Source organism: Solanum verrucosum, unplaced genomic scaffold (assembly GCF_900185275.1).
Source record: "Solanum verrucosum unplaced genomic scaffold, falcon-dt-bn FXZP01000261.1, whole genome shotgun sequence".
NCBI lineage: Eukaryota > Viridiplantae > Streptophyta > Magnoliopsida > Solanales > Solanaceae > Solanum > Solanum verrucosum.
This window is the reverse complement of record NW_026019969.1, coordinates 15,750,089-15,811,036: the sequence shown is the minus strand read 5'-3', so window position 1 is coordinate 15,811,036 and position 60,948 is coordinate 15,750,089. Positions and strand designations below refer to the sequence as shown.

Here is a 60,948-nt window from a genome sequence, read left to right as displayed (position 1 = left end):
AAAGCCCTTGTTACTTTTAGACTAGGGGTAAACACTAAACAGAGGAAGATCTGTTTTGATTATAAGCTTGAGTCAAGTGCTATAGATTGTAAAGTCCATTCTTCCTCACAATCTTACATGATATTTATAACCTAAGGTGACATTTTGTCAATTAATTAAAGAAACACAAATGTCACTTCATCCCTCCAAATCGAGTTCAACAGTCGTACATGGGGGGTGCACTAGTAAGCCCCTGATGTTGCTCCCTAGCTGTGTTGGTCCTTGGAGCTTTTGATGATGACAGCAGAACGAAAGATGTAAACACACAATGAGTATACACAGCAAGATTGGAGCATCCATAGCCTGTATTATAGGTTTTCCTTCCTCAGCTCCATGTTAGGGCATACATATATCCAATCCAGGTCAAGGATTCACACTACTTGGTCTTCTCTAGTAAAGATGGCATAGACCGACCAATCAATCAGAAAAAACAAAAAAGTGAGTAAGCCAGCCTTCTCCACAAAGAGGGGCTTATGACAATCTCAGACTAAAACAAATACAAATACTAACTAGACTGCAATAAGGGTTCATTACTTTAAGGTGGTTAAATATATTTGGATACAATGGGTAGACATAGTACCTTTTTTTCAGTCAAGATAAACTTTGATGTCGATACCATTATCAATGAGGGACTGAACAACCGCTCTAATTTTCCCTTCGAATTTGTCCCTATCTCTAGGTGTATAAGAAGCAGTGTATACATCAGCTTCTCTTGCCCTGTCGGACAAAATCTGACCGACAGACAAGCATGCAGGAATATCACTTCGTGATTTGAGCACTGCCTTGATATCTTTGGAGTTTGTACCGGCTACTGCAACCTGTTTGCATGTAACTCTATGGGTGATTGAGGCTGAAACAAAGCGCTTTGATATGAAAACATCAAGTGTGAACGGTTCCATGTATGCTACAGTCCGTTGCTTGAAAGAAACATGCTTGTTTGGGTTCTTAGATTTTTTCCCCTTCTGGTAAGTGTATGGACGGCTATTGTCATCATCAACAAAATCTTCCACCCCGAAAAAGCTTCTAGGTGCTAAACCAGGCTGCCAAACAAAGCAACAAACTTGTTCAAGGGGCACTATTTCAAAAATATCTGGGTCCATGTCTATAATAAGCTGTAAATTCAAGTACAGATTAAGTTTGATGGTTCGTCACACATTTGTCAAGGTCAACGCCTATAAAACATAAATGCAGGTAATTATGTGTGGACAGTGTGGAACCATATAATTTCACAGATGAAGTGGAACTTGTATATCTTTTAACACTTGCTAAAGAATAACATTTTATCAGTACAGCAGTGCTGCAAGACAAAAGCAAAGCAATCACTTTACAATGTACATACACATCATGTGCTAGCACACCGAAGCATCACACTGTGATACTTGAATGCTGTTTTTTCTCCTTTTTCCATTCCTCCGATTCCTAAAAATGCATGGAATAAAGGGGAACAGTGCTTGCTATTACAACAAGCTCATACATTCAAAAAAAGGAGGAGGAAGGCCACAATTCTAATAAAAGCACAACCGCACAACTGTAGCAAGGAAACCACAAGTATACAAGCATGTAAGCAGGGCTGACATCAGTGCTACAGATATGGAATCAACAGCGTTTCTCTTCTCTCTCTTTCTCAAAAGTCATTCCTTATCATTCTTTTCCCCGATGAAAGTGTCATTCCTTATTTTATAAGTAAAGGATGGGAATCACTTCGAGCTCCTTTCTGAGCCAGAAGGGATTCAGAACTTTAATGTATTTGGTTTGTTTTATGGATTTGGTGAATATCCAATCTAAAAGCTTAAAGGATTTGTTCTCCTATTCTACAATCTCTTCCCTCAACACAATCCAAACTTATCTTTTTCCTGAAGCTGCAGCACATGTCTGCTTCAAATATTATACAAAAGCGAAGGTGAAAAGGTAACAACAGCACACTAAAGATACATAAGGTCAGCACTTTTTTATAAAGCTAGTTACTCTAAATCCCAAATTCATCCATTCATCTTGCCTGCACATCAATTCCCAACAACCTTGTATAATATCACACACAGTTAACACTAAAAATGTGTAATTTCTTCTTTATTGGCTTGTTTTTGTCAACTAAGCAATCACATATATACACAATACAAGTATCTTTCTACATAAGCATCCTCACAACAGAGGAAAAACCCCAACTGATTCCTCAACTAGGCAAAATCAACAATAAAGAGTTTATTTCAACAAAATGGTGGTTGCTTCAAAATGCTTTATGTCCATGGTATGATTATTTCACTAGATTATAATATGCATGTCAACATATTCTTTACAATTTAGAAACGGCCAACATTCTCAAAAACCTACTGTTTGCAGCTTCACCTTTTCACAGTTACATGATTCTATCATCACAGAGTACCTTCCCAGTCACTTGACACTATATAGAACAGCTTTTCATTTAGATATGTCTTAATGAAGATCTAAATACTGCTCGATCATATCGCTTTTGCCTTGAAGTGAGATCTTCACAACAATTATTCCACTTTTACATGGTCCAACAATTTCTCAAACACATCTGTCCATGACTCTAATATTAGAAGTCTAAAACTATTCAAATTTATTTAATCTCTAATTACATGCAACTGGCAAAACTAGATAATTAAACTTGGAATGGAAGGAGAAACAATGTCAGTGAACGTAGATTTGTTAAGAGTCTAGACTCTCTAGAGAACAATTAACTCTTGACTAACTCGATCATTTATCTCAATATGAAAATTGACACTCTGAAAAGATAGAGTTCATTCCAACAAGCTTTGTATGGAAACACGAAGATTATACTGATTCCCATGTAATTGTGGCATTCCTACCATAATATTCACCAGTCAGTCTTACCAGAATGTCATTTGTATGGAAGTTAATGAGCACTCTTCTGCATTTGTTTTAAGTAAAGACCGTCTTTGTTTGAACAATAGATAAACACACCACTGGATAAAACAAAACAAAAAACCTCAGAAGTAACAAGTGGATTAGCTTAGATTTAAATAGCCATGTCCTATTGGAAAACCATTCAAGTCAACAAGACAGAAGCAAGAACATTCGCTCTCTTTCCTGCCAAAGTTATGTATGCACATATGAAAATAGAAAGGCTGCATGAAGTAGTAGCATCAACACAAATCATTTTACCTTTGTAGTATGAAAGCCACTAATTTGCGCACATAGAAAAGGCCTCATCTTCTGACCTCCTCGAGCGCACAACATTTCAGAAACTAGTTTCAGCATACTCTGACCTTCAATCAATTAGACAGAGCATTAGTTCATTAGTTCTAGTACAATCCCACAAAATAGGTAAGTTGGGTTCCAGAATGCAACACACAAATAGAACATACTCCCTCCATCCCAAATACACTCTTGCATGCAATAAATTCCATGAAGAGTGTTTTTCCATCCAAAAATTTCAAAATAAAACCCAAATAGATTAACAATGCAAATTCAAGTTGGGTTGTGATTGATAAGTATTTGAACTTAAAATTTCAATTTCATAATTTTCTATCAAACAAACTCGGTTTTTTTTAATCAGTAATTAATGAAAATTTCAATGTTATTAGGGTCTTAGAGGCAATCCAATACTCATTGCCTGCCCACCTAAAGCCTACCAATAGTTCTCCATCCATATATACAACAGAACACATCTTAAGTGAGCTTCCAAGAATTAGAACACATTTCTATCAAGAAAACTCGTGGCCCATCATTTTATTAGTGGTCTTCATTACATCTAAATAGAAAATTCTACTTTTTGAATTTTTTTTATTTTTTATTTTTAAAAAAGGTTGGTATTCAGTGAGGCATTTCGGCAAACAACTAGCAGACGCTCATCAATCAAGTCTTTCATTAACTCTAAGAGTAACATATATACATCAAAATGATAAAGAATTGAAGATAACACCTGCGGAAGATTGCAGAGAAGAGAAGAACATTTATCACCTTTCACCGCAAAGTCGCCCGTACTCCTGTTTCTTCCTTGAACATCAAATTGTATTTTTTATTTTATATTTATTGAAGAATGGGCTGAAAGGACCTTAAATATATACACATATACATAAAAAATAAAAAAATAAAAAAGTATATTTTTAAAATTATCTTTTTTATTCTAAGTATTCTTAAATGACATAAAACATTAGCAATGTTATTATTTATAAAAAATAAAAACTAATCTAATTAATAAGAGGTTAGTCATTTATTTGCAATATTATTTCTAGGATGTTGTTGTAATTTTTTTATATATTAATAAAAATATTTGAGTTGTTTAATTCAAAGTTCTAAAATACTTATGATTAAAAGTTGACAGTTCTTCTTTTTTTTTAAAAAATAAAATAAAATTTGTGCTTTTAAAAAATAAAATGTTTTCGCTATTAAAATTTCTGCACTCATCTAGCTAAAAATATCAGCCATAAGTACGTACTAACTTCTGCTCATAAGACAAACATGCAAAACATTTTAGGATAGTAAACCTACTAAATTAACCGAAAGTCCTACTTTATAGGCAAAAGTCATAACTTAAGTATGTTGCTTTTGAGACATAAGTTTTAATTTTATTCATAAGGTATACTACATTCAAAACATTTTAAGACAATATACACGTTCAATTGACCACAAATAATACCTTACGACCAATAAATATTAGTGTCTGATGAACAAGCAACTTCTTGTAAAGTTGAGTTCATTTCTTAAAAAAATTATTAAGCAGATATAAAAATTCACCAAACACTTTAGGGAACACTCTGTGTCAGTGTTTTTAAAAACTTTTTGGGGACGAGTCTCGGGGCGGAACATACCAAAAATGTTTCGGGGCATAATTAAAGACGTAGATCTATAAGGCGTAAGTCCTAAAATTTGAGGCGTAATCCCCAAGCATAAAAACGTATGTCCGGGCGTTTTAAATTTATTTTTTTGAACATTTTTTGCTCTAAATAATGTTTTTATTATTGGTGCAATAATATTTCTCAAATACTAATTATAATACTTTTTTTCTTTATTATTGATTATTAATACTTATCTCAAATAAAAATCTTAAATCATTAAAAGGTTTACTTTTGCTTATTTTATTAGTAATAAAACTATAAAAATGAATATACATGAGACTACGCCCCGTAGATCCATAGGACTTACGCCCCCATGTCTCGAGGCTTACGCATCATCCTGTACTATATAAAATGCATCGCCTCACGCCCCCACCTTTTAAAACACTGTTGTGTGTAATGTTATCAACCATATGGTGGTGATAAGATTCATCAAATTTCAACATGTGTTGAATCTTTTTGTGTGGACATAATCCAGGAATCTGGAGCCAAGAATATTTAATGTCCCTCCCCCGATAACTGACACGTGTCCTTGCCCTTAATAACAACCGTCTATTCTCCTCGAGATTAACGATTCCCTCCGTGCTTCTGACAAGTATAAGAAATTTTCTCTTCTTCTTCACAAGTACACTTGACTTTGCTCTGCTGGTGTGTGCATCTTCAGAGGTAAAAATTTCATCCCTAGCTTTTTTGCTCAAATACTGAAATTCTATAAATATTTAGCTTTAAATTTCGTTATTATTTGTATATTAACTTGAGTTCCGTAGGAATTCATTCATAAAATTCTGAATCCGACTAGGTTAAACCATTTGATAAGCTTACAAGACACTAATTAATAGAAATTTATGTGTGTAAGGCCAATAATGAGTAATTTGAAAACTCATAATTTGATACGCTATATAGAAACAAAGAGCCAGTGATCAAATGGAGGCAGAAGATAATGTTGAATATTCGAGTTTACATAGAGGAGGAGCGAAATTCAGCAAGGTTTCATTTGTTCCTCTTACATTTCTTATATTCTATGGTGTTTCTGGTGGTCCTTTTGGAGTTGAAGATACTGTCCGTGCAGCCGGTCCATTTTTAGCACTTGTTGGCTATTTAATCTTTCCTATTGTATGGAGCATTCCAGAGTCTTTAATAACTGCAGAATTATCCACTATGTTCCCCGAAAACGGAGGATATGTTGTTTGGGTTTCAAAGTCTTTTGGTACTTATTGGGGATTTCAATTAGGATGGGTGAAATGGATGAGTGGTGTAGTTGATAATGCCTTGTACCCTGTTTTATTTTTAGACTACATTAAATCTTCTGTGCCAGCATTGGCGAATGGTCTACCAAGAACAATCGCCATTCTTGCTTTGGTTATTGCACTTACATATTTGAACTATAGAGGTTTAACTATTGTTGCTTGGGTTGCTACAGTTTTAGCGATATTTTCTCTCCTTCCTTTTGTAATTATGGGATTTATCGCGCTTCCTAAGTTGGAGCCTTCGAGATGGTTTGTTGTGGATTTAGAAAATGTACAATGGGGATTGTATCTAAATACACTATTTTGGAATTTGAACTATTGGGATTCAGTGAGTACTATGTCAGGGGAAGTGGAGGATCCTGGTAAAACAATTCCCAAGGCTTTATTCTATGCACTTCCTTTAGTTGTCTCTGGTTACTTTTTCCCTCTTTTATTTGGCACGGGAGCTGTTCCGTTGCATCGTGATCTTTGGAGTGATGGTTATTTCTCGGATATTGCTAAGATCATTGGAGGAGTATGGTTAAGATTGTGGGTTCAAGGGGCTTCGGCTGTGTCAAATATGGGAATGTTTTTAGCTGAGATGAGTGGTGACTCATATCAGCTTTTGGGAATGGCAGAACGGGGGATGCTTCCTGATTTTTTCGCAAAGAGATCGCGTTATGGAACCCCTCTTATCAGTATTTTGTTTTCTGCATCAGGTGTTGTGCTGCTGTCTTGCCTTAGTTTTCAAGAAATTGTAGCTGCTGAGAACTTTATGAACTGTTTTGGAATGATTTTGGAATTTCTATCTTTTGTCAAGTTAAGGATAAAATATCCAGCAGCATCAAGACCTTATAGGATTCCACTAGGAACAATTGGTTCAATTTTAATTTGTCTGCCACCAACATTATTTCTTCTTGTTGTTATAGCACTATGCTCATTTAAGGTCATGATTGTCAGTTTCTTGGCTATTCTTGTTGGCCTTATTATGCAGCCTTGTCTAGTTTATTGTGACAAGAAGAAATGGTTAAGTTTCTCTGTTATCTCTGATCTTGTAGAACTACAGACCAATTATCATCAGGTTGTTGAGGCTTAAAGTGATCAATGGGACTTGTATTTTCTTGATATTAGAAGCATTGAATTTGGGACAATTTAGAATGTTCAACTTGAACCCATGGCAGAGTGAACAATTCAGTCTACTTTGGTTTGTATTCAAGTGTGTGAATCACTATCATTGTACTATGCAAACAAGTTGTAAACATCTGACTTGCCAATTTTACATATCAGAAATGGGAGATGAGGTGGTTAGTCCTAAACTCCGAATTGCTCACTGCATTGGAGTTAATGGTGCCATTCTTGTTGATAGATTACATATTATATAGATTTTAAAAAATAATATCAAACTGTATGCATAGTTAGTTTGATGACTAAGTGATGAGACATCACTCATCAGTATCTATAAGAAGCCTATAGAGCAAAGAACAAAGTTCACCTTATCTTTACCTATCTGTCTTCACTCTAAAAAACCTCTTAATTATCGGACATTTCCAAGAGTCTTTCCTCTTAAACATCGTATTTCTTGTTCCTGTTTCACACTACCCAAGAAAAAATTAGTGCTAATCGTTGGTTTAAATAAACCATTAACCATTCACTTCAACCTTCTACATTTGCTTCCAAATACTCTTTTTGAGGTAAGGACTGGCATTGACTCATCGAGATCGACTATTCAGAAAGTCTTTTCCATCAGACGACTCATTAGTGGCAAAAGGAACAATGGGTGGGTTAAATGGAAACAGCCCAAGAGCCTCTCCGAAAGCCTCTCCAAGGAAAACATTTAGCCCAAAAAACTCTCCAAGAGCTTCTCCAAGAAAAACAAACACTACTCTAAAACAACTCCTTTTAGATTCAAGGAACATGACAAGTTCTCTTGATTCTGAGACAGAGGAATTGCTTTCTCTAATATCTTACTGTTCTTTCGCATACACTTTCACTGATCCACAAGAATCCCCTTCACAACAAGATTTAAAGAGGCTAAAACTCATCCAACTCCTTTCCATCATCAAGACTCTCATAAAACCACTTGATGATCAAGTACTTTCACCCCTTTTCATAATGGTGTCATCTAATCTTTTTAGGCCACTCCCACCACCAATTCACTCTGTTGTCTCAGTATTACCAGACGACGATGATCTTGTCAGCAATCCAACACCCTCCTGGCCACATTTGCAAATCGTTTACGACATTTTCCTCAGGATTGTCAGTAGAACAAGTGTTGAATCCCTCCATATCTACATAGACCACGCTTTCCTCCTTAGTCTCCTCGCGTTATTCCAATCTGAAGATCAAAGAGAACGCGACAACTTGAAGAATGTGTTCCACAGAATCTATTCAAAGTTAACATTCTACAGACCATTCATGAGAAAGACTATGCATGATGTATTCTTGCACTATGTTTTCGAGACTGATCAAAGGCACCCTGGAATTGGAGAGCTTCTTGAAATATGGGGCACAATTATAAATGGATTTAGTGTTCCTTTGAAAGAAGAACACAAGTTTTTCTTGAATAGAGTTCTTGTCCCTTTGCATAAACCAAAAGGGATGCAAGTTTATCATAGGCAGTTGGCTTATTGTGTATCTCAGTTTGTGCAAAAAGAGCCTGAACTTGGTGAGGTTGTTATAAGAGGCATATTGAAGTACTGGCCTATTACAAATTGCCAGAAGGAAGTTCTGTTTATTGGTGAATTGGAAGAACTTGTGGAGACTGTTGATCCACAATTGTACAAGGAACTTGCCCTGCCTTTGTGCACCAAAATTACCAAGTGTTTAAACAGTTGGAACTCGCAGGTAAATTACTTTTCTTTGGACTTGGCTTACTATTCAAGATTAACCATTCTAAATTGTTCATCTTCAAATTTCAAATGTTTATTAATAATATTTGCAAATGGATTTTAAGTACTACTAAGAATTGATATAACATCTATATGAGAGAAGCCATTTTACTCCCATTTGGTGAAAGACATTTTCTGTCATACCAAACCTACACTTATTGGATTTCAATTATGTAAGAGATGATGTTGGAGTAAACTAATGGTTCTGATTTTAGGTTGCTGAACGCGCATTGTATGTGTGGAACAATGAGCAATTCTGGAAGATGGCATCACAAGCAATGGAACAAGTCTTTCCAGTTCTAGTGGAAGGGATGGAGAAGAATTTGCAAGGACATTGGAGCAAAAGTGTTCGACAATTGACAGAGAATGTGAAGGGAATGCTGGAAGCTCTTGCACCATTTCTCTATTCCAAGTGCCTTCTACAGCTTGAAATCCAAGAAGCCGGTGAACGCATAGAAGAGATGAGAAGAAAAGAAATTTGGGAAAAAATTGAAAATGCAGCAATGTAATAAGAGAACATACTGTAAATGCATTTCATACAAAAGAGGCCTTGATAGTGACTGTTTCCCACAGCATCATGTCCTCTGACTTTGCCACAATTGAATATATCCTAGGAAATATCTTCAATCGATGTGATCACCAACTGTCTATGGCTAAAAACATTTTCCCATATGGAGACAACGATACACACGATGTAACACATTTCAATAAAGGGGTGATACTTCATATTTCAAAGAAGCAATTCTCAAACAAAATTCAATAAAAAAATTAACAAACAGAAATTTCAATACAGCATCTTTGAATTTCGCATTTCATTTCTAGTTATAACTATCAAATATTTTTTCATCTTCCTATAGACGGAAACTAAAAAATAGAGCAGGATAAAAATGACATAATATTTTCTCTAAAATGGTACATACATTTTAAACCCCTCTACCAATAACCACAAAGTACAGACAACAATTATTTCTCTCGCCCACCATCGAGATCATTCATACCTCATTCGACCTCCCAACAGACCATCTCTTTTGAACCTCCAGATGAGAAGGTGGATCAACAAATTCTGAGACATCTAGCTATGATATCGTAGTCTAAAATCAACCAATGGGACCTTATAATGGAAAGATAAAATCAGGAAAAGTTGCTCTTTAACCCAATATAAAATTCTCACACCCAATTATCTTAAGATTTAGGATCGCCCCTTCAGGACAGACACCGACAAAATCAAATATAATTGTTGCATCGCACACCTGTACACTAAATTTGTCAAACCTCAGCTTCTCCAATTGTCCAGCCAACTGTAGTGCCCAAAACCAGCAGCCCTGAAGCTTTGAAAGAATAAAAATAACTTCAATCTTCAATGAGAATGTTGCCTGGAGGAAATTGAACCCAAGACTATGTTTGCTCAACATGCATGGCAACAATAACAATCTGACAATGTTAAGAGTGACACCAACGCAAAGCCAATAGAGATCCATAGATGTGAAGTGTCATACAGCAGAGATGACAACATGCATTGAAACTTGGGAGATCCACTCTGTCAATAAATAATTAAACTTGATACATCGACAACTTGTCCTTCACTGAGGGCTCCAAAGCTGACATGAACTGTTCCCAAGCACCATCCTTGAGCATCTGACAAAATATCTCCAAGCTCAGAAATAATACATTTTTTTAATCTGGTAACGACCAAGCTCAGAATAATACATTGGACATCTTTATACCCTAAATATTATACCACTGAGAGTTAGTGAGAAAAAATGAGATTGGTCTTCCTTAGTTCCCATTTCTTCACCTGATTCATCTCCAGATGAAACTAACAAATTCTAAAGATGTCCAGAACTTTTGGGAGGAAGCAACTTAAAAAGTAAAAAGGAGGAAGAAAAAGAAACAAAAAAATGTGTAGAAGAATTACTCTCCATAATTGTTTTCCTTATTTCGATAAAAAGGAAGAAGAATTACTCTGTGCTACAAAGGAAGACCAATTCACAAATTCTCAAGTAAAAATGCAATAAGACATGAAAAGATACCCGTCTAGAGCAGATGAAAAAGAAATAATTACAGTATCGGGCAATGCTTACTTGCTTATATCCCTGCAAAACCAAGCAGATTTCATTGCGTAGATCTTCACTTCTTATCTCCTGAGAAGGATCACAACATGAGGATAATAAAGAAAAAAAATATCGGAGTTTCTCTTCCACGGTTGAAAATACAGAAACTGGAAACAGAAAGCTTACATGCCAACTTGCAATGGCTTTGCACATAAAGACGAGTGAATTTAATGCACCTGATGGATTTGCCTTTACCTGAATAAATTTGAAACCAAGACACACCTGCAGTTAGATAACAACTTTTAACAGTTTTAGAAAAGAACAATTACTTGTTTCCAATTTATGAGAACTTCTTGCATTTTCTAGAATGAAGTGTAGTACTTCCAAGTATAAAGTCTAGGTTAGTGTAAAGAAATGGATCTTTGGCCTCACTCAACCCCAAAAGTTGGCTCAAGAGGTGAGGATTGCCCAAGTCATATAAAGAGACCACCCATCCCATAATTGACTGATGTGGGAATTCTTCAACACCTCAGGTCACCCCATGGCTGGATATTTGAAGTGTGGGCAATTTTAATATGGGGGTCCAACATCGTGAATGAGAATTGGGATGGGTCCTACACTGATACCATGTAAAGAAATGGATCTCGAGACTAACTCAACCCCAAAAGCTAGCTCAAAATGTGAGATTGTCCAAGCCATATAAACAGACCATCCATCCCATAATTGACCATTGCGGGACTTCTTCAACAGTTGATATAAGATCATGTGTACTGTCCTACGTTAATTCAGCTTCCAGGATGCCATCATCCATAAGTGGTCCAACAAAAGGACAGCAATTTAAAGCTTTCAATATTAGGAAATTTATAATAATTTAGCAGTATTCAGTTCTTTGTGATCTGAACCGAAGAGGCAATATCAGAAGACGAAACTACCATTGCGCATAAACCACGAAAGGCGTCTTCCTTTTCAATATCATCACGTATCCTGCCACAAAGTGAGAACAAATTGGAGGTCATCAATGAGGCATTTTGTGCATTGTAATATGCTGATCAATATTGATGCAAGAGGAGAGTCAGGAATGGGTGGGTTTTGACACATTCAGTTCTATGAAAGGAGAAGAGAAGATCACAGCTTCACATTGTGAAAGGAAGTTTTTTTCTAATCAAACAAGCTTGACAAATTAATGTGTTAGTTATGCAGCAACGAAGAATGGGTGCCAAAGATACTATCGCCTTTTATCTATGTTTTTTTCCTCTCAAAACTTGATGAGCTTGAAAAGAAAAGTAACACTATTAAAGCTAATGACATTCAACTATCTGCACTAAGACCTCCAACATGCACATCCTTTTGCATTACAGAATAATAAAAACAAAAACACATACCACGGCTTCAAAGAAAACATTATTACTTCTTACCATGTGGTATTATCAATCATTAAAATAATATTCCCACTGGTTTTTTTTATAAGGTATAATACTCCTGGTTGTCAATTAAGGCTTTGACACACCCATTAAGAACGATAAGCATTAATCATATGTATTATGCTGTAATTTGACTTAATTATTCCCATCTTTTTCTTAATTGGGTAATTAATGATTATATGGCCCTTCTTGGAATAGTAAGGGTGGAGTTGGAAAGAATATTATTAATGCTTTCTTGATTTTCTAAAGTGACAAAAATTTTGGACAATAATTTTGGCAAAGATGACACATAAAAGGGACTGAAGGGAGTATTATTTTGGAGTTCGGCAAAGTTAACAAAAAATTTGCTAAAGCGTGCGTCTCAGGAATTAGCAACCCAACTTCAGATTGACAATGTTAAGATGGAGGTATTTCAAGTCTCGCCATCAAATATATGGAGAAGAGTAAGCCAAATTAACACTCTTCAGTCAAATTTGGTCAGCATGACCACATTACTCTCTGTTTCATGCAAAAAAAGCCTACAGTTCTAAAGTTTTCAATGCATGAGCATGTAGGACTTCTAGTCACCATGAATGGAACAGCTGCAGTTGGAGTTAACTTACATAGACAGAGCAAAACACCATGTTTGCAGAAAATGCTCCATATGTGGTGACACAAGCTCCGGACAAACCCATGCAAGTCTTCCAAGGGTGATTGCGCTATTCTCTATCAGTGACTTGTTCAGACCCTTCTTAGAACCAAGTATAAAATGAGAAGAACAAAACACAATACATTTAGGCACAACATACATGCATTTTATGCATATACAAACAAACGGGATCAACCAACCAATCACAAAATATTTCAATCTTAGATAGGAAACAGATAATTACCTCAGCATGTTGAAGGATTGGTACTAAGCATGAGACTACAGTCAGGACTACTGGAGATATCTCTTTTTGGACCTGAAATTATAAAGTTCAACATCACATTTGTAGTCCATAAAACAAGACAAATGAAAATGCATATTATCTATTGGGAATCAAGTTGGCACGAAACAAGGAGCACAAACACAGTTGAAAGAAGAGAACTTGCACCTTAAATATTAAGGCAAAAAGTTCAGTGCAATCACAAATATATATTTTGCAGCTCCACGTCATTATCAATGATAAGGATCATTTTCAGACAATAACCAGTAGGCAGGAGTGCCAAATTCAACAAGACCCTCTTTACGTGGATTTGCATTGCGCTAGTATGGGTATCAGTATCATTGTATTATGTTTCATGTCGATAAATTACTTGAGTACAGTGATTTTTCAATCTGTGTTGTGAAAGGGGTTAATTGATATATTTTTGGGGAAATTATTCTATGAAAAATTGCTTGTTTAGTAACCCCATTTACATGGGATAAAGATTCTGCGGAAAAGATGTGTCACCTATGTATGTTGTTGAGGATTTTGTTTGTGTTGGATGTCTCAAGTTGCATGCTACACCTCCACCAACGTTAATTTTTTTAAGGAATGCACCACCCTGTGTATTTGATAAACTGGCCTACGTGAACTTGATTTTGAGTTTTTAGTATAACCTAGCAGTTATCCAATGGCTTATGCATGATTTTTCACAATCGGTGTCAAAATTTCAATATAATATCAATGTCAGATCAGTATTGTATTAATTATCCCTCAGTCTGCCACAAAAATATCCTCTTGCCTGGCCCCCAAGGCCTAGCTCGAGTGGCAAAAGGTGGAGGATTTGTGACTTAGGTCGCAGGTTCAAGCCCCAGACCATGCAAAGCGAAGCCCGGTATTTAAGTGGAGAAGGGTAGAGGGGCGGGCCCATTATCCACCGAGTTTAGAAGGTTGTGATTGGTCCAAAGGGTGGGTCACAGACGGATTTCTCGGTTTTCAAAAAAAAAAAAAAAAACCCTCTGGCCTGTTGGTTTATATGTTCCTTACTATAAGGGAAAGTCTGTTTTCCAAATAATGATAAAAATGTGTATCTGGGAAGGACCCATCCCCTGAGTTCCACTCAATAAACTCAATGCCTTGAGACCATTGAAACAAGAAATGGAGTAGGTTAATTGTTGGACTCCTTGCTGGTGAAGTTGTTTTATATCTATATATGATTGTACTGTCTTTTGTTGGCAAGGAGAAGAGTTTTGGGATGAAGAAACACCATTAATGGAGGTTGTAGAGCTTCAGGCTTACGGCTCACTACGTGTTTGATGAAATGCCTAAACGGCCTAAACATGAGTGTTCTTACTAATGCTAGTCCTACTTGGCATATATAGTTGTAGATTAAAGTTGCAATGGTGATTGAACATTGTTGTTCACTCAAAGTACGGAATTGAGGTATATAAGAGGCAAACCGTTGAATTCGAAATCCCGTATTCCTAAAGTGTCATGTTCCTCTTATCTTGACATCCTTCCATGTCACGTCTTTTATGACTCTTTATCTATGGGAATTATGTTATTTAACCTCTCAATAATTCAAGTATGTTAAGTTGATCCCTTCCCTGTAGAACTGTGTGTTCTTGTTATACCTTATGGAGTTATCAATATGCCTATGTGATGGTATGGTTTTCCAAACCTTATATGTATAAATAACAAAGATGATTCATAATACCCTTACTGTTTGAATGTTATTATTCATATGCTTTGCTTCACATGATATAAAAGCTAGGAATGATTCAAGTTTTAAATGCCCAGAGATTTCTTCTAGATAATAACATTTTAGTATAGGCTCTCTGTTTTTTTTATATTTCTTGTATACTCGTTTATTCCTATTTTTAATAAAAGTTAATGTTACTTGATTAAAAAGACTATTTTTTCAATTGAATTATCTACCCACGTGATTTTAGTCACAAGACCACGAGAGAACAGATGCTTCTCTGACACTAGAACCACTTCTGCAAACAGGGAAAATGACAATAATCAGATGAAATTGGGATTACAGAACACAAAAAGGTTTTCCTTGTGTTTTGCTTCCTTAAGTTTCTCTTTATTTTGATAAATAGTAGATGTTTTCATGCAGAACTACATTCTACTTACATTCAATTACTTCAGCTAATCCTGATCAAATGATCTTGTAAAGCAACAAATCTGTCAAACTTACCTTGATTGCTAATTCTCCAATTGCCCAACATGCATTGTTGGCCACAGAGATGGTTTCCTTCAGCTTGGAAGTGTTTTGCTGTAAGAGCATCTCTCGAGTAAATGACAGGGAATCAAAGAACTGGAAACACGTCAAAAAAGAGAACAGTATACCATACCAGTTGCTTAGTAGCAGCATCAAGAAATTCAACCAACCGAGGTCGCAGATGAACGGGACAAACCTAAATGCAAACAAGCAAAAGTATGTTAGCAATGAAAAGAAACACTGCATTCCCAAGCCATTCCGTTTTCCCAACAGATATCACAACGCTGACCCTATTAGGACCAGTATTAATGAAACTCACACACAGCCTGACACCTATGAAGTGGGTTTAGCTCGAAGGTTACATATAAACTTACCCTCGCAAGATCACCAAGCAAAGCAAAAGCACTCTGCCGCACATCAGGTGCATCATCCAAGCAACATTGAAGCAACAAATCCCTTAAATTACTTTGCGAAACCTACAGAAAATAATTCCATATTGAAGCATAGGTTAAAATTTGCCATGCATCTTAATATCACCATACTGAAACTTAAAACTCAACTTGAAAAAGATATAAGCAACTTGAAACTCAACGCATGCATCATTTTTGGAGGAAAAGGAATTACCAAACTCTCAACACCACTGCCAAGACCTTCAGCAAGTCCAGACAGCAGGTCCAAGCAACAAACAATGAATTCTCGGTCATATTGGAATCCAGCTTTAACAGGATCAACCTGCAACCAGACTCAGTAAAAGTGGACAGAGAAGAGAGCATATTAGAAGATGGGGTTGAAAATATGAATGAACATACTGCCTATTAAGACTTAGAAGAGGAATCCCCAGTACTGTCGCCATAAAATGCAACTATGAACTATATTAAGAGTTGAAAGGCGACGCCCCAAATTCGAAAAAGTTACAACTATAACATACTATTTTAAAATAAATAGAAGATTTAAGATGATTTCCCCAAATTCAAAAATACAAACATAATAGATTTATTATAGAGATACAGAGGGAAAAGGCTACAGAAACACAAACTCAAGAAGGTTGCAAAACTACAGTCTTGACTTCCAAGGCTTGCTCTTACGCACGCGTCGAGGGGGGGGGTGAGGGGGGGCTGTGCAATCGTGTGAATGCAGGAAACCTGGAAGGATGCTTAGAACATATAATCAAAACAGTGCAAAGTTGTCTTTCCAATAAAGTATTGGCCTCTACATGTACACGCGCAAACACACATAAGGAGGAGAAAAATGAAAAGAAGAAGGTCAGATTAGTGACAGAAAGCAGTTTGGTATCCTATTATACCTTTGCCAATAGTTGTGACTGGATGATGGTAATGCACCTCTGAAATACCGGTTGAGCAAATTGTGCAAATCCAGTACCCAAAGCCTGAAATAAGAGAATGGTTAACAACAATATATAGTCCTAAGAGGCTTATTTCTGACAGTAATTGCATATGTAGTTTTTTTTCAGCAATAAATATCTATCCAGTACAAAGTCTAGCATGGTCACATACAGTGCTACACAAATGAAACAAAAGGTATTCTTCAAGAATTTGAAGGTAAGGATCAGATTCAGGACTACACAGGGTGGTTGGTTCTCCTCCAAATAATGAAAAGTTAAAAAAGTATCAAGCTTAGTTTGGAGAGAAGGTAACCAGATTGATAAATATCCACCTAGCCATATAAATAGCATGTAAACCTCCAAATTTTGTCGAACAGATTCTTCATGTACCTCACTCCCCTCCCTTTTATATCACTGAACTTAATAACATTCAACAGCATCATTGACAAAAATACTGCAGTCATATGAAGCATTCAAAATAAACAATAGAGAAAAGCTCTTTATAATATATTAAGCTAAAATTGCCATTGTAAATCAGAGATGCAAGAGGTCCACTACTCAAATAGTTTGCAGGTCTTCAACATAGGATGGACCAATTGTCTAGTAAATGACCATTATATTTTAAATTCAGAACTTCACCAACCAACCCACCATATTATACTTAAAATTCACAACTCCACCAACCAACTGATCCCCCAAAACAAAAACAGATAAAAAAGACAAATAACAAATTAATGCACCAATTATTGCCGTCCAGAAACTATAAGATGCAGAAACATCAGACCAGAGGCTCACAAATAACAATAAGTCAAGATATTCACGCAAAAGTTCATTCACACTAATAACCATAAATAACATATCTACTTGTTTCAATTTAAAAAAATCAACCTGAGCAATTGAGGTAAAGCACTCGAGCAGTGGGAAAAGATCCTTGTCTGAATTTGGGAGTTGCTCCCACTTTCCAATTAATGGGGGCATTAAAATCTCAAGATACTTGGGCTGTCATAACCAACAAAAAGAATTAAAAAGGAAAATATTAGATATTACAAACCTACAAAATTTCTTAAACATAACTTGAAATCATCAAGTAAGAGGAGTACTGACACGTTAAATAAAACAGAAAGAGTGAGCTACATGATTAAACCAACCTGATTAAGTTCCCCTCCAACTGCATCTGCCAACGTTCCAATGGCATCGTACACTATTCTAAGGTTCCGTCTCTACGAACACATAAAAGTTCATACACTGTTAACAAATGGAAATACAATATGGTGTCACCAATGTTCAGAAGACAAACAGACCTGGTATTTTCCGAAAGCACACATCAAGTGTTGCAAAATGATTTCCAAGCATGGGGCTAACTCTTCCGCAGCTTCCTACAAAAAGTAAACCATCAGTTAGGTACAGATAAAGCAGAAGCTGAATATCACAAACAGCTTATCACTACGACCTCTTCAAGAGTAGCAAAGGCTGAACAAGCAGCTTCTTGCACTCGTTTATTATCATCCAATACTCTCCGTAAAAGACCCATTAAAATTTTGTTGAATTGTTCACGCCCATCTTGATGATCAGTGCCCTAAAAGAAAGTCAAACAAACAGAAGGAAGACTTAGAAATTATCTAGTGACACTAGCATATCACAAAAAACGTATTTATTTCCAGTCAAACAGAGGAACCATAGATAAAAAAAAGGTAAAAAGAAAAACTCAAACAGCAAATAGAAATTCAACAGTCGGAGTGTCGGACAAGAGAAAGTAATGCAAGATAACGTTTTTCTTAAGAGGACCTAGTGCGGGACAACTTACCCAAGCTAACATATAGCATTAAGTATATATGATCATTATTTGATAATTAGGAAGCACACAACTAGAATAACATTCAATATCACGGCATCAATATTAGTCAGATATGCAAGACCACATTGGCCAGTTCATCTAAGGCCTCATTTGTTTTCATTAAGATTAAGATGTCTGAATATTAAGATGTACATTAAGATTAAGGTGTGCATTAAGATTAAGATGTTAGAATCTGATTGCACATTTGAATATTAAGATGTACTTTCTAGGTCTGAACACTGAATCATTAAGATTGTTTGTTTTCAATATCTGAATGTGCATAATTTATTTATTTTTAAAAAAATAGGAATTAAACATTATATCAATAAAAGTTATAATCCAAACCCAAGATAACTTCTTCCAAAAAATTGTTTCAAGAATAAGATTATAACCCACCCCAGGAAAAAATGATTTATTTACTTTCTCAAACATTTTTTTCTCAAGAAACAATGATAACTTCTTCCAAAGAAGTTTTGGCAACAAACGAATTGTGGCAAGAAGAGTTCTTCATAAATATCAATTCACCCAAGAATATTGCATATATTAAAAATATTAGATAAATACTTGTAAAAGCTTGTGAAAACTTACTTATTCAAAAGAAAAAAAAATGGTATTTGGTTGGAAAAGGAGAGGAAGAAACTTGAAACTTGCCCAAAAGAGAAGAAAGGAAGAAGAGAACTTGTTTATGAAAGAAAACTTATTATTTTAATAGAGTCTGAATGGTATTAAAACTTTGTTATAGATCTGATTCATTCAGACTCATTAAGACCGATTAAGAGGCTTTTTTTAAAAAAAGAAACAAATGGGCTGAATCTGAATGATTAATATTCAGACCTAAAAACCAAATTCTCTTCTTCCTTTAATTGAACATAAATTTAAATAATAAAAATAAACTTAATATTCAGACATCTTAATGAAAACTATTTTCTTGTGATATAGCAATATCCATGCACATTTACAACTGAACTATCAAAACATTGCTACAACTACATCTACTTCAGGAGAACAGCAATAGACCCTGAAACCAGAACATACCATAGGATTGTGGAGAAGAATTTGACCCAAGAAAGATTGGTGTAGGATTGCTAGACTCTATTCAAATATGATGGCCAATACAATCACAACTATGATATATTTGCTTTTCATTAGCTTTGATCTAGAGAAGGAGCACTAATTACCAACCTGAACAATATATTTGCTGAAGCGGGACAGCGTCCAACAGGAAATGCTTCGTATTAGAGGAAACTTGTCATCTAAAAGTGGGATGAGAAAGCTAATGATCTGAATGGGAAAAAGAAAAAGAATGAAAAGCATGAAAGGATACAATAGAAAATAAGTTCCTTCAATATGTGCATATCTCAGACAAAATCTATTACATAACATTTCACACAGTTTATGCACCAACTCTTACATTAATATGAAATTCACCTACAGGAAGCTTGTCAATAATAGGTTTACCTCCGATAAATGAGGGAAAAGTCCATTTATGCAGCCCTCGGCGATAGCACCCAGAACTAGCACAGCTGCTTCCCTTTCCTTCCAGACTTCATCATTAGAACATGACAATTTAGCCTGTTCAGATACAAGAAAGTTGCTGCATATCAGATCCATTTACAGCGAACTACTAGCACAAAAGGTCAAAGGGCAATAACTTCAGTTCCTAGTTTCTCTTGTTTCCTTTATTCATCACTAGTATGATCAGAGTTTCTTCCAAGATGATAAAACTTTACTTCTTCAGATTCATGCAATATTGATCCTCTTAGAGAATTACGGCTTAGAAGGAAGAGTTCTGCCATTGTCATGGCTAGCAACCACGAATATGATGAGAACAGATGCATTATAAATGACAATATTTTCTTCCCTTTGTTTTGAATGTTAAGGAAATGAACCTTGGGACTAACTCAACCCCAAAGGCTAGCTAGCTCATGAGGGGAGAATTTCCCAAGACCATATATAAGGAGACCAAGGACACCTTATTCCACGGATGTAGGATCCCAACAAAAATTGAACTATAATATTTTCACAAACATCATTTATCTATAGAATATTGACACATAAAACCTATAATTTTGACCAATTTCAAGGAATTACTACAAATCAACATCAGGATGCGCGCACCTGAGTGAAGAGTTTCCTTTCTTTACGCACACAGATAGAAATGAAAGAAGGGAAAGGATAGCTGAGTTCATATTAAACATAATTAATCACCTGAACGACAGGCATCAACGTGGGTAGAATATCATCACCAAACACATTAGAGAGAATGTCCAGAGCAGCTGCACTACACTTACGTAAATTCCACACATTTACGATGTCTTCATCCTATAATTAGAAAAGAAAGCATAACAGTGGTGTCAAAGGCCATTCAAAAGTGAGCATTAAATAAGAAATTCATTGGTTACAAGTAAACCACATACATCGTCTTCACCATCCTCGGAACCATGAAAACGTGAAGAATGAAATCGAGGTTTGATGTCCTGTCCACAATGATTTCCAGTGTAATTATTTTCTAGTTTCCAAAAGAGTAAGCATCACTTTTTCAGCAAAAAAAAAGAAAAGAAAAAAAGAAATGGCAACCAAACCTGATCACGATCTGGCAGAGATCCATCCTCCTGCAATAACGTAATAATGTTTGGCTAAGCAAAAACAAACCACAACATAATACTTCGTACTTATTTGAAAATCTAAGTATGAATCAGACACCAAACCTCAGCCTCCAAAAGTGACTCATCGTCATCAGCATATACCATGTTAGACAGCAAAACCTAAAAAGTGGTGCAGGAAATATTACACTAATGCAAAATAATATGCTCTCACAAAAGACCCATATACCCATATGGCTTTGGAAACAAACAGACATAAACCTGTGAATAAAGCATACCGGAATCAATCGTGGCAAGAATTCTCTCAAGTTCTCAGGTGGCAACTGAGCATCACAGTATGCGGACCTGTCAATGATGCACACCAAATCATATTTGACAAGTGAAATAAATTCATGACAGAAGATTCCCAAATAATACATAATCTGTTCAAGACATAATTAAAATAAACGAAAATGTATTTCCCCTAACAACTTAAGCTTTTAGATGAGATGGTCAAGCATTGGTATCACATGGCTTTGTCGTTGTGCTTCTCAATGTTAGCCCCTTGTATTATGTTGGCCATACTCCAGTGGTCTAACTTGGGCGTGCAGGGAGTGTCAAGTCCCACATTGGCTGCGGGAATGAGTTGTGATCTCCTTATATGGTCTTGGCAATCCTACCCTCATGAACTAGCTTTTGAGGTTGAGTTAAGCTCAAGATCCATTTTTTCACATGATATCAAAGCAAGCAGCGGTCATCTGTTCGAGTCTTACCGCCACTCGTTATCAAAAATAATTCACGTGTTTGGCCCATAAAAAAGTTCAGGCCCGCAGGTGAGAGAGCGTGTTGATGACATAATTAAGAAAATAGTGATCTTTCTATCAGTTTAACATTTCAGATGAAATGGTAACACTTAAACAAAATCAACAAATTCTCAACCAGAAATTGAGAGTTTTTCAAAGAAAAATAAATAGGTAAAAGCAAAAGACTGCAAGCACCTAAGAGCATAATTCATTCATGAACCCAACTATGAAAAAGAGGAAGATATAACAGGTAGAACTAGATAACCTCAAGAAAATCGACCCGTTTGTTGGTGAGATTCTTAGGTGACATAACATTTTCCACTTTATTCACATAATGAAAAATAAAATCCCTTAGGTGGGAACTCCTTTTTAGGCTCTACCACACTATTGCTTTTCTTAGAAGGTAAAATGGTCATCCCTAACATTATTTCTATGCTACACTTCCATATTACAAGGTAACTGAATAGGTTAGCAATGCCATCAGATCAAACTTCAAACAACCAGTATTTTTAAACTCATTATCCCTCTACCATAATATCTAAACAGCAAAGGGGCAAATATACCCCTGTACTATAGTAAATAGTTTAAATATACCCCTAGTTATATACCCCTTCTGTTATACTTTGGGGCTAAATATACCCTTATGACTACCAGAGGACACATGGACGGCTAAGATTAAAAGAACTATTTAATTTAAAATAAATCAAATTCGGATATAACCCGCCCACCCCAATAATTTAACCCAATTTAATCTATAACATTGACCCACCCAATTTATCTTTCAAACAAAGAAAGCTAATATCCGATTGAGTTCCTCTGATTTGGGCATATAGACTCAATTGAATTTAAAAAATTGACTGCACGCCTCATACGTGTTTGTAGAATAAAATTTTGTCCATTAACTTTATGTTCATATAATTAGACTAGTGTGTAAAGAGCTGAATAGTCTTCTTTGGCAAATTAAAATTGGGGCATGGCACTAACAATAAGATTGATTCTTTCTTTGCTCATTTTAATGGTGCAAATTTGTGATGCTCAACAGATATGAAAGCTTCAAAATCCACGATTGATGGATTGCAGAATTGATAGAAATTATCAGTTTGGTGACCCATTTTCCGATACCGGGAACTGCCTGAGAGAGAGCTATTGTAGAACTCATTATTGGTGTAGAAAGCTTCCTTTTGGAATGAATTTTTACCAGAATGCAACTGAGTGTTGTTCTAATGGCATGCTCATCATTGATTTCATAGGTATGAATTGAATGTTTCAATCCCCAATTACTATATTTGATGATTTTTGTGTTTTAATTTCTCTCTTATAATATACAACCATTGAATCTGGTCTTCCTCTCCTAAATCCGTACAAGGATGAAAATGCAGAATTTAGACATGCATAAAGAGGTACCAGTTCGCAGACCCTCTTTGATTGCCGGAGAAAACTCAATCGGACATTAGCTTTCTTTGTTTTAAAGATAAATTGGGTGGGTCAATGTTATAGATTAGGTTGGGTGATTAGGTCGGGTTAAATTATTGGGGCGGGCGGGTTATATCCGAATTTGATATATTTTAAATTAAATAGTTCTTTTTAATCTTAGCCGTCCATGTGTCCTCTGTTAGTCATAAGGGTATATTTAGCCCCAAAGAATAACATAAGGGGTATATTTAGCCCAAAAGTATAACTAGAGGTATATTTAAACTATTTCCCTGACAGGGGTATATTTGGCCCTTTGCCGATATCTAAAACAATTTGTTTGGTCCTTCCCTCCCAAATAAGTATTTCCTATTTATAGGTTTCCAAACTAATTTATTCTCCCCCTCCATCAAAGGGAAGTACTTGTATAAATGATACTAACTAGTTGCGATAAAAAGGTTAGTCATTTTGGGCTCAATTACACTAAGTACCACGCTTGACAAATATCTTTCAAGATTACATAGAGATTATATGACAAAAGATTTAGAGAATACCTATTTTTTGATAACAGATAAATTATTGATTACTAGAATAAAAGGAGACCAAAATTAATATCAAGGATTGCTATCACCGACCCCAATGAGCTTGACATTAAGGCGTAGTTATTGTATGTTCTCTCTCCATCTGTCAAAATTTATTTTCTATTTACTCCTAGTATCATAAAATGATTTAACTATTGTTTTACAGACATTTCCTACAATAGTCTAGTTCAACTTCTTTGTCTACTCCCCATGCTAGCTAACATTTTTCTAACAATATGCTATATCCAAAATATATCACGTTGAAAATGCATGGGGCACATGTGGGCTCTAATATTTTGCATAGCTCTGGAACAAATAAACTTGAAGATTGAGTTCTGGTCCATTCAAGTAAATGAAACATAGGCATGCTTTAAAAAGCGAGACACTGTATTCAATTACCCAAAGGCTGTAAAATCTTACAGCCAACATAAGTACATAAACATGTCACCAAAGCTTCCCAGTTCATGTTAACTAAAGGACCATCTCTATGGTTCTATCATTGATTTTACCAACAAGAGAAATGAAATCTATTGCACAATTTTGAAAGATAATTTGTTCTCAAAGCAAAGGTTACTAAAGCATCCAAACAGATCTTCTTCTTTCCCCGCTTGACATGATATGATGCCAGTGAGAAATATGGATATTTTAAATGAAGCATCAAGGGGAGTTACCAAAATTCACAAGCTTCGAGCGCCACTTCTTCATCTGGATCCTTGTTGACTTGCAATATATATTCCAAAACATTCCTCAAGTGTGGCTGTGTCAAAGCATCAAAAGTTGATCAAGAACATGTAAAAAAAAAGAGGAGTGTGATGTTCCATACTCTCAAGGAAAGACCACAAAAGGCTGCTAAACTGTTCAGTTTTTTTTCCTAAATATTATTGCAGATCATATATAAGTAATACTTCCACAATGAATTTAACTTCCACACAGTGTCCTAATATATAGGATTCATATCGACAACACTAACTATTTTGAAAATGATGCATAGTTGATTGTTTGATTGATTGACAGCGTACAAGTGATGCTGCATTTTGCAACCAGACCCCAAAACCCAATAAGACATAACTAGATTCTTGGTGCAGTTCATTGACATCTTTACTTATTTAAAGGACAAAGAGAAGACAAGAATAAGACCAGAAGCAATCAAAAACTGCAAATCATTACACAGTTAAGAACTTATTTCCCATTCTCCAAAAAAATGTGGTTAAAAACCTATTTCTTCATAATGTTTATTATACATTATTTAAAATTTCATAACTTCTAGAAATCTGGAACAATTGTCCATACCCAAAAGCAAGTGTGAGCGGAAAAGAGATATGAGAAAGAGAATAGAGACAATTTAGAATAGAAAGAGATGCACCTCCAAAACGGCAGGACGAACTTCAATTAGTTGAACAAATGCCGCACAAACCTGTTGAACAACGCAAATTGAGTAAATGGTGACACCAAAAGAAAACTTTCTACAATGGTGAAATCGCAGAGAAAGAGTTCTAAAACCTCTTTTGCAGGTGATAATGTTTGCAAAACATGCATTTTGTAGAGAAAATTAATAAAGAAAAAAGTGATAAGAAGCAGAACAATCGGGTCAACTGGCAAAACACTGTCCCAGTAGACTAACAGACAATTAAATATCCAACTCTCATCATACTTGACATGGAAACCATAGACTAACACGGAAAAAATTTAAGTTGTAATAGACTTACAAATTTTTTTATTTATTTTTTTGATAACCGAGAAATCCGTTTGTGACCCACCCTTTGGACCAATCACAGTCTTCTAAACTCGGTGGATAATGGGCCCATCCCTCTACCCTTCTCCACTTATATACCAGGCATCGCTTTGCGCGGTGTGGGGCTTGAACCTGCGACCTAAGCCATAAATCTTCCACATTTTTCCACTTGAGCTAAGCCTTGGGGGCAAATAGACTTACAAATTTACCATCTTATAACCAAGCTAAATAACTCAGAAAGCGACTGATCAGAAAAAACACAGAAAGCAACAGCCCATCCTCCAGATGTACTAGAAAGGACTGCTTTAGCTGTTAGAAGTTCATTAGAAACATGATCTGTGAACTAGAAGTCATAAATTTCCTGACAGAATTAGTTCAGTCTTACAAGGTCAATCCATCTTGCTGAAGTGTCATAAATAGCTGTAAATTGAATGATATAAATGGTATCTTTTATTATGTGCATCACTTTACTCTAAAGATGCAACTCATAAGCATGAGTCACACCACCCACAAGCAGGAATTACAACAAAAAGCAAATTTGTCACCAATAAGGAGAAATCAAACAGGCAGATTAGATATTACATCAGTCCCTTACCAATTTCCGCACTTCTGGAGCAGGGTCGTTGGCAAGAAGAAACAAGCCTTGAAGGTATTTATCCATGGATAGATGCAAAATCTAAAACAAGAACACTAACCAAATGAGTAAAGAGGTGAAAATGGCACATGGCAATAGAAAGAAAACAACTTGATGGTACTCACTTTAGGCATCAGCATTATATATTGATTCACAGAACTCAATGACAGCTTTCTGAGAGAAGCATGAGGCGACTGGAAAAGCTGTTCATTGAAAGATCAAGTTAGAATGATACTATAAATCCAGCACTGACTGACAAATTAACAGCAAACTATATGATAAAATAAGCAACCAAATCAAAATCTAGACAAATAAGGGAATAACAATAAGGAAGTAATTAGTTTACCAGGAGAAACCTTGGAAGGAAAACAGTAATGGGTCGTTCAGATAATCCAGAAATATCAGAATCAAGGAGTTGTGGGACATCCTCGCAGATCTGCATTAAAAAAATGTTCAGCATGCCAATTAAGTATTAGTATGAACAAAACACAGATCTGACACATGTCCACTTTCGCAATTTTGACCATGTTACAATGTAAGGAGAGACAAAGATCATTACCTTTACAACATATGCTGCAAATAGAACTTAGCAATCATGAGGGTCTCATGTAACGAACACAATACAGAAGAAAAAGAATTTACTTTTCATTATAGTTGTGCAACAATTTGCAGTATCCATTGTCAACAAGGTTCACACTGTGTCCACTGTACTGTGGATACTATTAAGTGAAATGCACGATAAATAACAGAAAATGGTACCTTTGATAAAGCATCCATGGCTCCTTCCACATGGTTTACATCACTACTATCCAAGCTACTAACAAGTGCCTGTAGCAACTCTGGCCATCCAGCAACTCCGTCTATCTGTACAAGAACACTAATGATGGTTCCAGCTGTGGACCTAATGTGTCTATCTGCTGCCCCTAGAGAAGGTAGCAACTCTGATTTTATGTATTGCTGGTTAGCAAGAGGCATGTTCTGGAATGCAGATCTCAGGTTATTTTTCAATAGCAACCCAGCTGCCTGCCGAATGTCAACTGACTTTCCCTGTTATAAAGTCCAACCAGATAGTTGAGAGAGAGAAAAAACTGTAGATTTCCAAAAATCATAGCACGTTTAGGCAAAAACCAATCCCCATTGCCATATGCACAATACCATCTTCCATACATTAAATCACATGTCAGTACAAGCCATCTTCTTACTGTAATGAAATTAACAATATGCTGGGGAACCAAGAAAGTTAAATTCCTATAGAATATCAAGGAATGAAATAAAGAGAAAGAACTGGCAGTATCCCATAAAGAAAACTTGGCACTAAACGCAATATTTAAGTCTCATCAATAATGTCCAAAGATCAATTCACTATCAAGAAAGCACATAGGGATGACTTATGCAACAAATTAAGTTCAATACACATTGCTAAAAAGTCAATTCAGCTCACATAGGGACAAATTCCCTAAGAAAAAAAATCAAATCATAACCAGTTCAACTAGCAAGCTTCATACAAGAAAAACCTCACTAAAAAGGAATCAATCCCCTAAAATTGAATTTATTCAGTAAAATTATCAATAGATAAAAGAATTGAGAATAATGAGTAAAGTACCTCGGCACGAGCGAAGATAAAGGCGAGATAGTTATTGAAATCTGGAAACTGAGAGTAGTGTTGAAGTTGTTGCCAAATCTGAGAATTATCTGAAGTCGGAGACATTTGTTGCTCCAATAATCCACAGATCTCCTTGAAACCTTGCTCTTGTGGCTGCCATGTTCCAGTCGCCGCCATCTTCCGATAACAGTGATCGGAGCAACGGGATATTATTATTTTTTCCCGACGAGTTTTTTACAGAGAGAAAAAAAGACGAGGAGGCTTCTGTGTTTTTCAAAAGAGGGGTTTGGGGCATTTGTAGGAAGTGTGATCAGGTGTGTGAGGGTTTACGCCTTTATGGTGTGACGCAATTAAGGGACCGTGTGGGTCAATGATTAGCCTCCGAGACATGTGCGTACCTGTGTAGTGGAGACTGGAGCCGACCTTTTGTCCGACTTGTATTATTCCCTTCTTTTTTCATTTATTTATTTTCTTAAAATAATAATAAAATAAAATAAAAAAGATACAGTAAAACTTTTTGGGTTTAAACAATAATTACTATACTGCAAGTTTAGGGAATTCTTATTTTACTGTTTTAACTTTTTTTAGATCGTCACTTTTGAAAGCATGAGGATCAAAAGTTTGTCATTAAGCTTTTAGCCTAGAGATTTGGGGTAGAGTTTGGATTATAATTTCAAACATCTGTTTATTATAGTTTTTGAAAATATATTTCATTTTTATATAAAAAAAAAAAAAACAAGAAACATGATTAATACTTATAAATTCTAAAAAATTATTAGCACAAAATTATTATTTTTATAATGAACTAGAAAAATACATTATCTAAAAATCATAGCACGGTATTTCAACAAAAAATATTAATCGCACAATTACCAATTAATACAATTAGTTACGAAGCTCCATCAATATAAAAAATAAAATAACAATGGTAATAACTAACTATTATTTAATACATTTTTTTTTCAAATTATATAAATAATGTGTTTATCGCGAATATACGTTTTCAGAACATGATTGTGTTTAATGAGGGAAAATGATCAATATAATTAGGTGAAATCATAAATAGATGAACTTTTTAATAAAAGTTTTGGGTAAATTTAAACAAGCTCAGATAATTATTTTTTGGCCCAAGAATTACTTCTTCTTCTTTTTATAGATTTTTGAATTCTTGATTTTTCTGGCCCAAAAAGAAAAAAGGTCAATCCAACCAACCTCTTTGTATCCACTACCTGGTGATTAGTACTTTAGTTGTTGCCAACTTATGTTTAAGATCAAATGAGTTTTGTTGTAATTTTTCAGTCCAGTATATTGATCAACTTTGTTATATACACACTATTTTATAATATAGAATTACAAATTTTTTAAGCTTAATACAAGATCCATCTTTTAAATATGTCAATATATTTCATTTAGATATTTGAATTAATTTTTATTCTGACTAAATACCTTAACTTTTAATAAAGTATTTTCATTAAAGATTTTTTATTGAAATTGTTTTTAAAAAATGTGTGTGCTTTCGTTCGACTATTAAATTAATCACATAATATATATATATTAAAAATGAAATAAAAAAATATCTAAATAAATATGGTGACAAATTTAAGAAACGGATTAGAGTATTTATTATGTTGCACAATCTTTCCCTTACTTATGGCGTAATAATGGCCATACCGTAAAAAACGACATCGCTTTAATGCTGTCTTCAGCAAGATTTGTCGGCATCCTCATTCTAATTCAAGAAAAGCGCATTGAATAAATAAATTAATAACTGCGTCTCGCATCCAAAGCACAGCGTACAACCTAAGCAAGCAACTCAAATTCAAGTTATTTCCAGATCGTATCAAAATCACCATTCTTGTTTCAATTTCTACAATACGCCATAGATTGACAGAAAATCTGGTAAAAAGGAAGCTGCTTCTCTTCGAACTGAAAGGTAACAAACTCAAAACCCATTTCATTTCAAGAAAGTGTTAATCTTGATTAATTTTCGAATATGGGGTTCTAATTTTTGATGCGTTTGCAGGATTTGCGCAGTTCACCATTCTAATCACCCTCATAATGTATTGAGTATGGACAGCAATTTCTTGCCGTCCATTTCTTTAAGAGCTAGCCGAAGGGCAGACCGTAATCATCTTCAATCTAGAGGTAAACCAAAATATTGTCTTACTCATTTGTTGAATCTTTTTTAATTCTTCGAAATTGTTACTTAAACAGTACTACAGAGAAATTTATTCTATGTGATGATAAGGGGGGGTGTCCTGCATTCCAATGGGGCCTCTATAGCTGTTGAAACCGAATATGAAATTAGTGCAACTATGATAAAGGGTGTCTTGCATTGTGGCACTTCAAGAGTAGTAACTATTGAACCTGAACTGGAAATTAGTATAGTATAATTATGATAAAGGGTGTCTAACATTGTAGTGGTAGTGTCTGTATTACTATTGAAATTGAATTATTTTTTTTGTGTGTGTGTGAATGTAGATGGTAAGGAAGGCCTTGCAAGTGGGAAGTCATACCAAGACTCTCCTCTGAAGATTATATGGAAAAGGGGTTTCATTCGGTTGGTTCTTGTGGGCGGAATTATTTGGGGTCTGCTCATTCTAACTGCATTGTTATTCCACGCGTGGTCTTGCCAGTCGTCTATTACATTCTTTTCAGGTAACTGCATTACACCTTGTTTGCATTTTCCTTTGCCATATTTACGGTAGCATCCACTTTTGTTTTTGTTTCGAGTTACTTTTGAGGATGTGGTTTATCATTGACAAACCCATTTGGTAAAACCTAGCATATTTAGCACCCGGAAATCTAAATGTGCACAAAACACTACCCTCTTTCACAAGTTCTCTTAACTTTATGGTTAATGGAACCACGATGTTTAAAGCTGGAAGTAGTATGTATGATCGATCTTGTTACTGCCAATTTTTGTTTCAGAAATTAATTAGTAACCTAAGCATTTTACATCTCAAACAGCCCTTTGTAACAAAAGCAGTGTAATTTATGGAGCAATACAGAGTCTGGGACTTGTGACACCTCCACATCGTGAGTTTCCCAAATTTGTAAATTCAAATTCTTGTATTAAATGTATCGGAGAAATGTTAAGGTTACTCTTTTATCTCTTGTATTTGTGTAGGTTGTTCTATTCCTGTAGCAGATGACCCAAATAAGATTGTCATTCCACAAAAGAGATCTCCGGAAAAATTTGTGCAATCACTGTCTTACTTTATGGAGGATTTTACAGAAACCAATGGATCTCAGTCACCACCTTTATTTGGAGGACATATAACATGGCAACAGAGAGATCAGAGCTTTAAAGTAAAACCAACCATGAAGGTAAGTATACATACCATCTTATCTAACTTAATTTTAGGCTTCAGCTGTTTCTGTACCTGTTTGTTGCATTTGTTGCAAATTTGGTAAAGACCAAATTTGCTCATATAAGAAGCAGTGAACAATGATTTGAAAATAAAATCTACCTTTAGCTTTTGGTATAGTACTATAGTTCGAGTACAAATTAGGTTTTGTACAATCCTCCTTATTTTTTAGATGTGTTTTCATATTGTAATCAATAAAGTATTTTGAGATAAGTGCGCTCCATTCCCCAGTGATAACATTAACAATATGGCTTGGAAAAGACTACCATACTCACAAGTGAATGTGGCTATTATTCTATTAATAATGCAGCTTATTAGGAAAGAGGAATGAAAATATGTTACATACTCAGGGCACCCTTATTCCTAACTCTTGAGGATTTGGTTTCCTTTTATTATTCTCAGGAGTCGAGAACAATTTGAGTTTACTGCTTCATATCTGTCCAGCTTTGATATATATATATTCATCTGTAGGTGCACTGTGGATTTATACGGAATGGTGGTGCAGAAATGGCTCAGAAAGACGTCAAATTTGTCAAGAAGTGTCGATTTGTTGTTGCCTCTGGTATTTTTGATGGATATGATACACCTCACCAGCCATCAAATATAAGTGCACGTTCTCAGAAGCTCTTTTGCTTTCTTATGGTTGTCGATGAAGTATCCCTTGAGTTCATCAAGAAAAATGTTACTGTTAGAGAGGACAACGACGGGGGAGAATGGGTTGGTATCTGGCGTTTGATTCTATTGAAGCATCCTCCATATGATGAGCCCAGAAGGAATGGAAAAGTTCCCAAAATATTAACCCACAGATTATTTCCTCAAGCACAATACAGTATCTGGATTGATGGTAAAATGGAGCTGATAGTTGACCCATTGCTGTTACTTGAAAGGTAATATACTAGTTACGATATCTCATGTTACGATCCAATTATGTTGCTCTCGCTTTTATGTTCCTCATCTGTTATCTCCCCCCTTCCTTCTCCTTTTGGGTGAAATTGATTGCTTGTATTGTCAAATTATTGGATTTACTGGAAGAGTATGTGGTGAAGTAATAATGGGTAGATTCAGGACTTGCTAAGCCTTACCCAGTAGAACTGTTTGCCTGATACCTAAGCCACAACTCAGCTACAGTTTTTACTTGTACATCGATTTCTGTCTTGTTAATCTCCTTTGTTAAATTTTAACCAAACAAAGAAAAGTTTCCTTTATTTAGAAAGTATTGGATCTTGATTGAGCATGAGTAGTCTAACATAGACGATGGCTACTTGAAGATACTTGTGGCGTGAGAAGAATACATTTGCAATTGCTCAGCACAAGCATCACCGCAATGTGTATGAAGAGGCTGATGCGAACAAAAGGAGAAAACGATATGCTCGACCGTTGATTGATCTTCATATGAAGATATATCGCTACGAGGGAATGGAACCATGGAATCCAAAGAAAAGTACTCCAAGTGGTAAGCTAAAGGCTTTGCTGTATGTTCCAATCACTAAGAGGAGTATCAACTTCTCCAGGACATTAATTCTTTCTTGTTAGTCTTTTCTCATATATTTTCATTATAGTGAAAATTCTTTGGTAATTGCAGATATTCCAGAAGGAGCTGTTATCATACGAGAACATACTGCACTGAGTAACTTGTTTAGTTGCTTGTGGTTCAATGAAGTTCACCTCTTCACACCGAGAGATCAGTTGAGCTTTGGATATGTTGTCTATAGGTTAGGAGGCCTGTTCAAATTTTTTATGTTCCCTAATTGTGAGTATAATTCCATTTTTATTTTGCACAATCATACCCGCGAACATTCATCCAAAGTAGAGTGGGTAAAATCTTTGGATGAATTTAAGAAGGATAAAACGGGTGGTTTGAAAGAGAGTAGGGGAGGATTAGGCTTGTGGACTCCTTATCCAGGGGATCTTGATTCAGTTGTGTTACCATCTGTAAAGAGAACTTCAAAAGCTGGATGAGATGGGAGTTTCGTTTCTATTTTTCCCATTTGGTTTGTAGAGTTACCTCTCCACCAAATTCTGAATAACACTGTAATACATTGTGTTATCCTTCATCAATTTGAGGTTTTGTTTCGAAGAATCTATTTTTTGCTCATCTGAAAAACTAGTCTGCGTGGGATTGTCACCATCTGCACAGAGCATTGAGGCTATTGAAGTTCCTTGGGTGCATTTTTCACCTGACAGGTCAAATCGCGAGTGCCATTTCTGTTTCATAGTGTTCATTATCCCATAAATATCTATTTCACACCAAAAGAGAAACACACCGCTTATGGATTTTTTCAAACAAAGAGTTAGTGACATTTTTTCTCTTCTTTGCTTAAATTATCCGAGCAATATCTATCTGTTATCGCTCTACCAAATATGGTGTTCCTAGCGCTTGTTTGGAGAAACGAATTTCACTTGGTATGTCGTTGTAGCACGCGTTTGGGAAATAATGAAAGAAAAGATCTTGAAAAAGGCCGTTGAAAACAATTGAAGGAAAACTATAGCATTATTTATCTATCAATGTTTGGTGTACAGTCGATATATGTCCAAACAATATTTCCTTTTTCAACTTCAATATCAAATTACTCATGATTTATATACTTCAGTCAAATATGATGGATCCATTGACGAGGGATTTGACGTTTGAAAACCTTGGATTTTGGATAAAGATGTGAGTTGTATACCTCACAAGGCAACAAAGTATAGAGAGGATGCAGATGATATTCAGTTCTATGTTTCAGCTTTGTAGGTTATGTCACAAAAAGATGTCTGAAAGAGTATAAAATCCAATGCAGAATAGACTTGCAACAACATACACAATGAAATAAATAGTGGAGTCTGGAGAGGGTAGAATGCGCGCAAGCCTTCAAGTGCAGCAATTTCAGGTTTGCAGAATAGACTTAATTTGCCATTATATAGGAAAAGTACATTTCTATGTTTACCTGAAATATCTTAAACTGAAGTTGCCATTATTAAAAAAGAAGCTCACAAAAGGCAGCATTATTCAAAAAGATGCCAAAGAATTAGTTCACGGTCCAACATAAAACAAAACAAAACAAAACAAAAGAGCACAATATATAACAAGGGTTTTGTAATTCCTAGAAACCCCAACTGATGTAGAATTTTAAAAGGAACCCAAACCCTGCCATATCTGCAGATAACACAACACAATAAATTACACCACGACTTAACTGGTTCTCAAAAGAATATAAATGTCTTGCAAATGCCGGAGAGCCTTGGTCCTGGGAACCCAGTAGAGAGAGCTTTTATTGTTGAGCTGAAAGGAGATTCCTAATTTAACGAGGAAAACCACATGGTATGTATCATCAAGCTCATTCCAAGGCAACACAGGTAATTAAGTACAAATCTGGCTCCTTCAATTAGAAGCATCACGGCTGTAATACTGATCCAGGGTCTTTGCAGGGATACGATGGAGAAGCTCACGAGGGAAGATGCGAAGGAGTGTCCAAGCTAAATCAAGCGACTGGAATATGTTGCGGGTGTCATAGGCTCCTTGGCTAACAAACTTCCTCTCAAATTTGTCAAGAAACTCTAAGTAAAGCTGATATATTCAAGAAAGATATAATTAGTGAAAGTTGTTGATATAAGGGCCAGAACAAAGCTCAACTAATTTATCTGAAGTTACAAACCAGATCCTCAGAAGATAGTGCTTCTTCTCCAACCACAGCTTTCATTGCCTGGACATCCTTGCCAATAGCATAATTTGCATACAGCTGAAATTTTTTTAATTACTAACATTAAGCATCATTTATTGCAAATATTTGTCAAGTCTTACTGAACATATGATGATGAAGGAGCAGTAATGAAACACATCTTTACTGAAAAAATTTCTTACCTGGTTGGACACATCAGAATGATCCCTCCTAGTCATACCCTCACCAATGGCACTCTGCAGAAGTTATAAGGGTAAATTAACATTCACATGTTTGGTGTCCTCTCAGTTTGTGAAAAGATCTAAATAGACTCGTATCTTAACAGATCCATAAGCTTACCTTCATCAACCGAGATAGGGATGGAAGCACATTGATTGGTGGGTATATCTGTTAAATTCAGACAGGAAAGACAATCATTAGATATTCTTTTCTCTTCATAAACCAAACACTGTTCAAAATGTAAAGATATTCCAAACATCCACACCCATAAGCTTTATTCATAGCTAATCTCAATTTAGAGAACCTTCACTGCTGTGACTTGCTGGTTAGTCAATTTGAGGAATATAACTTGACACAGCAAGCAATGGGTCATTTATCCCAAAGCAAAACCTTTAGACTAAATTAGCTTTAGTTTCTTAAAAATAGTAAAGCAAAATTGCATATCCTCCTAGTAATGCTAAATCATAAAATGAATAGGTTTTTTTTATCACTTTCTCTGCTGAGACACTAAGCAGTAATCCAGCTCAGATGATCCCAGAATCAAATAAAAAAGATCTAGAGTCAAATACAAGGAGCAAATCAAGAAAGAGAAAGTATTGAAAAGGCAAACACTTCCTATATTAGTTTGAACAATAGTTCATTTTATAAATCTCCTCTAACATTCAGAAATAATTCCCCTTCACTAGTGTGCGTAAGTAGTCAGTCCAGGAGTCTTGTAACATACCTGCCGATTGTGAAGCTGTCGATCAATATATATTTGTCCTTCGGTGATGTAACCTGTAAGATCTGGGGTTGGATGTGTAATATCTGTTCGAATAATAGGAGAAATTAGAGATTCATCATATATATATTAGAAAGCAAAGTAGTAATAACAAAAAATTTGTTGCTGGCAAGGGATTTAGTGATTTACCATCATTAGGCATGGTCAGAATTGGAATTTGTGTGATGGAGCCCGTTCGTCCTTCGATACGTCCAGCTCGTTCATAGATTGTTGCCAGATCGGTATACATATAACCAGGATATCCACGTCTTCCAGGCACTTCTTCTCGGGCAGCAGATACCTGTAGGACAATTTATAGTTTTATGGTGCCAGAAGTCTAAGAAAAAGAAGTCCCCCAGAAAAGGTAACAACAGGTAAACCATTTGAATCTATTTAAAGGTCCAAAAGTGCTCCAAAAATACAGAATTATGATTGCAAGATACACGTCATGAACAATACCTCACGAAGAGCATCAGCATATGAACTCATATCAGTTAAAATTACAAGCACATGCTTTCCACATTCATATGCTAGATATTCTGCAGTTGTCAGAGCAATCCTGGGAGTAATAATACGCTCTATAGTAGGATCATTGGCCTGCAAAACCATAATATTCCAATCAAACTTGACATTCACTTTCAATAGCTGCATTTGTTTTCACAAAAGGAAATATCATTATTTTTCATGTAAAAAAAATGCAAGCATTACCAGGTTTAAGAAAAGTGTCACTCTCTCCATAGATCCATTTTCCTCAAAATCACGTTTGAAAAACTGTGCTGTTTCCATGTTGACTCCCATAGCAGCAAAGACTATGGCAAAATTGTCCTCTTCGCCACCCTTTGGCATAAAGTGGAAAAATTGAGAATTACGTCAATTTGCATACAGCAATCAAAATGTATAATGAACACAGATACATAAAAGCGCCTATCCAGCTGTTCATTGTTAGATTAGAGAAGCAACACACGAGGAACTAAAACTTTCTGAAGTGTTAACCTCTAGTTACTTTGGACAACAAATGTGCTGTTTTCAAGTTATATGTTAATGAACTCCATCAGAAGGCAAAAAGAAAAAGAAAAATGTGCACACACATTTAGGTCTTGTGACAATTGGACATAATCTGGTGACCAGGTCTCTAAAATGCAGCAAATGTAAGCCAATCAAGTCATGATAGTGGTAAAGTTTCAAACAAAAGTTAGAAACATTTAGCTAAGTGGAAGCACAATCTTCAAAGGCCATTCAACTCTCAAGCAATGTAGCAGACCTCCGTTATCAAGATACTTAAACAACTCCAGTATAATAATCGGATAATAACCTACAAGCTGACCTTGATACGATTGGGGGAAAAATGACAAACTACTAACCTCGAGAAGGTTGTCAGATTTTTCCAACCTCTTCACCAGTCCAGCCTGACGACAGATTTGGGCTGCAATTTCATTATGAGGAAGACCAGCAGCAGAGAAAAGAGGAATCTTCTGCCCTCTTGCAATTGAATTCATGACGTCTACTGTGGAAATTCCTGTCTGTATCATTTCTTCAGGATATGTTCTCTCACTAGGGTTGATAGAACTTCCTAGGGTTGACAAGTTACACATATGATAAGGTTAGAGAGAAATCATAAATGAAAAAACAAAATAATGGCCTGTCCAGAGCTCAGTGCTTGCCTGAAATATCCCTGTAAGCCTCGGGTAAAATAGGAGGACCATTGTCAATTGGTTTGCCAGAGCCATTAAAGATGCGTCCAAGCATATCCAAAGACACTGGTGTCTTTAAGACCTGAAAGCATATTTGACGCTATTAGTAAATAGTACAAATACAAAATGACAGAACCACACAAAAACATATCCAGTACTATAAAAAAATTCACTTGTCTCCATCTTAGGATCCATCTGGTTTTCCACTAGTTTCTCCAATTGCAAATACAGGATTACTCAAGCAAACATTTCCATGTTTACTATTGACTGCTTCTGTAATACTAGAGTTTGTAAAAAGATGGAAATGCAAGTGAGAAAATAAAGGCTAAAGAAAGTTGAGAATGTGAAATTCTCAGAGTCAGAGCATGATTTATTAACCAGGATTTACATATTTGGGTTCCATGAATGAAGTCTAGAAACAGATACTAGCTGTGGTGTACCTCCCCAGTAAACTGCACAGTTGTGTATTTGTTGTCAATTCCAGATGTTCCTTCAAAAACCTGAGAAGAAGGAAAAAATGACCGTGCTTAAGGAGATTGCGCTATCCTATAAAAAATGCTAAATATAAAGGAGCACATTATAAATTGCAGACAACTAAATCAGCAAAAGTGATTCCAAAGAACCTGGACAACTGCTTTTTCACCATCAACTTCAAGAACTTGTCCACGCCGGGTAGTTCCATCTCCCAAACGAATGTTAACAATCTCCTGATACTTGGGTCCCTGATAAGATCATACATGAATATTCCAGTTTCATCAACACAAATAAGTACAATAAAGTATGACACTAAGGAAAAACCAGAAAAGGACATTATCAAAGCACACAACAATTACCTTCACTTTGTCTAGGATGACCAGCGGTCCAGCAACACCTGAGACAGTTCTATATTCTGCAATTGTACATAATGTTAGAAATCTGCCACAAACTTTTAACTGACAAATAATAATTTAAGAGTTTATATATAACACAAAAACAATGCAATGACATCAAACTAGTTGGGTTTGGCTATGTGAAGCCTCAATATCCACTCCGCACCATAGGAACCTGTTTCATTCCAATACCCAAACAGTCCTGACAAACATTAGACCTATGTAAGAGTATCAAAACGACTAAGCATTAATCTCTACTAGTTAGTGTCAATCATTTGCTACCACCATGTATTGTCCTTCACCAAGTCAAAATAAATTTCAAAAGATTGTAAGACTTTTGTGAACCTTCATATGATTTTAGCTCTACCTTGTTCACTTTTAACCCCTTCAATCACCATAGCGTAGTTCTTCCTTAAAAGAAGAAAAAGAAATCATAGTATCGCATTCAGAAGTATATGTACAACGTAGTCAAACCATCTCAGACAATTCTCTCTTATTTTATCCTTTATGTATGCTACTAGTACCTCATGTGTGGCACTACTCTTGACAACAACATTTCTAAAAAAATCATCTAAACATTAATATTCCAATGACATTGATCCTGTGGAGATATAGGGTCTTAGAAGCCCAACTCACTCCATATAACATCAGTTATTAGAATTGCATTGAGTTCAACAAAACCAATAAATAAAAACAAAAAAAAAGAGCTGCAAAATCATCTGCTTTTACTTGATGATCCACTGGATTAATCAAGTACACTATAAATCGTCCCCTCGATGACATCCCATAAAGTTGGAACCACAAAGAGAAGCTCAAAAAAATTGCATCTGAATTAACAAAATCCTGTTGACCTCAACAGTAAGAGATATTTACCTTGTATCATATAATCATACAAGAAGAAAATTACATTTAACATCAATTTTTTAAGTGTTATTTTCTACTCAAGTTTTTTTATAGCCATAATGAACATATAATAACATGATCCTAATGCCAAATATACTTGCAGTCGAACAAACAGATGGCTTGTAGAAATTAGAAAATTTACCCATTCCAACCTCCAGGGTTCCCTCCTCCATCTCAAGATTGTTTGGTGCAGAACCCATACTTTAACCTGAATGTCACAATTAAATAACAAGTTACAAAATGAGACAAATATTTCATCCTTGATGGTCAGATCACATACATCTAGAGGTAATCAAAATGCCAAGTTAGAAATGCAGTTCAAACAGTCCATAAAACACATCTATTTACTTCAGTCAACATCAAAAAATCAATACAGTTTATAACAAATTAACGCAAACACAAAAGTCAACAGTGAGATGGAAGAACAGTGAACCATACAAGTAAGCTCAGAATCAGCAGATTACAACCAGATGTGAGTAAAAAACAAATCGGATTTCGGTGAAATCGAATTGCAGAATGAAAGAGAGAAGATTGGAGAATGGATCTGTGAAAGAAAAGGTACCTCTTCTTCTCAATCACAAATTTAGAGAGAGAGCAAGGTGGACCGTGGAGAAACGATATTGAGATCTAATGGCAGAGATAATAATTGGGACTTTTTCTTATAGAAAATAAGGAAAATATGAGAACGTGAGATGGGTTAATACTGTGATATGGAAATCAACATCTTACATGAGTCGAGCTGTTACCGGTGAACTTATTTTGTTTATTTATTTACCCTTTTTTAAGTTTTAATTTGTTTGTTTGATCTTAATTTTATTTGATATTAAATTTAAAATAAATAGGATATATATACAAAAAGAAATATTTATGAAAATAACTATAAAAAAAAGTAAGACAAACAAATTGAAACTGATGACGTATTTATTTTCGTTAATTAAAAAAAAAACCTTATATATATCAATATAGAGTTAGAATTGGAACCCCGTGATAATCCGCATCCGCTATAACCTCTGCACAACCTCTGTTGTACATATATATATGAAAAAAAATGCTTTATAATGAAATTATTCAAACAAATTTGAATTAATGGTACCATTATTAAATTATAAATATAGAATAATTAGCAAAAAGACATTGTTACCGTCACGGGATTCACGTAGGGGGAGTCCAAAGGAAAATTTCTCGATTAATTTTATTTAGTGTTGGTTCACATACATTGATAGAGTCTTACTTGTGTGATGTATTAAGTAAATCCAAAAAAATAGTTACAAAGTTGGACAGCTTTAAATTCTGTTTATTTCAAAAAAATTAAATTTCTCAAAATTATATGCACAACTGTTGAATTGAAAAAGAAAGTAGTAGCAGTAGATAAATGAATAAGTACAAAAGTGTTGTTCAAATCAAATGGTGGCACGCCAATTGAGTGTATGATTGTCGCGCGGGGCCAACAATAAGCCGTGCCCTCCTCTAACACTAGCACCTAATTTGGACTGGTATATTGTGATTTGGAAACCCTCAAAAAATCAAAACATGACAAAAATAATAATAAATGGTGAGAAATGGCCCATTAATTATAAATTATACGATTGATCTACTCAAATTAGCAATTAAATTTATATTTAAAAGTCAAAGGCAAACATATTATAATGATCGAGTATTAACTTCGTGATGCTAAGAACTTTCTTATAAGATAGTAGAATAGATTAAAAAAAATATGAATAAATCAGACAAGATAATAGGAAAAACATGTGTTTGTTTGCTTATTAAGTAGTAAGCTAATAGAATTGTGATGTTCTGAAATCACATTGGTTATGAGGGGATAAATTGTTCACAATGATCCCTATGTATATGTTGACTCTGTTACCATTATAGACATGTAATTGTCGAAGTAAATCACGAATTATGCGGAATAAGTTGAGGCTTATCTTAATTGATCATTAAATACTTAAGGAGCAAGGCGAATCACTATCGTTGGGCTGGATTTAGGTGTGAACTAGAAACATGCCTAAAGAATGTACATAAGGCGTGCCGATCTTGCACTCTGACCAGAGCAAGAACTGGTTTTGGCTATACTTAATCTGTCAAGCATCATCTTCTGAATCGTCCATGTGTCAAATCCATATTTTGACCAATACAATTCCAAAAGTACTTATGAGAAAAACCTATTTTTTCCAACTTCTCAAAATAACTCATCCTACTAATAAAAAAATGTTTTTTTTTAAATTTTATTTTTGATAAACATTTGGACAAACACCTAAACTCTTTATGAACTTGTTTGGAATGACTTTTGACCTTTTGAAATTCATTACTCCATTTATTCAATAATAATTGTCCACTATTGACTTGACACACCCCTTAAGAAACAATAAATAATAAGGATAATATTACTATTTTATCATTTGACTTTATTAAATTTAATGCTTTGAGAAATGTGTTAGATGATAAATAGTACTCTATATGCCCAATAATATTTGTTCACTATTGATTTTGCACACTTTTTAAGAAACTATAAATACGAGGGTAATTATACTATATTACCATTTGAATATAATAAATACAATGTCTTAAAAAATGTAATAGAGAAATAACTATAATTAATAATAAAGATAAATTAGGAACTAAGTGTAAAATTATACATTGATTTTAAAAAGTGGACATGTATTGTTGGATATCCTAAAAGTATAGTGAACAACTATTGTTGGACAGAGGGAGTATTTAATAGGAAGGGTAAAATAGACACAACAAGTAAATTTCTCTTAATTTTCTAAACTGAACAAATATTGTAGGACAACTATTGTTGGAAGGTGGAAATAGTTAACTCGAAAAGCGGCTAATGGTGCACCTTATGCCCTAAGATAAAATCAGTATGTAGCATTTATGAATTCAATCTCATTTAATTTGTTGACCTCAAAAGTACAAGTACGAGATTGGAGATCCTTCAAACTAGATGGATGAAGTCGGAATGCACACTAACTTAATGGACTAAAATAACAATTATTCCCTCCGTTTCACAAAGAATGATTTCTTTTCCTTTTAAATCAGTTTCAAAAGAATGACCTCTTTCATTTTTTGGTAACATTTTATTTTTAGTTTTCCACATGGCATGATTAAGACCACAAGATTAAGGACAATTTTGTACATTTGACATAACTTTAATTTAGGACCACAAGATTCAAAAGTTTTCTTTAATTTCTTAAACTCCGTGTCAAGTCAAACCAGACCAATTTTTTGAAACAGAGGGAGTAATACTTACACATCACCAGTTGCTTAACAAGAAACGCCACATATTACACACACTTAAGTTGCTTCAACCGTTAGGTTTCCTTATTTGTACGCTCGGTTTTTTGTCACACGTTTAGATATTCACTGTGCCTAAACAAAATATGGCCACATCTCTCTCGGTTCGGCCCAACCGTACCATCATCAGTAGTGACCCGGCCGGTTCAACCCGGCCTACTCCTATCCGCCGCCGTCCCGTCTCCGCTCATTTGCCGAAAATTCCAAACTCCGATTGTTCCCGACGGAGGCTGGCGTTTGCTTTCCACCGCCGGAAATTGGACACCGCCGTTCAAGCAGGTTCCAGAGCTGATGATTCGGCTCCTTTTGAGATGTCGGTAGAGAATGCCCTGAGGTTGCTAGGTGTCACTGAGGGTGCGAGCTTCGATGATATTCTTCGTGCCAAAAAATCAATTATCTCGTCTTGTAAAGATGATCCAGATACAATTGCGCAGGTCTGAAAGTTACTTCTGCTTATCTTTTCTTCAATTACTGTAAAATTGTTGTTTTTAAGTACTTTTTATGATAATTAGAAGCTTCCCTGCTTATCGTCTATGTTTTTGTGCACTTGGAACTCTATAGCTCTGTTTGAAAATCTTATTGCTGAGAGATATTGGCTTAAATGTTTTGGGTTTTAACCTGTACTGAATTGACTAGATTGGAACAATGATTAGCAGGCTGGACACTGGTTGTTGTTGTATATATACTGGAAAACCATATGTGTTTCTGCAGCAATTGCCATCATCTATTAATTTATGTCAAGTAGTCATTAGTCAATCAATCAACTATACTTCAGTCCGAAACTACATCATGGGATATATGAAGAACCATACATCCATTCTGCACGTTCTAGCAAATTAAATGTCTAGAGTATTCATGATATACCTCCTTATTTAGAATTGGAACCAGCTATTTGAAATTCGCTTTGGTGGAGTTATTTAAATAAGCATCAAGTTAAAATTGTTAGAAGGAAAAGAATAGATCTTTGAGTGCAAATTATTCTCTGCCTTTTTCCTCCTCCATATGTATATGTGTTACTGACTATAAGAAGCGGAACCTTTCAACAACTTTCAGGTAGAGGCTGCATATGATATGCTTCTCATGCAAAGCTTATCACAGAGGAGATCTGGAAAAGTTGTGGATAGTAGTGTACGCTTTGCTGATGTTAAAGCTGCTAATGCTTCTGGGATGGGATCAATGCCCAAGTGGCTGCAGACGACTGTCAAGAGCTCACCAGTCGCAGTTGAAGCACCAGCTGCTAAAGAGTTAGGTGTTCAAGCCGGAGTCTATGGAGCCTTAATGGTTTTAACATATGTTAATGGAGCCTCAACACCTTTAGGAGTATCGTATGGAGCTGATGTTCCTGGACTAATCTTAGCCACGAGCTTTGGGGCCACCTTGTACTTCATGACCAAGAAAAATGTCAAGTTGGGTAAGGAAGATAGATTGCTTTTCTTTGTTTCACTTCTAGGTTATATTTATTAAATTTGAGAGTCCAAATATAAACATTAGCATGTGATTTCGGTCATGCTAAAGTAATGACTAAGTTGTTAGTTGAAGTATATAATATCCCCTTATACGTGTTAAGTTTGCTCATTGACATTCTATACTAACTGAATCTTAAGCATTTTCTTTGGATCACTTAAGCTTTCACAATTTCAACTTACCCTCAAGAAAACCATAACTCGGATTGTAATCCTTATCATATGGATTTCGTAGATCTAGCCAAAGCTAGTTACAACTACTAACCTTGTGAGAGAAATAGACCTTGTCTCGATGCTCATGCTAGTATCCATAAAATCTTTTTGGCGTGGAAGAAGTGTCTCTCTCATCAACAGTTATCATCATTATTCACAGATTTTTCCTCTGTTGCTATTTCTTTTTTTTTTTCTTTATTAATAGGACTGGGATTATTGTCAATAGTTGAATGTGTTTTTTTCAAATTAGTGATGGATCCATGTCTTTTGTCACGTTGATAATGAACATACATTTTGGTCTTCAACTCCTAATACTCCCATTAAATCGAAGTTGTTGACTCTTTGATGAAGACTTCCTTTAATATTTCCTATAATACAAAAAAACTACGTGATGGTTTGATTTGGTGAGAGTTATTAGGGTGAGAATTAGGAATACGCATAATGCAATGTAAATATGGACGAAGCTTGTCATGTATACACTGATTCGTCCAGTGTTATGAACTAAAGAATTGTTTCAGTACAATTATTTGAAGAAATATATAAAAAAAGGATAAAGTAGGTTCCTTGTCATCAAAAAGAAAAAAAAAAGTTTGTATCTCGAATTTGAAAATGAGGTAGGAAAGATCACATTATACATATCACATTAAGGAGAAAGTAGGTTCCTTAAAGTTCCTTATATATCATATGGCAATGACATGAGTAGTAGCCACATAAGAGCCAATCAAATTTTGAAGTAGTTGATATGTGTGGAGGTACTGTTCTGGCATCTGGATAATGCAAATGAGACTTTGGAAATACCAACAATGGATTTATACTTTGTTATGATTCCGATTAGCGTTTTATTTCATCTAAACTGTATTTCTGCCAAAAAATATATTTGTAGAACTAGATATTGGCTTTCTGAGAAAAAGTGACTCAAACTTTACTTGCGAACAGGAAAAGCAAGCGTTATAACAATTGGTGGGCTCGTTGCTGGTGCGGTGGTAGGTTCAGCAGTAGAAAATTGGTTGCAAGTAGACATTGTCCCGTTACTGGGTATACACACTCCTGCTACGGTTGTGAGTGAATTTATACTTTTCTCACAATTTCTGGTCTCGTTGTATCTGATATAGGGTAACTCAAAGGCTTGTATGAACTGCTACTGCAAGAAGGTCTATGGCTATTTGTTGCCTACTCAGCTTCTTATCTAGGACCAGTAATTTGTTAAATGTACAAAAGAATGTTACTAAAACTCTGGAAGTTCTGATATTTGTTTTATAAAGCTAGTATAGATTCTCAGCTTTGCTTCTTCTATCAACGGTATTTTAATCCCAGTTTCATCTGATATCAATTTGTGGCTTACTGTGTTTTAATTGGAATTTGACGTATTCTGATTATTTTCTCACAGAAGGGTACATTGATTATAACAGGCTTGGACTCCTGTAGTGAAGTGCAGTTGTTAGCTACTCTTCAAATTAATCCATTTAGAGTATGCTTTCATTTGTTTTGTTAGGATTAAACTCTGTTGAAGGTTAGATATTATGCAATGGCCAAGTCAAGAAAAAGACTTTTAAATTGTTCATAGTATTCTCAATGACTAATAATTTGAAGTTATAGAGGTTTTATTTTCGGCTGTCAATCCATGCATATAATAATGAAGTCTATATATATGTAGGAAAGGCTTGTTAGCTAAGACAAACGATTTCAGAAATTAGTAACTTATTCCTTTTTGTTTGGAGAGATGGCATGGCGGTATTTGAACCTGTGATTTCTAACGGTTTACAAACTGATTGCTTTGGCTAATTATTTGTTTATATTGCAAAGTGATGCCATTTCTATTTCTTGCTGTCAAACTTCTGCATCACATGTGTGGCAATTACCTTCTTAGAGCCAAAAACCACAGTAACTGTGCTTGATGATTGATAAGTACGGGCTCAATTTTTCTGTAGCTTTGACTGAACAATCCAGAAAACGCTCTTATATTTTAGCTTAAGATATAAGAATAGGGGAACTAAAAACTGTCCTACGAAATCTGGCCTTTGACCTTGAAGAAACTCAAATCATGAAAACAAGTGACTACATCTCAGCGAGCTGCTTTGATGGCACCATAATATACAAACTAACAATTCAACTCTATGCATTAAATAAGGAAATCTAAACCAGCCAAAGTCATCTTTTGACATCTTCACCAGCTTGGGAGCTCTCTATGGATGGCGGGTTACCCATTTTCTCAGCCTTCTCACCACTGCTTAGTAGCTCGTTGTACATTTTTAGTGCTGCACTGGAAAATTCTGTTATAGACTCAAAAACTCTGCAAAAACCAGTCTGAAAGCCGTTCAGAGTGATCCTCTGAGTTTCTTGCATGCATTTCTGGTGTTCTTCCTTCTCTAGATCAACCCTTTTCCTGAAGTTGTCCAGCAAGTCTTTCCTCTCCTTCAGATACTCAGCTCTATGATCGATTTCGATCTCCGAGCTTCGGTCTGTGAGCTTGAACTCATAAAGCTTGTTCTCTACCTTTTGGAACGCCAGTGTTTTCCTATCTAATTCTTTGGACATGCTGTCAACTTTTCGCTTTTGTTGCTGTTCCTCTCCCTGCTGAACCCACAAAGCTCTTACATCCTTTCCGCAGCCTTTAAGGGCAACAGAAACTACTCTATCTGGCAACTTGTTCATGGCAGACAACCAATCGTGACAAATCATGAGAAGCGGAGGACCATTAGCTCGACAAGCTGGAGTTGAACTCCTACTTTTGGAGTAGAAATCAACTTCAGGGACTGCGAACTTGGACAGCCATCCATGGAGTGCTTCCACGTAAGCCTTCTGGGCAGCAATGTAATCCTGGAAGCGAGCGCACCAATTTTGAAGCTCAACGTCAAGCTGGACTGTGGCAAGCCGATGAGAGTCATTGCAGAACTTTCCATATGTAGGACAGGTGAAACTTTTCACGTCGAATATAATCTTGTTCTGGATCTCATGGGATTCCAGCATGATCTTCCAAGTTCTCATCATACTGTACCAAATAGACAAAAGAAGGTTAAAAAAAAAAGTGAGTCAATGAAGATGTTGGATTAAGTGATAGTTTGCTACCCAGGTTACTCTTCCTTACCCTTGAAGCAGTTCAATGATTTGAGGCTGCAGTTCATCATCTCGTAGTTCGTCAATTCTTTTTGATATGGTCTCAGCACTTCGAATTGTGACTAGGATCCTGCTATATAATTCTTTTACTGCTGCTCTGGTTTTGTCTGTGGTCCGTCTTTCATCTCCTCTGGCATCATGATTTTTGAGTTGATTGCACTTCTTCTCATATAATTTCCAAGTGCTATCTCCAGCCTGAAGGCAAGTCTAGATGTAAGGAACCGATCCAAAATGATCAATGAAGAGTGAAATAATTACAGTACTTGACAACTGAATATAGAAGTAAAGGCATTGAAGCATGTTTTTAACCATGGGGAGTGGTGGAAGTCCATAGAAAATTAAAGAATTGGTCCTACAGTAGGATTTATATCAGTCTAATACCAGAAGTACTCGAAAATATTGATAGCATATGCCAACTTATGTACAGACAAATACAGATGCCCCAGGTCCCATAACAAGCAACTGGGGGTCATAACAGAGATCTCAAAGTTTAATTAGCCACTCATATTTATGTGAATTCTGAGGCAGACTTCATAGTGTTCTTATATGACAGAAGATGTTATATGACTTGTTTTAGGCTTAAGTATTGCAGAAGAGCGTATCTTCTCATAGCGAGCAAGTTTTAAGGATTCAATAAGAGAGTATGCTTGGCCAATATGCATATACCTTAACCTCGTCATACAACTTCTTCTCCCAAGCATATAGCCTTCCTAGCGTCAGCAAATGGCTCCCAGAACCCATTCCACCATAGTCATCAAATAGATCATTCTTGAATTCTGTCCATGTGGAAGAACTTTTAGAACTAGACGCCACAAGACTCTTGCAGGATGGCGAACGAGATGCAGGAGACTTCCAAGTAATTGCTGGGATGATTTTTGTTGAGTTCTCTGCATACATGATATAATTGAACAAATTCAGAAAATAATGAAACCTGAAAATCTCAAAATTACTCCACAATAATAAGGTATAATAGATAAGTTTAGCAATTTAACTCTCATCAACAGCACAGCCCCTTACCGACACTGACCAGCCAAGACTATTCTCTTACCCACAATTGACTATTTTGTGTGAGAAATTGTGAAGCAAATCATGAGGGATAATAAACTTGGCAATGGGTGAATAATCTTCATAAAACGTCCATGAACATAATAGGAATATGATCGACACATAAACTAAATTGTTACACAAGAGTTTCAACAATTGGATAGCACTTTGCACTTTGCCTTCTCAAGAGGAAAAAAGTTCCTTCTCAAAAAACAACTGGATGCCACTTTCTTTTCCAGGAAAAAAGATTATCAAGTAAGACAAACTGCGACAAATCCTTCTTAGCATTTCCTAGTGGAACCAAAAACCAATTAATGAAGCCAAAAAAGTAAAGCAAAAGATTATCATGTAAGCCCAGTGGCAGCATATTCTTATCAGGAAATAGTAGTGGAGCCAAAAAAAGTGAAGAGGAACACAAACCTAAAGCAAAGGAAGATATTTCAAGAAAAAGTAATCCAATGAAAGATTAGACTTTGTTGAAGAAGTTTAAAATGAAATTTCTCACTCAGAAAAAGATAGTAATTTGATATGCTTTACCTTTGGGTTCTCCCAAATTAGGCTGTGAATGTACCCAATTTGCCTCTAACATCCTTGATACTTCCTTTCCAGCATCATATGCCTTGACAAAATGGTCTTCAATGTCAGTTAGCGCTTCAAGTAACTCCCTCCCCTGTAATGGATTATCCACAACTGTCAAACTTTTTTTCTGGTCCTCTTGGTTTACATTAGCAGTATGCACTGTTTGTTGTACAACTTCAGTCCCATATTCTCTTTGCTCCACATTTTCTTTTTCTTTAGTGGCTACTACCTTATTCTCTTCCTTCATTCCATCCCCTTCTTCATCATCTTCCTCTTCCTCTTCTTCTAAATCTGGAATTCCTTCTTGCTCCCTCACTGCCCTTAAATCCTCCTCAGAAATCCTATGATACCCACTAATCATCTCTGGCCTTACACTATTAAAAGGGTTGAAAAATTCCCAACCAAAATCTGTTGGTGGTGAATGCATCATCTGAGGCATTTCCATGTAATAATAGCCATAACCTTGTGGCTGCTGCTGCTGGTGGTGCTCCTGTTTCACAACTTTCTCTTCTCTCTCTTCCTCAGAAGAATCTGATGGGGTTGCTGTAGATTTATTGCATGGCCCACAGCAAATAGTTTCTTGGGTTGGCTCAGAAGGTGTTTGCTGAAGAAACAAGGGGTTTGAAACCACATTCTCCTTTTTTGGAGAAGAAGGGCAGCAAGGTGGTGGGAATGTGATGAGATATGGAGAAGTAGGTGTAGAATGACGAGCAACAAAGAGTTTTAAAGCTGCTGAGACTCCATACAATGCTTGACAGTACTTGTAATGTGCATCAGCCAGTGTGTACCTCCTATCTACAGCCAATTTCAGGTACTGTTTTCTCTCTTTACATATGGATACTACCTCTTCTTCTTCTTCTAACTTGGATGCAACACACCCCATTTCTCCCCCTTACTCAGCTTTGCAAAAAATAGGAGATTCTTGAAAAAAGGTGCTTTCTTGGAGGGATGTGTGGGGGGTGAAAAGGGATTAAAGTAAGTTCCTTTTTTTGTTTATTTTGGAACAGAGATTCTACTATAGAGAGAAACAAGAAGTCGAAAAATGTCCCTTTTAAGAATGGTTTCAGAACAACCCATTGAAACATAGAAAGAGGTTTTTAGGTAAAAAAGCAAAGTATTGGGAATACCCACTTGACCTTAACCAGCAGAGCCATAGCCATTTCCCCTGCAAACAAAGAAAATTTCTCAAACAACAAAACAAGAGAAAGAGAGAGGAAATAAAATATAAAAAATAACTGTGTCAGTGAAAGAGGATGTTTTTTTCCCCTTTCTTTTTTTTCTTCCAAGAGAAAAAATGTTGTAGGAGAGATTTCAGAGAGAGAGAAAAAAATAAATCAAAAGGTGAGTTAAGAAGAGATGGTAGGGGCTCGAGGTAAGGGAAGAGTGATGAGGGTATTCTTGTGTTTGGCAAAAAATAATTAAAATGTTATATACCAAGGTAAAGAATATTTATATTCAATTTTAGAATACGTCATAAATAAGTAGTTATGATATTTATAATCTAATTATATAAATATTTTCAACTGTACGGTGAAAAGTACATTTAAACTATTCAAGCTTTTCGAGTTTCATACGTGAACTATAGTATCGTTCATGTACAAAACTCACACATTGAGTATTTCATTTTTGTAAAATTAAAATTTATATAAAAAAAAGTATATAAAAAATTGTACTTTTGCATTTAAATTGTGGGTGAAGTCCGTCACAAGTTGTGGCAGTTTAGAATCTAAATGAGCTTCTTTCTTTCTTTCTCACTGCCATAATTTAGCAGAGATTTTTGGTTTTTTTGGGGAGAAGAGACAGAAGAGAGTCAGTGTGAGGTGAGGGAATAGAGGAGTCAAACTTTGGTCAAACCTCAAAAAAGGGTAATATAGTCTATTCACTCTTCCAGGTAAAGAGCTAATCTTGCAATTATTTGAAGATAATGACTATTTTTTCCACTTGTCAGCTTCTTAGCTAGGGATTAATCACTAGCTTCCCTTAATTCTTATGCACTGTCATTCTCAGTAAAACGAAAATGACAATTTTATCCTCAACTTTGACGGCCTTCTTTCAACTACTGTAGCATTACTTTTTGGTAACTTAATTTATTTCGATTTTGAAGTTTGTTTTTAGCTTCTTTTTTTGTATTTATTTATTTTACTTGTCGTTTTTATGGAGTAATGTCTTGCAATTGGGAACAGTGCATTATAAAACAGTCTAAAATATTAGCGGGAAGTGTTTACCGTTTGCCTTCATTAAATAGTGGATGCTTTGTTATTTGGGAAAAAATTCTGAAAATATTTTTTGACAAAATGAAATGTACTTGTAATTTCACTTTTTTATGACCTTTTTGAAATGTACCTTGTATATAAGAAAAAAAATTATACGTTTGGTACTCTAATGTATATTTTTCCTTCCGAATTTTGATTTGCAAAAAAAATAAAATAAGAATCGTTTGGTACTCTAATGTACTCGCTCCATTTTATTTTACTTGACATTAGTATGTAATTTTTTTTTTTTATTTGTCTATTTTAGCAAATCAAGAGAGTCTTAACTTTTGGTCATGAAATTTGATAAGATTTTAAAATTTTGATTTTTAAATGACCAAGTTTTGAATTTTTGGGACTTTTACTCATAAAACTTTAATTATAATAAGCATGTCCAAATACAATTTTAAGTTTCAAATTTCAACTTCAAAATATATGAAAACTAAAATGCTTAAAATCAAACTCAATATTGTTTCAAAGCTCATAAATCTCTCTAATAGGTAATTAGAACACTCAAAATAAATTTTTTGTTTCAATTTATGTGTTTACTTCTTTTTTTTTAAACTTTGTTTAGAAAAGAATTGTACTTCATATATCTAATAACTCGTTAATTTCAATCTTTCACATGATATTTAAAATTATAAAATTCAAAGACAATCACATGATTTTAAATCTTTTACTAATTATTTAATTAAAATATGTAAAATAAAATGGTGGGAGATATTTTAGTTCGTAATCGACTAATTAGTGGCTATTTGTATAATAGTATTTTGTTTTTTATTTATTTTTTAAAAAGGAAGATTCATATAAGACGATTTTTAAAATAAAATAAGCACACTTTTTGTTTTACACCTTATACGAGAACAAGGTTAGAAGACATTGACCGAATCTGCACCATTTTTGTTGTTTGAACAGTTGAACCAAACTGCATTCGACACTTTGCCCACTAGGCATTACTTACCCCTTCAGCCACATGACACTAATGTTTATTAGCCCTTAATCGATTGATCGTAGCTTCACGTTGAGAATACTGTTGAATAAGTAAAAATGTATTTTCTCTAACAACTTGATTAAACTTTTAGATAAGATGGTAACACACTTTAATATGATATTAGAGCAAACAGAAGTCCTGAGATTATAAAAAAAATCGCGTGTTTAACCCATGAAAAAAATTTAAGCTCACACATGAAATGGCATGTTGAGAATACAATTAAATAATAAAAAATATGATATTTCATCTTACCGTACGCTTTTTTCAGTTCTCATAATTAAGAATAGTCGCTTTTATAGAGATTCAAATTTTACATATAAAATTATAGAATATTGTCAAGAAATCTATCTATACTTTTGTCTATCTACTATTTGTTTGTTTCATAATCATTCTCATGAATATCATAAAAAGGAGTGGTAAAACGATTAGAAATTCTTCTTTTTTTAAATTAAATATCTCATATTTGATACTTGAAAAATAGATAACTTCACTGTAAATGCCACTTTACTCTTTCGATAGACCTATTTGGTGTAAATTCAAATTAATCGAGCATGTTATTATACTATCTCGACGATCACTATAATGACACTGAGGGGTCGTTTGGTAGGCCGCCTTAGAAAAAATAATTCATGTATATGTATGATATTATTTAGTACTATGTCTGGTATGAATTTGGGCCCATGTATAACTAATTCATGTAGGTTATACATTCTACATAGTATTATAGGATGTATTATTAATACCTTCCATTTGGAGGTATTACTAATACATATGATATAATACCATGGGATAAGCCTGTATAAAGACAATATCTCTCTAATTATTTTAATTATTTTCTTGATTTTATGTTTTATATTTGTACTAGTAAATTTATTTAAATAAATAGCTTACAAATTATTTTGAGAAAGTTGTTTGTTACTAAATAGATTTAATACAAATTCGAAACACCAGTTATTTAACATTTACTAATTAAAAAGGCAAATATACCACTACATGACATTTGTGATCTTAATTGAATATATTATATATATATATATTAGTTTTCTAATTATTTGTATTTTGAACAATTTAAGAAATTACATACATATTAATATTACAACTTGCAATTTTTATGTCTAAATGTAGATGGTTTATTCAACTTTACCATTGTTGACTGTCTTTTCGATTTTAAAAGTAGATGGTTTATCTTTTTAAATTGAAATTTTGTGAGTGATCAATTTATTAAGATGACAATTATTTATTGTCAAATAATTCAAATGAAAAAATAGCAAACATGACAACAAAATTATTTTTCTCATAGCTAGTTCGAAGGTCATTAAAAATATAATATTGCAGGCAACTATCTACCTTAACTCAATCACATAATAATTCATGGGTATAATTGGAAAGAAACTTTTTATAGAGTTTTAATCCAAACACAAGATGAGGTGAGAAACAATAAACCAAACACTTGATTAAAATAAACATATCATTACTAATCTCTGCATTACTAATTCATGCGTTACTAATCCATTATTATTAATATTTGTACCAAACGACCCCTGGATGTATTGAATCACAACACGTGTCGATATTATTTCTTTGGCATCTCCAACCCTACTCTCTATTTTACTCTCCAAATATAGAGTTCTCTAACCAACTGTAACTCAATTCTCTATTTTACTCTCTAAAAATAATTTTCTTCTCTCTCCTCAATATTATATTATTATTTCTATTTCTATTTCATTTTCTTATTTCATAATATAAATCCGTTCTTTCTTTTTTCAAAATAATCACCCTTATAATTTTCATTAATTCTTTATTTAATATAAAATTATATTTTATTGTAAATTTTAAAGAACAACTACAAATTTTTTTTAAAACATATCAACAAGCACAACCGCAATCACAAACACAACAATTCTCTAGATCATACATTATCTTTTTTCCGAATATTGTTATATCTGAAAACGACCTACTAAATTGTTGTTGTGATTTTAAAAATCATTATGTTATGTATTGTATTGTATTATTATCTTGTATTTAAATTATTATGTCATGTATTGTATTTTTAAATTAAAATTTTCATTTTATCATTTAAATTTTGTGCATTCTTCATAGTGAAAATTAATAATAATATCAAATTATCTCTTAAAGTGACAAAAATTGAAAAAAATATATTTAAAATATTGTTAATTCGGAATGAAAGTAGTATATATTAAATAATATATATTTTAAAATATTGTACTATATTTAAAAAGAATTACGAATATTAGAAATTTATTTAATAGCCTTATATGAAAAATAATATGTTAGTTACAAATAATAGAAATAATATTACAATAATGAAAAAGTGAAATAGAGAGATGAATAATAGTTCTTCAAATTTGGAGAACTACTATTCACCTCTCTATAAATAGAGAATGGAGAGTTTTTTAGAGAGTCGTTAGAGACTCAATTCTTTATTTTACTCTCTAAATATAAAAAATAAAGAGTAAAATAGAGTGAAATTGGAGATGATCTTACAACCATTGGATAAGTAGATTTTAGAAAGAAAAAAAACAATAAAGTAGGGGCTTTTACAGGAGTTAGTCAGCCATAAAAACAAGTAAAATAATCATTCTTTTACCAGAAAAATACCATCATGGGGTCGTTGATAATTGAGCCTTTGATTTATTACAATTTAGAAAAATAAAATAAAAGCAGAAATAAAATGTTCATGCTAAAAAATCACGATAAAATTAATACAATATTTTTTTTCAATTATAATCTTATAAATCTGTTTTCTTAATACTGTCTAATTTTCAAGAGACATTATTTAATAAACTTTATATTACATTTATTTATTTCTTAATGTACATGGTTTTTACTAAAATATAACGTATTAAGTTACTTATATTTTTTTAACCTGACTGACTACTGCATCCTATGAAGAACGTCTTCTTGTGGTGGGGGGAATATATCTGACATTCTGACAATTTGTATATATTTTAATCTTTTTTAAAAACAATAAAGAAGTTCTCTCAATTCTAAAAAATAAAATTGGATACTGCTATTAAAGTTATTCCACGACAGTAGTGTTTTTAATTTTAACTTATATTTTTTTTTAAAAGTACTCCATTTGTCCTAGTTAAAATTATGACTTTGACCGGACTTGTAATCCAGATTTTTAATTTATGAATTTTAAATTATAATTCTTTTTATTTATCGAACTTTGAATAAATTATGTATACATATAAATATAAAAATTATACTAAAGTTAAATTTGCTGAACTTATCACTAGTATATTGACTTTGCCCCCCACCTTTGGTGTATAGAGAGTTACAACAATAATGATATATTTAGTGGAATTTGGATCGAGTGGTGTATGCGCAATCTTACCACTATAGTCATTTAAGTAAAACATAATAAAATCAAGTAAGAAAAATACAACTTATTGTGAAATAGTCATGGAGAAGAGTAACATTGGTAATAACACATATCACGATACCCAAAACAAAGAAAACAACATTTAACAATAGAACTGAAGAATAAGATAGTATGTGAGTAATAATAACAAAACATATAAGGAAGGTTAGACAACGCTCGACAACCTACGATTTTTCTACCTTATTAACCACTGACCTTCATATCTTCTTATCTAGAATGATGTCCTCAATAAACAACCGCTTGCAAGTGTGTTATGTACTCATGTCTAATTATCTCCCCAATACATTTTTTTGACTTACTTCTACCTCTTCGCATACCCTCCATAATCAACCTCTCGGTTATAAATCACAGCCAGAAACATACTGTTATTGGTTGCTTAGTTACAACTTACAAGGATATAAAGAATAACTAGAATTATTTTATTCCGTACTTGGTTAAAAAAATTGTGATATATAAACAATCCCAACATTAGTTTACCATAATCGTGATGTTAGTTTTATAGCAAATAATACAATATAGAACAACAATGCTAAAAAAAAAAAAAAAAACACCTGTTTCAGAGTCCTTCCAATATCCAAGAACAGCGAAAATTAAAATTTATCTATATTTATATATGTCATCTTTTGTCCAACAAATCCAACATCTAACAATAAAAATATATCTATTGATAATTTTGTCATTATTTAACTCCCATAATATATTCCCCATATTACAATCCCAATATAGCTTCTTTACAAAACAAAATGTCCCATCAAAAAGATAAAAGAAATGAAATTATAATAGTATAATAATAATTATACAAAAGCCAAATGAAATTAGAAAAGAAAAAGGTGGACAACCTGAGAAATAATAGAAGCAAGAAGGAAATAACTCAAAAGTGATATTTGTAAAGATACTTTTTTTTTCTTCCAGTACCTTTCTTAGGCACAGGAACTAAATGCAAGTACTAGTCTCAGTTAGATTACATTTTTAAAAAATTGTTGGCCTGCTTTTGAAGCTACCTGGTATTCACAACATACATATTAGTACAACAACAGCTTCATAAAGTTGCACCAACTTTATGTTGGGGTAGTCTTTGTAGGCAAAATAATGCCACCTCCTTTAACAGAAATATTAGGACTCTTGACAGAGCTAGCCCGGCTCACAAGGTTCGAGTCCAGGAACACAACCGCTACTGAGATGTCATCGTGGAAATGTCGACGAACTCCACGATCGATTTTCTTCAAGTCTGAATATCTCATTTCCCTTTTCTTTGCTGCTTCTTGTAGTGCAGTTTTCACTAACCTTCTAGCTATCCCCTGTCAAGTGGCGAAACAAGCCTCTTTAAGTGTTGATCCCACTGTTTCTTTTTTTCAACTTCTCAAGGAATTTAGAAACATATAGCTTTTGTACTATATATCTAGACTAAACGACACTACACTATAAAAGTTATAGAGACTAAATTGGAATTCATGCAATCGACACTACACTATAAAAGTTATAGAGACTAAATTGGAATTCATGCAATCGACACTACACTATAAAAGTTATAGAGACTAAATTGGAATTCATGCAATCGACACTACACTATAGCTCGGCATTTCAGTCGAGATAGGATAATGAATTTCTCCTGCCTAAAAGAAACGTAGATACAATATAATCAATTCTAATGCAACTGCAGCACTAGATTATTTACTACCAGTTACCAAAGAGAGAAGCAGGATGTCAATGAGTAAAATGAACCGATTAAAGAGCCAACAACAGTTGAGGAATAAAAAAACTGCTTCACTATAGGTAGAATAGCCAAAACACTAGACAGGTCCATGAAGCATGATGGAGGTAGATATCTTACATTTCGTGGGTGATTTTGTACAATGTCAACTGCTCCTTGGTTACTTAGGTGCTCCCAGAGACCATCCGATGCAAATATGATAAACTGATCGTCAGGTTGCAAATGGTGCACTGAAATTGCTGGATCTGCGCTCAATATGGGCTTTCCGAATGGTTCTCGAAGGCGAAACTTAGCATACAATGGCTCCCTGTTGAATTCAGATTTCTTCAAGTACACATCACCAATGGATCTTGAAATCTGCAAAATAAAGTATTCAGTCATCCTAAGTGCAGATCAAAGTTTTTTTGAGTCATGAAAGACACAACCTTACTAAATGTGCTTCCTAAAGAAAGTATCCTACCCCATTAAATTAACAAGCAAAAGATAAGTATTTCTGAAAGATTGAAACAGCTAATGAATGTCAAAAGCCATTAATTAGCACAGGGAATACCTTACCAGAAGATCTGCAACACTTCGAGAAATAAATCTAGCTCTCTAAGGTCTAGCTGCAGGCTCCATCAAGGAGAGAAACTCAGTGTCATGACGGCTCCTAAGAATGCTTTTTTCTTTCTTTTATATAGATTGTGATGAAATAGTAATTTATTTAACATGTAAGAAATTGAGGTTCATATTTCCATTCTAAACCATCCAAAAATTATGCCAACATCCCAGAAGAGGGTAGCTCCCTTGTTCGCAAGACATTCATACAATGTACGATTTAAGCTGACTAAAGTACTACAATACAAACAAAAGGCAGAGTATCAATTTCCAAACATATGGATGGATTTTTAAAAATTTAAGAGGATATATAACATTTAATTAGAGCTACACCAAAGATATAAAGAAGTGTAACTGAATGAAGGACCCTTAAGTCACCCAACAGTAACTAATTTTCTTGAATTTTCCCTACTCTTTATAGTCATATAAGTATCTCTCGGGCGATTCTCTTTATATTCCTGTGCGAGTGCAATGGCGATCTTACTTTGCTTTTTGGATAAGGTGGTAATCCTTCTTATCATGAACTTGTTTTGATATAAAGTTTCTGCAACAGAAACCTTACCACATAACAGAAAACTTAAAATTGGTGATTGTTGTTTACTACTTCAATGACCATTTCATAGTTCTGCCAGCTCTACATTCTGGTTTCAATAATAACTCTAAAAAAATGATTATTCAGGATTATATGGACACATAATCATGTTCCAAATGTCAGCCGAGAAACCTAGAGTCTCCAATATAATATTTAACATACTAATCGGACTGTCGCTGCCGACTTACTAGGAGAAGGTGAAAAATGATGGGGCCTCAAATGCTGTTCCTACTAATTGATTAAAAAGTTGAAATTAAAAATATTTTAGGTCTGCTACTCTCATTCATATTGCTTATGCATTTGGCGATACTTTAAAGATACTATATCTGCTGCTAAATATCACACAGTCGCAGAGTCAAAGATATCAAACTGAAAAGAATAATGAAGCCTCTCCATAAACAACAAATATTCCTTTGCACATGTAAATATAAACACAACCACTAAAATTACTTGTTTTACCAAAAAGATATCACGTCTATCACCTTTATCACAGAAAAGGGTACCATTTCCACCATATAAAGTGGTGGAAAGGAAGCGTTTAGTTCTAGAAATATTCTTTTAACGGTTTCTTTTTAGGGAAAATTATGTAATTACACGACTCAAGATAACATAATCTCTAAAAATCCCTACCATTTGAATAAATTACAAAAATTCCCTTTTTCCTTCTCTCTCTTAACATCCGATACATCACTCCACCTCTATAAGATAGATTACAATTTTGTTTGTGTACAATGTATCTGGTACAAATGTTATTGTTGATACATAACACCAATTATTTCAAACCAAAATTAGAATGAATCTAAGTTATAGTTATGTATTTGATACATAACTTACATATCTGATACATAACTTATGTACCATTTGCTATGTATCAGGCGAAGGAGCAATGCATCCGTGAGTTTTGGAAAATCCAGGATTATTGTAATTTGAGAAACCTTCAGGATAGGATGTAATTTGCCCCCAAATTATTGGGGTTTCTGTACTTTATACTTCTTTTTATCCATTCATTTCTCAAGTTGAAGTAGTCAAGTAAATACCAAGAATCTTCAATTTCGGTTTCTTCAAATAATCTTGTTTATGAAGAATTTCTTTCCAAAAAGAATCGCTTGCCATTAAAACCTCGAGATTTAAACTTTTCAACTTTGTGTCACTCTTAGACAAAAGTTCATTTGCTATATGTGAAAGCAAAGAAATGTTCATAACTCAAAGTCAATGAACCAGAAACATATAGTACTATATAGGCTACTTGAATGGCAGTTTCCTACATCTCCCAAGAAAAGGAAAATACAAGGACATAGGAAACCCCGATCCTAAAGTTCTTTTTTTTTTTATAACCGAGAAATCCGTCTGTGACCCGCCCTTTGGACCAATCACAGCTTTCTAAACTCAGTGGATAATGGGACCCGCCCCTCTACCCTTCTCCACTTAAATACCGGGCTTCGCGTTGCATGGTGTGGGGCTTGAACTTGCGACCTAAGCCACAAATCCTCCACCTTTTGCCACTCGAGCTAGGCCTTGGGGGCACCCCGATCTTAAAGTTCTAAAAGGCATAAACGATTAGGGGGCGAGTGTAGTATGAATTAGTAATAGGCGTAATGTGTATATTGTTATTGAAAGAACACTCATTAATAATAAGATCAAATCGGTACTTTGCGTTGAGCAAACATAAAACAGAAACTGCCAAGGAAAATGGAATAGAAGTTACCTGTATAAGCCCCTTGACACGCCAGACATTGTGCTTTAAAACTACAATTTGTGAATCATCTGGATGCAAAGATTGCATCTCCTGTCTTACAGATTCAATGCTCACATTGTGTTCTGCAGAGAGCTGAATCGCAAGAACCTCACCAGTTGATCTGACAAGTCTCCCTAAGACTGCCCTCGAGTCACCAAGGTTGGCTACATATAAGGTTCCACTGCAGATAACTCCAACAAGACAGCATGATCCAACAGCAGCAATCTGTGGTTTCGTTGGCCATTGTCTAGTCACAACAGAGAGGAAACCTTCTTCTGTTGCTTGAAATGCTTTCCGAATCACCTCAACAGACATAGACTGGTGCTCAGATGTGAACCCTACACAAATTGGAGAAAGCCATTGAGTGAAGACTTAAAAAGGGACAAAAATCATACATAGTTG

General features: G+C 34.7%; 9 protein-coding genes and 1 non-coding gene across 12 annotated transcripts in view; 4 read left to right on the top strand and 6 right to left on the bottom strand.

The window, feature by feature from the left end:
- Window positions 1–450: 450 nt before the first annotated feature.
- LOC125816612 (uncharacterized) lies at window positions 451–3,284 on the bottom strand. Its single transcript, XM_049496226.1, has 2 exons — window positions 3,184–3,284; window positions 451–1,079 (listed from the first exon to the last, which is right to left on the bottom strand). The coding sequence occupies exons 1-2, from the start codon at window positions 3,277–3,279 to the stop codon at window positions 627–629; spliced, it is 549 nt and encodes a 182-aa protein (XP_049352183.1). The 5' UTR covers window positions 3,280–3,284; the 3' UTR covers window positions 451–626.
- A 309-nt stretch (window positions 3,285–3,593) lies between these two features.
- Window positions 3,594–3,696, bottom strand: LOC125816941 (small nucleolar RNA snoR103). Its single transcript, XR_007442264.1, has one exon. It is a non-coding gene; the product is annotated as a small nucleolar RNA snoR103 (small nucleolar RNA).
- A 2,084-nt stretch (window positions 3,697–5,780) lies between these two features.
- LOC125816610 (probable polyamine transporter At1g31830) lies at window positions 5,781–7,194 on the top strand. Its single transcript, XM_049496223.1, has one exon. The coding sequence runs from the start codon at window positions 5,781–5,783 to the stop codon at window positions 7,176–7,178; it is 1,398 nt and encodes a 465-aa protein (XP_049352180.1). The 3' UTR covers window positions 7,179–7,194.
- A 661-nt stretch (window positions 7,195–7,855) lies between these two features.
- LOC125815116 (serine/threonine protein phosphatase 2A 57 kDa regulatory subunit B' beta isoform-like) lies at window positions 7,856–9,503 on the top strand. Its single transcript, XM_049494498.1, has 2 exons — window positions 7,856–8,926; window positions 9,186–9,503. Exons 1-2 carry the CDS (start codon window positions 7,856–7,858, stop codon window positions 9,477–9,479), a joined length of 1,365 nt encoding a protein of 454 aa, XP_049350455.1. The 3' UTR covers window positions 9,480–9,503.
- A 251-nt stretch (window positions 9,504–9,754) lies between these two features.
- Window positions 9,755–28,325, bottom strand: LOC125816608 (transportin-1). Of its 2 annotated transcripts, none has more exons than XM_049496221.1 (29): window positions 28,081–28,325; window positions 27,237–27,524; window positions 26,824–26,913; window positions 26,603–26,680; window positions 26,439–26,519; window positions 25,475–25,525; window positions 24,783–24,868; window positions 21,617–21,683; window positions 21,444–21,500; window positions 21,318–21,347; window positions 21,153–21,212; window positions 20,944–21,057; window positions 20,194–20,307; window positions 19,918–20,016; window positions 18,352–18,477; window positions 18,203–18,277; window positions 18,050–18,121; window positions 17,790–17,900; window positions 16,863–16,946; window positions 16,184–16,291; window positions 15,934–16,035; window positions 15,693–15,755; window positions 15,536–15,613; window positions 13,315–13,386; window positions 13,045–13,172; window positions 11,954–12,005; window positions 11,208–11,276; window positions 11,052–11,111; window positions 9,755–10,605 (listed from the first exon to the last, which is right to left on the bottom strand). In XM_049496221.1, exons 1-29 carry the CDS (start codon window positions 28,255–28,257, stop codon window positions 10,522–10,524), a joined length of 2,676 nt encoding a protein of 891 aa, XP_049352178.1. In that variant the 5' UTR covers window positions 28,258–28,325; the 3' UTR covers window positions 9,755–10,521. The 2 variants fall into 2 exon arrangements, with proteins under 2 accessions (XP_049352178.1, XP_049352179.1); XM_049496222.1 differs by having other exon boundaries at window positions 13,045–13,169.
- A 1,500-nt stretch (window positions 28,326–29,825) lies between these two features.
- Window positions 29,826–33,531, top strand: LOC125816107 (probable hexosyltransferase MUCI70). Its single transcript, XM_049495700.1, has 7 exons — window positions 29,826–30,225; window positions 30,562–30,738; window positions 31,051–31,119; window positions 31,211–31,410; window positions 31,923–32,338; window positions 32,720–32,904; window positions 33,034–33,531. The coding sequence occupies exons 1-7, from the start codon at window positions 30,150–30,152 to the stop codon at window positions 33,408–33,410; spliced, it is 1,500 nt and encodes a 499-aa protein (XP_049351657.1). The 5' UTR covers window positions 29,826–30,149; the 3' UTR covers window positions 33,411–33,531.
- Window positions 33,532–34,384: 853 nt separating this feature from the next.
- On the bottom strand, window positions 34,385–40,281 carry LOC125816920 (V-type proton ATPase subunit B2). 2 transcript variants are annotated; one of them, XM_049496585.1, is made up of 15 exons: window positions 40,115–40,281; window positions 39,695–39,760; window positions 38,614–38,669; window positions 38,404–38,502; window positions 38,221–38,280; window positions 37,751–37,862; window positions 37,451–37,659; window positions 36,798–36,926; window positions 36,549–36,686; window positions 36,240–36,390; window positions 36,054–36,136; window positions 35,450–35,497; window positions 35,293–35,346; window positions 35,087–35,170; window positions 34,385–34,998 (listed from the first exon to the last, which is right to left on the bottom strand). In XM_049496585.1, exons 2-15 carry the CDS (start codon window positions 39,750–39,752, stop codon window positions 34,813–34,815), a joined length of 1,467 nt encoding a protein of 488 aa, XP_049352542.1. In that variant the 5' UTR covers window positions 39,753–39,760; window positions 40,115–40,281; the 3' UTR covers window positions 34,385–34,812. The 2 variants fall into 2 exon arrangements, with proteins under 2 accessions (XP_049352542.1, XP_049352543.1); XM_049496586.1 differs by having other exon boundaries at window positions 39,991–40,218.
- Window positions 40,282–42,862: 2,581 nt separating this feature from the next.
- On the top strand, window positions 42,863–45,803 carry LOC125815985 (protein CHAPERONE-LIKE PROTEIN OF POR1, chloroplastic). Its single transcript, XM_049495565.1, has 3 exons — window positions 42,863–43,283; window positions 43,903–44,260; window positions 45,462–45,803. Exons 1-3 carry the CDS (start codon window positions 42,936–42,938, stop codon window positions 45,635–45,637), a joined length of 882 nt encoding a protein of 293 aa, XP_049351522.1. The 5' UTR covers window positions 42,863–42,935; the 3' UTR covers window positions 45,638–45,803.
- A 725-nt stretch (window positions 45,804–46,528) lies between these two features.
- Window positions 46,529–50,458, bottom strand: LOC125816179 (protein ALTERED PHOSPHATE STARVATION RESPONSE 1-like). The gene is made up of 4 exons (XM_049495769.1): window positions 49,221–50,458; window positions 48,306–48,526; window positions 47,611–47,834; window positions 46,529–47,514 (listed from the first exon to the last, which is right to left on the bottom strand). Exons 1-4 carry the CDS (start codon window positions 50,143–50,145, stop codon window positions 46,674–46,676), a joined length of 2,211 nt encoding a protein of 736 aa, XP_049351726.1. The 5' UTR covers window positions 50,146–50,458; the 3' UTR covers window positions 46,529–46,673.
- Window positions 50,459–56,555: 6,097 nt separating this feature from the next.
- Window positions 56,556–60,948, bottom strand: part of LOC125815474 (probable protein phosphatase 2C 46) — a 6,277-nt gene continuing 1,884 nt past the window's right edge. Inside the window, exons 3-5 of the mRNA XM_049494949.1 lie at window positions 60,517–60,884; window positions 57,743–57,979; window positions 56,556–57,209 (exon numbers count right to left, since the gene is read on the bottom strand). Coding sequence (XP_049350906.1) covers window positions 56,970–57,209; window positions 57,743–57,979; window positions 60,517–60,884 — 845 coding nt within the window. The 3' untranslated portion in view covers window positions 56,556–56,969. The remainder of the gene's footprint in view (window positions 57,210–57,742; window positions 57,980–60,516; window positions 60,885–60,948) is intronic.

What these genes read in the sequence shown, in the direction of transcription:
- LOC125816612 (XM_049496226.1), bottom strand. Translation starts at nt 3,279, where the DNA reads ATGCTGAAACTAGTTTCTGAAATGTTGTGCGCTCGAGGAGGTCAGAAG. An exon ending in GTGGCTTTCATACTACAAAG is followed by an intron (nt 1,080 to 3,183) that starts GTAAAATGATTT and finishes TTTGTTTGGCAG; the next exon opens with CCTGGTTTAGCACCTAGAAG.
- LOC125816610 (XM_049496223.1), top strand. Translation starts at nt 5,781, where the DNA reads ATGGAGGCAGAAGATAATGTTGAATATTCGAGTTTACATAGAGGAGGA.
- LOC125815116 (XM_049494498.1), top strand. Translation starts at nt 7,856, where the DNA reads ATGGGTGGGTTAAATGGAAACAGCCCAAGAGCCTCTCCGAAAGCCTCT. An exon ending in TAAACAGTTGGAACTCGCAG is followed by an intron (nt 8,927 to 9,185) that starts GTAAATTACTTT and finishes TTCTGATTTTAG; the next exon opens with GTTGCTGAACGCGCATTGTA.
- LOC125816608 (XM_049496221.1), bottom strand. Translation starts at nt 28,257, where the DNA reads ATGGCGGCGACTGGAACATGGCAGCCACAAGAGCAAGGTTTCAAGGAG. An exon ending in TCTTGCCACGATTGATTCCG is followed by an intron (nt 21,501 to 21,616) that starts GTATGCTTTATT and finishes ACCACTTTTTAG; the next exon opens with GTTTTGCTGTCTAACATGGT. An exon ending in GCAGTGGTGTTGAGAGTTTG is followed by an intron (nt 16,036 to 16,183) that starts GTAATTCCTTTT and finishes TATTTTCTGTAG; the next exon opens with GTTTCGCAAAGTAATTTAAG.
- LOC125816107 (XM_049495700.1), top strand. Translation starts at nt 30,150, where the DNA reads ATGGACAGCAATTTCTTGCCGTCCATTTCTTTAAGAGCTAGCCGAAGG. An exon ending in GTCTATTACATTCTTTTCAG is followed by an intron (nt 30,739 to 31,050) that starts GTAACTGCATTA and finishes CATCTCAAACAG; the next exon opens with CCCTTTGTAACAAAAGCAGT. An exon ending in CCATTGCTGTTACTTGAAAG is followed by an intron (nt 32,339 to 32,719) that starts GTAATATACTAG and finishes GGCTACTTGAAG; the next exon opens with ATACTTGTGGCGTGAGAAGA.
- LOC125816920 (XM_049496585.1), bottom strand. Translation starts at nt 39,752, where the DNA reads ATGGGTTCTGCACCAAACAATCTTGAGATGGAGGAGGGAACCCTGGAG. An exon ending in CTGTGCAGTTTACTGGGGAG is followed by an intron (nt 37,863 to 38,220) that starts GTACACCACAGC and finishes ATATGCTTTCAG; the next exon opens with GTCTTAAAGACACCAGTGTC. An exon ending in ATTCTGATGTGTCCAACCAG is followed by an intron (nt 35,171 to 35,292) that starts GTAAGAAATTTT and finishes AAAAAATTTCAG; the next exon opens with CTGTATGCAAATTATGCTAT.
- LOC125815985 (XM_049495565.1), top strand. Translation starts at nt 42,936, where the DNA reads ATGGCCACATCTCTCTCGGTTCGGCCCAACCGTACCATCATCAGTAGT. An exon ending in ATCCAGATACAATTGCGCAG is followed by an intron (nt 43,284 to 43,902) that starts GTCTGAAAGTTA and finishes AACAACTTTCAG; the next exon opens with GTAGAGGCTGCATATGATAT. An exon ending in CAAGAAAAATGTCAAGTTGG is followed by an intron (nt 44,261 to 45,461) that starts GTAAGGAAGATA and finishes ACTTGCGAACAG; the next exon opens with GAAAAGCAAGCGTTATAACA.
- LOC125816179 (XM_049495769.1), bottom strand. Translation starts at nt 50,145, where the DNA reads ATGGGGTGTGTTGCATCCAAGTTAGAAGAAGAAGAAGAGGTAGTATCC. An exon ending in AGTTGTATGACGAGGTTAAG is followed by an intron (nt 47,835 to 48,305) that starts GTATATGCATAT and finishes ACTTGCCTTCAG; the next exon opens with GCTGGAGATAGCACTTGGAA. An exon ending in ATCATTGAACTGCTTCAAGG is followed by an intron (nt 47,515 to 47,610) that starts GTAAGGAAGAGT and finishes TATTTGGTACAG; the next exon opens with TATGATGAGAACTTGGAAGA.